Below are 72089 nucleotides of genomic sequence, written 5' to 3' on the forward strand. Positions count from 1 at the left end.
GTTAATTTTTGGCTAATGAGCCTCTAAATGGAGAGAAACAGAGGGTGGGGTTGATGTGAAGAATGAGAGCTGTCTGTTCTGTTGAGTGAAAGGGAATTTCCTGCATCAACCCACTTCAAATGTCTCTCATCATACCAGCCAATAATTGACTGAAAAAATAAAACATCTGATTCATTTACAACAATAAAAATCCCTTGTTTATAACAGTGGTTCTATGGCTCTTGTCATTTCTGAAGTTACATCAGTGTGTGATTTTAGATGAACAGAACATTAAGTACCAGAATCAACTTAAACATTTCCAAACACCTGCCCTTTAAGGACCTTCAGAACCACAGTCTATGCTGCATCAGGTTTTCAGTTGGTATCTTGTGAGTTATTCAGCTTTGTTTTTGAAGGAAATACTTTTAACTGAATTGTCACATGAAAGAAGTATTTCCTGTTTAACTTCACCATGCAGAAGGTCATAAAAAAGGGTATAAAACGAGGAAAATAAGGCCGGAAAATGAAACGTTTCCGTGAAACACACAGCTTACAGTACCTTGTTCAAATGCATCCCATACACAGTGGGCAACATGAGGATAATGGTGATTATGATGGTATTTGAGCATCGCAGTTCCAGAAGAAGAGGAGGAGGAGGAGGAGGAGGAGGAGGAGGAGGCCGCTGCCTCTCACTCCTGATTGTCTGACGGTGGCTCTCTGATTAGCTACTCAAATAAACATGGAATTCGTTTATGTTGCATCACCTCTCCAGAAACCTCGACACTTATTCTTATACTTGCGTGTTTTCATACATTCGTAATGTCGTTGGATGAACTGTTACACGCATGTAGCTGACACACAATACGCATATATATGTGTGTGTTCCTTGTGTGTCTGTGTGCAATGCAAACCCTTGGATTCAGGTGGAAATTGGATTTAAATCTACATAAGGAATATAAAACCTCCACGAGCAGCAGCGAGCTCTTTTCTACTTTAATGAATTTGTCCTGATAATGCTGCTGCTGTGATGAGTCTTCTCTGGTTTTCATTTAGGTAATGTTGGTTTTATATTTGGTAATTGAGCGTAAGAGTCTGTGCAGCGCAGGTTAATAGCTAATAGGATTAGTCTGAGTTGTCTCCTGGACATGCATTTAAAAAAAAACAAACAAAAAAAAAACAGATCCTCAAAAAGGCAATTCCAACAGTCGGTGAATCATTGATTGTGTTTATGTTCTGCAGTTTGTTATCTTGACTGCCTTAATGAGAATTTTTTAATTGCTGTTATATGAAGGGGGAAATAAGTGATGCATAGACAAATGTCTGCTTTTCATCAGAAACAAGCAAGTGAATACCTTTTTGATTTGTTTCTGTGTTTGTGTTGTGTCTGCTCGCCCAATAAAATCAATGTCAGCTTGAGTGAAGACTACCTAATGGATATATGCACTGATTTACCTGCTTGACTGAACAGGGATGTTACGTTTTTATGACTTTTTGAACATCTCACTCACCACAATGAAGTCATAGAAACACAAACATTTTTTTTTTATATATCACAGAACACATGAGTTGTTGACCCTGGTGTGGGACAGTGAGCCATCTTTAAAAGCATACATAAACTACAGTTTCCTGTTGGAAAAGGCAAGAAATAGCCAAACATAGTCCTATAATAGCATACACTTGAGCTGCTGTGTATTAAAAGTACTTAAAACCAATAAAACTGGCACAATACAAAAAAGACAACATCACTAACTAAAAAAAAATTCATAAGATCAAATAATCCTTTATTAACAGCAGAAATGTGCATTAATACAGCAACCAAGACTGTCCAGGTACAACTAAGAGAAAAATCCAATTTTTATTCATATCAGATATATGTAAACATAGCTGATTTGTTGTGATGTGTTGTCTGATTCGCGGTTAAAACGACAGTCGGACTTTGATGGGGTGGGAGGAAAATGTGATTTAGAACTTCAAATTATGGAGGGCGGCAATTAAGCTCTCTGTATAAAGCCTGCCAGAATTTATTAGGAGAAGAAGAAGACGAAGAAAAAGAAGAATTGGTGATGTAACCGTACGTTGTGTGGGCTACACCATCTAATCTCACATAGTGCCTGTCTCTTCTGAACACTTGGAGGATGAAGCTTTGATTATATTGCGACACAACTACTGAGCTACTTCAAGAAACCTGAAATTCCCCTTGAATGTCTCAATTAAACATCATGGAGCCTTTTTCATTGATCTGAAGAATGTCATCACTGTCAGAAAAAGCAGCAAAGTACAAACTATGCCTTTTTTTTAAATTGTCTTTTAATGTATTCTGTGGTGCTATCAGAGAAGGTTCCTGAATATAGAAACTTTGCTGGCTGATCATTGATCTGAACAGATGGAATATTGTAGCAAGGCATTAAAGTGATTAACAATAACATTATCTGAAGGAACCAGTTCCATCCAGTTTGTTTACTGGCAACAGAAGATCCCCGTCTGTCGATCATCGTTTCAAACGCACTTCATTTGAGATAAATGGCTGTAATTGTAACTGATACTGAGCCGATCTCAGGATGGTGAGTCTGTGTCGGTTGGAGGCAAATAAAATGAGCCGACTGTGCGACATTGATGGCAATAAAAGTACAGATATTGTTTGTCTTAATCTCTTTCTCTCAGAGGAGAAAAAGAGACTTTGAAGAAACTCCTCACCTAATAGAAGGTTTGAAGTGGCTGACTCCTCGAGACCAACTTGCTCTGTGTTAGATCTGCTTTACCTTTGATGGTGGGAAAGAGGCTCTTATGTTTCCTGTGCCATGTTGAGGCTAAAATGACTGCGCTGTTCTTGACACAATTCCCCTCCAGAGCTGGCACTTTGAACACAAGACACTGGTCTGCTTGCAAGATAAATATAATTTGGGGCTAATTTCCTGAGCAGGGTCCTGTAATTGTCACAAACACACACACACACATGCACACAGCTATTCTTCCAAGGACATTGACTTCCATGCAAACACAGCATTATCTCCCATAATCAACTACACCCCCAACTCACATCTTAGCCCTTTAACACCAAGCGCATCGCATACGACACGTTTGCACAAGCGCACTTTGCGTTTCCGTACACACGGTTTGCACTATAGGAAAAATTCCAACCGTTTCTGAAAGCTGAGAAGTTGCAAGTCAAATCCAACATTTGGTTGCAGAAAGCCGGAAAATCAGCGTCTTTGAAAAAATGCCTGTATTCCATTTTTTGGCCTGTTTTTGGACATTGAGACAAAAATGTCTACAGACAAAATGTTTAATACTGTTCAAATTTCAAATTTGACATACAAAATCTGGTGTTCGTGTACAACTACAGTGCTTTTATTCATTTTAAATTGTTAATACACTATTTTAACATGCAACAAATTGTAAATAAGTGCCAGATATTTAAAATTATTCTGGAAAAATGGGCAAAAAGTACTACAGGTCATTTTCTGGCCCTTTTTATGTTTTTTTTTTTGTGGAAATAAAAGTCCAGACGGACATTTTGAGGCTTAGGTGTCAAAGGATTACCATAAGCAGGTCCTCAGAAATAAAGTTCTGCCTCATTAGGCCCATGTTTTTGGTCTCCATGACGAGGTCAGTGTTTATGCCAGAAAAGTCCTAAAAAGGAAACAAAAAATGTCTTCACAGAAACACAAGGAGGGAGAGAGAGAGAGAGAGAGAGAGAGAGAGAGAGAGAGAGAGAGAGAGAGAGAGAGAGAGAGAGAGAGAGAGAGAGAGAGAGAGAGAGAGAGAGAGTTTTCCAGGAACAAAAGAAAGTTCCACTTTCAGGAAAAGGGGTCTCCGACTCCATGTCCAGTGTCTGTGACAGGCAAACACCAAACAACTGAAAATATACACACCCGCATACCTTTTTTGTTTCTCACAAACCTGCAGCCCACAGCCACTGTTCTTTCGCTGCCCGTAGTCATGGCAACAGAAAGCACACTTAGGCCCTTGGCAGTCTCTGTCTGGGCATTTTAAAAGGTTCAAAAGTCCCAATGGAAAAAAGAGGTCAACAACCTTATTCCTGTGACTGTTTATTTTCAATCTCCAATCAGGAATATTTAAATTTTTTAATTCATCATGACCAAGTTCTGACAATCTGCTCCCTCTGTCTCTCATAGGTTTATTGGAATTGCATCAGGGATTGACTCTTACACATTCCTCTGACTCTGTGTTTTACAGTAAAGCAGGGCCTGGTCTGGTCTGGTCCGGCCCGATGGGGCTGGGGTCTCTTTCCAGTTGCTCCTGTGTGCTCAGTCATGGGCAGGGGCTTCCTGTGATGTTTCCTGTCACAGGGGCTTTCGGGGGCAGCTGCAACAACCTTGAGGCAGGAATGTGAGAGATTATCAAAAGGTCTGGGCTCAGACGTGTTTAGACATTTTTATGGTTTGTTATTGTCTAGATTGGTTTCACTGTGGGAAAATGTAATTGTAACTCGCTCACCTTATAGCCGCTGTAGGCAAGATGGATAGGTAATATTTGATTGCTGAGTCTATTCCTGAGGTCACTGAAGTGATGGTTCAGGCTTTAAAGAAAAAAAAAAGTGTGTATGAGGAGGCATACAAACACTTAAATACAATAAATACAAATATTTTAGGAAAAGTCAGGGTCCCATGGTTTGTTTAATTTCAACACCCTTTTATCACCCTAAAAAAATAAAAAACATTTTTTATTTTTTTAGCAGGATTAATACAATTTATGTTTTATATATTATATAATAATATAACCCTGCTTGCAATTGAAGCTTCCTGATGACAAATAAAAATGTACAAATTTACATTATTGTGCAGATGCCTTAAATGTTTAACTTACTACGTTTTAAATGACTTTATATGTATTTATTTATATTTATCTTTATATTTATCTTTATATTTATATTTATATTTATATTTATATACTTTTTTTAACTAACAAAAAATGTATGTATATACTCTTTTTTTTACTTAGTGTGTGACCCGACATGGGTAAACCAGCAACAAGTTAGTCCAGCACGAATCTAGTAAATAAAGAAAAATCGTTTAAAAAACAACAAATCTGCAATTTACAATTTCGAAGAAGCCACCCAATGCTTCAAATCACAATATTGTGGGTCTTAAAACCATAAACTCCGTGTTTGAATTCGGGTAGTTTGACCGCTGTGGTCGATTAGGGTGTGTTGATACCACAACGGCATCAGCTGACGTCACAGAGGAAGCACATGGCTACTTAATATGCATCGCTAGCGGAGGCTCGTCACTGTTACTGCTACTTCACAGTTAAATGAAGATGACAAGGAAAGGAAAAACGCATTGCAGAGGAACTAAACAGCGGCTGTTACACCTCAAATCTTTGGCTGTACTTCTGAACGAAGACCGAGGCTTCCGGGTCAGGCCACCGCCGATCTCACTTCTGTTATGCTAACGGACTTCATGCTAACGTGTTAGCATGAACGGACATCATCGTCATCAAACTTTGTCCAGAGTTTATGAACAAACAAACGGATGTATTATTAAGCGGCCCGAAAGAGAGTGGCAGGGGTAAGTTTCATCGACGTTGTTAATCTACGTTGCATGATACTTGATAGCTAGCTCAGTGTTGTTGTTTTAAAATGCAAATGATGCACACATCGACACTTGTGTTCAAACAGATGATCATATTATAAGCTGTATTGGGAGCATGCATGTATGTATAGGGCATCATACATATGATTAGGAAACGTCATTTTCAAAAGAAAACAATCTGGAAATAATCATCAAAATAATATGGATGCATTTTTTTCCCTCTGTATAATATTTTATACATATATTTTATTGTGCTTTCTTTGTCTGCTGGACCTGTGATTGCCTTGCAGACCTGTCTATGTTGTACCATACCCGTCTATGTTGTTCATCCAATGTCAGCTGGTTTTGTCTCCAGCTCACTCCTGTCCCAAAAAGGATAAGCAATATAGGTCATTAATATTATGATCCTTCCATTGGGGCTGGTAGTAACGAGTGGTCCAGGAGGTGAGAGAAGTGGTAGAGTAGAAACATCCATATTGTAGGAATAATGCACACGTTAGGTCACTAAAGTCGCCTATGACACCCAACCGTAACCCTGTGAATGATACTGTAGGAGACTAAAGCCTCACTATAGATGCAGACACACAGTGTATGCACATTCAAAATCATACTTTTTTTTATGATAAAAACTTTAATAACTGGTTTTCTGCTGCCTTTTGGGTGCTGTTGTTTCTTCGAATTCAAAGTAATTCAATTTGGTTTTCCATCTAACAATCCTTTGAGAATATTTTTTTACTTTTGGGTCTGTAAATGTATTTATAAAAATAGGCTTTTCACTGCAAATTCTTTTACCTCGAGAGTAAAATGTGTCACCAGTGAGTGACAGCAAGTGAAGTTTATTTTAACACAGTGTTGATATGAAAACAGCATCAAAGATAAAGATTTCTATGAAGCGTGAGGTATGATCACAGGCTGTGCGGTTACATATGGACGTCATGCAGGAAGTGAGGTCCTTTTTAAAATAGTCTAATATGACGTTACAAAGAAAAAGGTCGTCTTAATAAATCAGATTAGGGATCACATGCCTGAGCATCATCCCACTACAGTCTAACATCGCAGACAGCACTGTCTTTGTGATGCACATTATGTTGTTAATAAGTGAATTAGCCAAGACTTTAACTGCAATGAGATATGGACCAGATTTCAAACCACTGTGTGGAAATCAAACATTTCTAAAGGTTTGAATGTATATTTTTTGCTATAACAAGACAAGGATTACATTTCCCTTCATATATAAGTGATGGTTATGTTTTCAAATATATATTATATATATAGAAAATGTAGTCTCTTGTTGCTAAAGCACTTCAAAATTCATATTGCATTACAGTGCAAAATATTTAGCGATTTACAAGGCAATTTTAAAAATAAATTGATCATTGTCAGATATAAACAGTTATACAATTTAAAATGTGACTAAATCAGGAAAATTAAATAATGATCAAGTAAAATAGAATAATGGCTGCAGTGTGTAACTTTTCACTGTAAACAAATGGCCATTACATTCAAACCATTTTCAAATGAAGTGAACTTTAGGTTAAGGAAATACAACGGTTCTCTGAAACATGAGCGAGGCAGTGAGTTACAGAAACACAGAAAGTCGCACACTGGAGATTCAATTTGCGATGAAAGTATGTCTGAACCATCCGTATTGCATGGCTGTGTTTGAACTCGCTTTAAGTGAATTTTTTTTTTTTTTTTTGTTCATGGATGATCAACTATTTGACAGCCATTTCCTGCTGTGGGCATGTGGCATTTTTCTTTGACACAATAGGATGTACATCATACTGATTATACTCCACTGTACCTTAAAACAACAGTTAAATTACCTCAAGAGAACAAGTTTGAAAAAGCTGGATGAATTAGAAGAGAGATAAGTGTCAGTGGTGCCAAATGTTGATTTTTTTTTTAAAGGTGAAGGGAATAATTTTATGGTCGTTAGCTTAAGTGTTAAATTGAATTTAAATTGTGCTGATGATTTGACAAAAAATTGATCAGCTGACATGTTTCAGTCCTGCCCAATAGCCTGATCGCCCAGAAAAACATTGCTATTTATATGAAATTACGTCAGGATTTGAAGTTTGGCAAATGGTTTTATAAGGATTGCATCAACTTTGCAAAGTGACTTTGTTCCCAGTATTTGAAGCTGTCTCCTGGAGGTGGAGACATCTATTTTTGTTCTTGGATGTTGGTGCTGTGAATATAAAAACCATAATATTTCCCCATAGTCATTACTAGGTACTTTTTGTGTCTGAACTAAACCACATTCATAACCAGGTACTTTGTCATCATCACCTTCATTTTCTTAATTTCAGCCAAGAGCATTCATTTTAAGTCGTTGAAACTCGATGAGGTTACTATGGATGTCTGAAAACTACAAAATAAGGGAAGTCATTTTGATTCAGAAACGTGAGCTCATATGAATCTAGCTGTCATCCATGAAGCCATGATTAAAAAACATCTCCTTTCATTCTGACAGGGAGTGGTGTTACTTAGTTTGAAAGGAGATTTAAACCTGACTCCAGGGTTGTGATGTCACAGCACCGCTGTCACTCTTAAATAGTGCCGAAACACAATAGCAATGAAAGATTGACACCAAACTGTCGGAGCACAAACGACACAAAAGGGAAACGATGTCCACGATGGAATATTTTTCCTATATGCGCAGCAGGAACGTGGGGTGTTGTTTTTGCATTAGCGATGACCGTCACATTAGCTGTCTCCACAGAGACGTGGTGTGTCGTAAACATCGCCTCCTGCCGTGGCCGATGACGTTCACCATCGTCCTCTTGTCTGAGCGTCTCCCCGCTTGGACTTCAGTCAAACCCTCTCGTCTTAATTACCACTTTACCAAAGCCATTTCAAAGTGGAGATGAACACCCCCTGCAGACAGTAAACAAACAAGTGAGCAACTTTCATGAAGCGTCATTACAGATGCTGATTGCTCCATGAAATTGGACGTTGCCAACCGTAAACAGCAATTACTGCACGCGCGGCTTTACATCTCTTTCATACGTATAATTCAAAAGCCCCGCTGTCACAATGGTTTAATTTGTATTATTGTGCCTGTAAATATAAGCCTCATTGGCCTTTTATTAATGATTTAATTCAATTAAAATTAGAACTGTGTCTTACAGGGGCTCAAAACCCATTCTGTAAAAGTGAGAAAAAGACAAAGCCAACTGTCAAGAAGACGTAAACCCTTCCACTGAGTCGTATACATCACAAAGGAGGAATGATGCTGCCAAACTCTCCTGACAGCGGAACAATATGAACCACCTGCTTGCTGGCAAACAATGGGTTCAAAATATAACCCTTTCCCGTTGCCAAGACAATCTCATTATAATCCCTAGAAACTTGTTTGTCGCAACGATAGAGCGGAATTAAACGTGGAATGCTATCGCTCACTCTGATAACATAAACAAAGCAATCGCTCAGAGATCTATCTTTCTGGCAGCAAAACACGTTTAAGATTCAGGCATAAATGTGCAGCCAAAGCTTGTGCGTACACGTACACTGTAACGAAGCCACTTCTACTGTATAACACCTGGACCGTGCACCGGATGCTGATCTAATGAGTCTCACACGTGTCTGTTGTTCACACAGCTGGAGCTGCGATTTTGTCCACCGGGGGCTGCTGATATGTTTTTCATAGGCTTTTTGCCTTTGAAAATTGCCAAAAAAGACTCTACGATATGAATTACTCTGCAAACATTTCACAGTAAAAGCCTTGTTTGGAGAGAAGAAAAAGGATTTGTCATAGAAACGTGAGCATGCTTTTATTTTGAAATGGTTACATTTTATGTTTGTGACATATTTAGCAGTATAGTTACTTAGATTTTCACAATCTATTGGATAAAAAACAAAGCCATCCATAAATTGTCTACAATAATCCATCACCACTAAGTATTTGTGAGGCGTCTTTTCATCTCTTGGCAAACTGCAAAGCTTGTGCATCATTTCTAAAATTAGACATAAGTCAGAGTAAAATTAGGAGGAGCCCACAAGCGGCCCACTTAAAAAAAGATCACCCTTTGTCTGCAAAACTGGAGTGTTAATGAGGATTTCTTTCTGTCAACACGCGCTTTCACCTTTCGCTCTGACATTGTCTTTGCTCTGCTTTCTTTGGCTGAAGTGCCGCTTGAAGCCTCTGCGCTTTAGGATGTGATGCAGGACACACGTAGGCTGCACCTGTTGATATACGCACAGAGGCAGGGGAGGAGCTGATAGGTTCACGACCCCCCAGTGGCCCTTGTGTGTAAGCTTCTGGCTTCTAAGATTGTCCTGCTGCCTATTACGTACATAAGACCACTGTATATAATCACTGAGGGAGTATGAAGCACCTCTGTGGTGTTAGACAAGATTTGAGTGTGATAACTGCAGTCTCCCTCCAGTCTACTTTACACACACACACACACACACGCTCCGTAATCAGAGGAAGTTGGTAGCAGAGGTTCTTTGATTCCAACAGGAAACACCCTCCATTGTTTTTCCATGGTAGCTAACCAACACCCACAGGCTGGCCCAACAGTAACACATCACATTTAACCCGTACTCTTTGTTGTAATACTAATATAAAATGAGGTCACAAGACCCCAAAATTCTTCCACAGAAAAGGAATTATCTCTCTATAAGGAATCTAATTCTAATGTGGGGGTTAAATGTAAGGACATTTTACATAGTTACACAGGGTGGAACAGGAAGTGCATCTGAAGTGAGGTATTTTGAGTTGATTTTTGGTTGTACTTTCAAAATAAGAGTTGATTTTTGACTTAATCTGAGTCGTGCAATTGGGTCCAAATCCTTAGGTTGTGTGAGATACTGGACAGTGGTTAGTGAAGTAAAACAAAGTTCTGTTTCCAGTTGGAAAAGGCAATCTAATAAGGCGGTAAAACAGTGAACATATTCATAAGATGTAGAGAGTTAAGCTTAAAAAAAAACAGTTGCTGCTCGATAGGCTATTCAATTTGACTATTAGCCATTTTCCCACGATACAAGCACAAGTGGGGAATCAATTTATTGAATGAAGTACGTCCACCTCTGGGGATATGGCCTCCCTTTCAGCTTGTAAATATGAGGTGTTTTTTCTGTCTAGCTGGCGGCTATTTGTTAGCAATGCCATCAAGAGTCTTCCTACCATCCATATTGAATTGTTTCAGCCGACAGAGCGTGAAAACGGTCTCCTCATCAGTCCAACACAGGATTTTACTTGTCTGTTCCAGCTTCTTCTTTTATTTCCAGGGTTTCCATGCTGTAGTAGTGTTATGCTTGTAGTCGGACATGTTTGTTTGCCCGTGTTAATTCCAGTTTAAGTCGGACAATTTTGTTTTCCAATTCCTAAATATACTAACTGGCAGCATGCCCCCCTTGTCTAATTGCTGAGTGTCAATGACACCCTTTGAAACATCCGAACTGTTCTTTTAAGATCTGTTTATCACACCTTCGTTTCACATTCCACTGCAGCTCAGATTTGTCAGCGTTACAAGGGATTTTCCAACGACAACAGCAGTGTGTGTGGTTGATGCCTGTGTCACTTGCCAAGAGATGTGGGTCGAAATGAGTGCCGACATGTGTCGATAAACAGTTGAGCTTAAGTGTTTGTGTTTCTATGATCACTGCAGTAATGTGAGATGGCAATGAACATAAAAAAAGCATGATGAAATGACTGAATCTCAGTGTCTCTATCATCTTCTTTGGTTGCTTGTAATTTGTTGAAGAGAAAACCTATAGTGTGTGAAATTATTTTTTTTACAGCTGTAACAAGAGAAGTGGGCCGTGTTGTGTTTTCTAAATGTGATTGCGAAAGCGATTTTGACACACGACATGCAAAGAAACTGGTTCTTCAGTTCCTGAGAAAAGACGACGTGCAGATACTAATAAAATACAATAACCGCAAATGAAAGTTCACAGAGGAGCCAATACTGCACGCCGCATGAATCACACAAAACAAGAAATTTCCGCTCACTTTTACTTTAATGGCTGCAATATATCGTGCTTACTAATGTTTTTTTTTTTTTAAGGAGTACAGTCTGCCATTACTGCCGCTATATCAAATTGCAGCATTTAGGAAACTGAATATCTAAAATTCACGAGCTGGCATAAATATTAGCAAACATCAAAGAACACAACCTCCATACGTGCCTGAAGGCCCGGTCTGGTGCCAGAACAGGTCGTGTGATAGTTTTGTCTAAAGAAGTCTCTGTTCCTAATCTCACTGAAGCCGAAGAGTGTCTGGTGTCTGGTTTAAGGCCACAGCGTCTATATGGGTGAAATGGGAGGTCTTGTTTTGACACCGTGGGATAGCTCACTTTGTTCTTACTTATCTTCTCCTTCTGTGGCTCACCCCTACATGGAGTTTTCCCTGTGATGTCTGGGTGCGAGATATTGAAGCAAAAAAAAAACCACACGCTCGTTAGATCAGGGGACGGCATCACGGCTTTCCTGTGGGAAGAGATGTGCGCTTGTGTCTGTTGTGTCGCAATTAATTTTTTTAGACGGGGTCTTTTTGACGTGTGTGTGTGTGTGTGTGAGATAGTGACAGACACTCTGAGGACCAGCCTGAAACATATGGCTGTCAACAAGGACACAAATGAAAAACTGATTTTAGTCTTGTTTCGCACTGCATAATAGGGGGAACCCATGGTGGCCTTCATGAACAAAGCCTAACATAAGATACACTACCGTTCAAAAGTTTGGGGTCACCTATACATTTTATTTGTGTTTTTTTTGTGCCTTCTAAAGCGATGAGCAAACACAATGTACCATTAGAACACTGGAGAGATGGTTGCTGGAAATGGGCCTCTATACAGCTATGTACATATTCCATTAAAAACCAGACGTTTACAGCTTGAATAGTCATTCACCACATTAATTATTCATTTAATGTTATATTCATTGAAAAAATGAGCTTTTCCTTAAAAAATAAAGACATTTCTAAGTGACACCAGACTTTTGAATGGTAGTGTAATATAAAACTAAGTAGCTCTGTAGTAAGAAACTATAGAATAATTCAAAGATGTGCGTAGTCACGTTGTAACTTTTATTCATCGCTCTCTGCTTCTCCACTAATGTTAACATCCACTGTACGTAACATGTCATATATCTCATCAGGGCAGACCAGAACCAGAAGGCCTAGATGGTTGATGGTAGATGGAACCAGATGGTTCTCAAACTGTCGTACGTGTACCACCTGTGGTACGCAAGCTTCCTCTAGTGGTACTTGAGGAATTTTGACCTATTTGCCCCACTGTATTTTAACATTGGTGATAATGGTGTTACTTTGAGAGATCAATATTTTCTCAGGTTGATATACAAAATTTGAGAACTGCTGCCCTCGAAAAGCCACAACCAAGGAAACATGTTTGAAATAGTTTTTGCTTTCACTTCGGTTGAAATCTGACCTAATTTTAACTCAAACACACAGGAAAAACTTGGAAAAACAGCCATGTGTAGAATAACAGCTCTCAAAAACCAATGTGGCAGCACAGTTGCTAGCCAAGCTTTGGGACTGGACTTTTCTCTTGCTATGAAAGTGGACATGACAGACATGGCTCTGACAGCTTCCAATAGATACCCCAAGGCCACAACTGAGGGTTAAAGTGGCATGTATGTCCAAGTCCCCTTTGTTTCAGTCCTGAAATTGTCCAAACCTTGGGCATGTATCCATTACACTCCATACCATCCACTATATTTCATGAACATTCACCCCTCCACCTTTCCACCGAATGCAGTACCTGGTTATATTGTTTTCCGAAGAGCCCGTGTAATTTATTGTGCACAGCTCAAGATTATATTTCAGCCTGAGGCTTTGGAGCGGCCATATGACTTGGAAGAGTGAGAGCTGGCTGTATGGGGGGATGGCCAAACAGCTAACCACCAACCGGTTCTGCTTCTAATCCTACTGTACGTCAATAAGAGTTGAGAAACTCTATCACACATAAGAAACAAAGATATAAGCCTCATTTAACACATTCTGCTCTGAGATCCCAGCTTCTCTCATCTGGTCTGCAGTAAGAATTAATGAATTTGAAGCTTGCTGCCTCGGTGTTTGGCCAAAACACCCAGAGATTTGCTTTAAGTCAGAGACAGACAAAACAGGTTCATACCCAATCTCCCTGGGCTGCACTGAGCACAGGATTAAAAACAACACAAGGTTTTAGACAATAGTGTTTGTTCACAGAATAATAATACAACAGAGGAAAAAAAAAAAAAAAAAAACATAGGCAAATATTTTGGACAAGGAGACCAATTTTATGCTCTGTCGGTTAAAAGAAATGTATATTTTTAAGCTCATGGAAGATAGGAAGACTTGGAATGGTGCTAAACATTCTAACAACTAACTGGCCTAATCGGCCTGATCATCATCCAGTTTCCCATAAATAAATTGATCCCCCATTTGTGCCAGTACAGTCCAACTGAACGCCATAGCAGTACTTTTAACAGTGCATGGAAACTGTGACTGTGTAAGGGTTTGTACTCATAATGTGTTGAGTTTTGTTCTCTAAACCAGAGAAAAACACTGCCATCAAACCAGAATAGGTCTTTAGCATCAAGGTCCTTTCCCTCCAGGACCTCCCTCAAGGCATTCTGATGGGCTTCTCATTGGCCATACAGTCAGATGTAGATCATTCGATACTAAGGCCACATTAATATAACTCCATTTTCCTTTGAAAACACCTTATTAATCCACAATGCTAAGATGATTCTTTCCTCTGTAATTCTTTGCTTTGTCTCAGAAATTACAATTCACAAGAAAGTAAGGGCTGGGAATTCTCCTATGAGAGCGACAGTGATTCGAAACTGAAACTGAAAGTAAGTGTTAATGAGCTTTTCCCGCTCGCAGCTGATAGTCAAGTTGTGCTCGATAAGACTTTGTGAAATTGTTCCCAAAGGCCTCTATTTTTGCCCATGCAGACGGAAACACAGCCCCTTGAGTTTTCAGTCTAAAACGGAGCCAGCAGTGTTTTTTTTTCAAACTCCACAACATCATGTGGATGGCAGGTGTATTCAGGGAGAATTTAGTCAATGTCAATGTACCATAAAACTACAGTGAATCTTCCTGGAGGCTTACTGTAGATTTAGTGTTCATGGATTTGTTCATTGACTGCTCAACAGTATCTAGATGGGGAGATTTCAGCACGATGATCACATCCCACTAACTATACTGAATCTTCCCCCTGCATGTATTAGTTCACGCTCAAAGAACGGCGCATCTTTCTAATTACTCAGCTGTGCAGTGTGCGTTTTCAAATTTGGCTCTGCGAGTCAAGTGTGATGACTCCGTTTGTGCCACTCGCAGCCATGAACGCTTGATACAGTGTCTCCATAACGCACGACTTGCACGCTAAAATGGTGTCGGGGAGTTTATTACTTCCAGCTTATTAGCAACCTGAGAAAGTGCTGTCAGTTCGTACACGAGTAAACCGATACTAAATTGTGGGATCAATTCAGTGTTATAGTGATAAATTAAATAAAGTTTGGGCTTTGTCATCGTTCAACTCAAATGTCTTGATTTGATCAAGTCTGAAAAGCAGAAAAATATTTGAGGAGTGTGTGAATGGGTATAAATCATGGTGTGCTTCACCATATGAGCAGGTTTTATGTGTGAGATGGAAATCAGCCCAAATGTATCACGAAACACAGTTTCAGTGTACAGTACAGGTTCAGGCACGATCAGGCTTTCTGATTTGCCTCTGGGAGTTTATCAGTGATGGCAGCCAAAAGATAATTTCTTCACTCTTCCTCATCACGGCTTTCAGATCTCTAAGTGTTTACCTCTCTAAATGACTGACGTGTGGTTTGCCAACTTTTTCCAAGTACCAAATGTTCAATCGCACCAAAGAGTTTCCAGAAAGCCAGCGGGCTGTGTCAGAACTGCCCAAACCTCCAATTAAGTTGTGTTTTGTGTGTTTGCGTACTTTCAGATATGGTGTCAGATCAATGTATTACACACACTTTTGTGGTCAGTGGGTGTTGGTTTAGTCTGGGAGCCTGTAATTTGTTGATGGGCACGACACTGACTCATGGTTGAGTTAGCTGCTAGCTAAGCAAAAAGGCCTGCTCTTCTACCTCAATATTAAAGCACTGAGAAGCTTAGGTGGGGAGGGAGTGGAGAACTCCACCCTCAGTCTTTAAGCACTATAGGCTGCATAATTATGTCTACAGTAGCTCAAGGACATGCCCTCTGCTTTATCGCTTTGTTAAACAGCCCTTTCCCTAAATGGAAACCATTCACTCCCCCCTGCACCAAAGTCCATAGATAAAATCATCTATTTTACATAAAGGCATAAAGGAGATGTTGATTCACTGCTGCCTCCATTAGTAAGTTCAGATGTGTTACTTTATGACTTTGGTGTTTGCAAATGTTTGTTCAGTTTAACTTCAGTGACACAAAATGTTTTCTCCATGGACTTCGGTGCAAACGATCTAGAGAAGCACGTTCATACCTTCTGAACCAATTTAGTGCCATATTTTTTGACCCAGTCCAACAACAAAGACCTGCTAAGACAGAACCCCACTAAACATCTTGACATACTGACAACCCATTGAAAATTACAGGATTATTTTCCACAAAACATCTCCTACAAAAGTACAGATGCTAATGGACTCCTCCCAAGGGCATTTGACCAGATATGTCTGCGTAGTCATTAAAAAAAAAGAAACTGAATACATATTTAAAATGAAAAGTGTCACATAATTCGTACCCTCGTCCCATCACAGCAGTTAATTGTTCATGATATTTTAGTCTCAGGAGGAACCATCTGGCTCCAGGCAAGGTCTCGCTGAATACATTTGCGACTCACTTAGAAGAGCAATTCACCTTTTAAAATACTGACACTTTAAAGCAGCCGTAGGGATCTTCCATGGACCTGGGTCACACTGGACTCCTGAAGGGTGCTCGAGTTCCATCGCTATTATAAAGACTATACCTCCCTTGAATTAATCATCGCAGTGTTAATATTTAGCTTCACTAGTTCTGTCGTTTTTTGAAGGTCGGCCGTAAACACTGAATGCTAGCTCTGGTCCCTGTATTATAAACGACATTCTTTTGTGTTGACACTCGTATAAACAGTGAATATCATTGTTTCATGTCTTAATGTTTCTCCAGAAACTAAAGCAGAAATACTTTGCATTGGCTTCCCACAAGATTTAGGATCGCTTTTTATGCTTCTTCTCTATGTATACAAGGCTTAGTGACATTGTAAGTTACAATATTGATGAACTATTTGCCTTCACAAATGATCATCTGCTGCAGGAGTATTGGTAATTCCCAATAACAGCCATAAGAAAATTGCAGATGCAGTCTATGGAGCACACTTTCTATTGATGTCAGAGAAGTTGTTTTGTGTCTTCACTGTCCTGTAGTAAATAAGGTGCTGTAGGGAAGTATTTAAAACCATTTAATTATTTAATCAAGAAACGAGAAAAGCATAGAGACTTATTAGTTCTCATTTATCCTAATAAGTACTGTTCATTTTTTCATTCAGAAGACACATGGAATCTTTTAAAAAGAAAGGCTTCCATTTCATTTACATTCTGTTCAGTTTTTCACTGAACGGGATTTGTTAACGATTTTTAATGTTCACTTCAGTCTGTGTGCAAATGAAATGATCTACAGCTGTATTTCACGCAATAAAGCTGCAATATAATTGATCCTTCGCTCTTTATTCATATGACATATTGTCAAATGTTTTTGTGTATCAAGTGGAATTAACATTTGTAAAAACTTCAAAATAACACTACACATAGCATTTGTTATTTCAATATATACCAAGGAAGCTCTGTGTGTATCTCACATAAAAAAAAAATTGTTAAGGCAATCAAACGTGTTGTAAAGTAAATTGAAAATGCAGGGAATGCTCTAATTTCACCACATTTTATGACAGTAGTTCATGAATCATTGCCACTCCATGCTTGTTAGAGAAAATGTTGGTTATGAATAATAAATAAAATTGCATTTTTTTATGGTACCACTTAGGTCCGCAGCAATTTGAAGAAGAAAAAGAACCCCAGAAACTTCTCCTTTTGTTTTGTTTTGCTTTCCAATATCACATTGGTAGATGGAATGGATGGATGCATATAACAAACTAAAATGAAACTATATAATGGATGAGATACAGAAAATATAGAATACAAGACTCCACAGTCCTGCAAAAAAAATCTGTAATCAAATATTAAAATGCAACATAAATGGAGTCAAGAGAGTGTGTTTTTCCTCTGTTGTTTTGAGGGAGGAAAGCACAAACTGACTCACTGCCAAATCCCAGCAAAGGATGTGTCTCTAATCAAATGTTAATAGTTAGATTTAACAGAGCAACTCAAATCAAATGGAGGATTTCCAAACAAAGAGCTCCTTGGCTCGTAGGGCTTTTGTCCATGCTCGCGAGGGTCGCGGATGAATCAGAGTAGCAATCAGGCAATGTGATTTGATAGACATTAGGCTGATTAAAGCACACAGATGTGTGTTATGCAAAGTGCTTGCTAATGCATGTAATTGTTTGCTGAGTAGTAAAAGCAGGGGAGGAAACACTTCATGTGATTATGTCGTAATTTCCCCGCGTGTGTCGAGACTGAAGGTGTGCTAATTCACAGGGTTTTTATCGCCTCACCTGGAGCCCGTGTGTCACACATGTTGAGTTTAAACATGTCCAGGTATAGAGAGACACTTAACGTGAAGTCAGAGCCAAGAAAATCAAAGGGAATCCATTTCTTTAGCATTATGTGAAGAATGAAGCTCGTCCAGTACAAACTGAAACTGATGGAACGGGTTAGTGTTTCAGATTAGTTAGTCACACATTAATATTGATGAAAATGTCAAAATGTATGTATTTATTATTATGTAAAAGAGTGGATTCCACTACGTCTGGTTGTACTGTAGTCCTCCCCGTGCTCCAGTTGACTCTTTATAATGAAACTGACATGTTGTGAAAACGGTAAGTCCAGCCAGAGATATACAGAGATATAAACCACATAAACAACCCTCTCTCTTTCTCACTTACACACTCAGGTTTACACATCTATTCTTCTCAGGACATTGCAATGACTTCCATTCATTCCATTCACGGCCTAAACAAAGCATCATCCCTAACCTGTTAATGCCTAACCCTAACCTTAATCTAACCACAATTCACATTTCAACCCTAAACTTACCCAGTTCCTCAAAAAAAAAGGTTCTGCCGCCTCATCAGGACCAGGTTTTGGGTCTCCGTGAGGACTATACTGGTCCTGACAAGGTCAGTGTTTATGCCAGAAATGGTACTAAAGAGGTAACAAATACAGGTTTGAAAAAGCTGCTGCTCCTGAACGATTTCCAAGAGGTTTATTAGAGTAGAGACTCCATAAATCTCTCACAGAGTGAAAGCACTTCCAGAGCAGCTGTGCTGCAATGGCCACATTTATATTTTACTTTGCACGCTGGCACATCTGTCTCAGGAAGGCTACTGGGTTTGCATGGTGAGGGATCATCATTTTTAATAATAAACCGAGCCAACAAAAAAAACAACTCGGCCATAAAATTTAGAGATTAAATCAGTTTTCACATCAGTAATGTATAACTGCTATATCTTGCTATCTTTACTTTACATTAATGTTATTTATTTAAATTTTTCAGAGAGGAATTATTTTACTCCTTTATCTTGAAATTGTGAAGTTATTTCTTGAGTTTCTTATTTCAGTGCTGGTATGTTTATATGTATTTGGTGTGCTGCAAATGATCACAAAGAAGATGATTATACTGGTATCTATCTATAAAGCAAGTTGTGTCTGTGTGTCTGTCTGTCTGTCTGTCTGTGACAGGCATATCTCGCTTTTTTGGAGGAAATTAAATTTTCACTGATTTATCATGCTGCACCAGGCAGGCAGCGGCTCAGCAAAAAAAAGTATCTCGGAATGACTTCTAATTTACCATCCTAATAGTCGGCATCGCCCTGAAATTCAGGAAATGATCCATTTGCCCTGATGCACTTTGACAGTGAGCTGACTTTAGTCTCAAAAACAAAAAGTATTCCGGAATGACTTGAAATTTACCATCATAATTGTCGGCATCGCCCTGAACAAGGATCCGTTGAAAAATATTTGCAAACCTCTTAAGGAATAATTTTAATGATTTTTTGAAATTCAGGAAGTGATCCTGCATCAAAAGACACTGTGTTATGTGGCAGGATGCTACAGTATATGTGGATATCCACAATAAGACTTTTCAATAAGTGTTTCATTCATTTTGGATATAATAGTAATATTAATATTAATATAATATAATATTTTCGAAACCCAGTACATCTTTGTATGTTGTGCCTTGTTATGCCTTTTTTGACGATACAAATAAACTATTGCAAAAAAAAAGTGTCTTTTGAACGAATTTGAGAATTAGTTTTCTCATTTGAGATGCCGACTGTCTTCCTGGATTTGGAGGTGGCACCGTGGATCTGCTGTTTGATATGTAAACATATTCAGATATTCGGCTTCAGCGGGGAAGGCTGGGACTATGAGCCTCTGTGGGCCTAAATTATGTTAGAGCATATGTGCAGCGGTGGATCGGGAGATGGGATGGAAACATACTGGATGTATCATCTCTGAGTGACAGTCTGCCCGAGATTCATTATCGCTGAGAAACTGCACTGCATCACTGAGCTCTCAGTAAAGGAAGATCACCAGCAGCTGTCATCAGGAGCCACTGAGGAGTGCCCTGCACAGCACGAACAAAGCTGTTTGATCATGAAACAATAGAAATATGAGCAGAGTTTTATAACTCATAGAGATGCAGATATCTGAGAGTACTGGAATATTCTACTCAAGTAAAAGTACCACCACTAAGTACCACTACTATAAGCTTGTTTGAAATTTAAAAGTTACTTTGTCATTCACCTGTCCTCGTCGTTCACCCGTCCTCGTCGTTCACCCGTCCTCATCATTCACCCGTCCTTGTCGTTCACCCGTCCTCGTCGTTCACCTGTCCACGTCATTCACCTGCCCTCGCCGTTCAACCTCTCCTCATTATTCGCCTGTCCTCGTCGCTCACCTGTCCTCGTCGCTCACCTGTCCTCGCCGTTCAACCTCTCCTCATTATTCACCCGTCCTTGTCATTCACCCGTCCTCGTCGTTCACCCGTCCTCGTCGTTCACCCGTCCTCGTTGTTCACCTGTCCTCGTCGTTCACCTGTCCACGTCATTCACCTGCCCTCGCCGTTCAACCTCTCCTCATTATTCGCCTGTCCTTGTCGTTCAGCTGTCCTCGTTGCTCACCTGTCCTCGCCGTTCAACCTCTCCTCATTATTCGCCTGTCCTTGTCGTTCACCTGTCCTCGTTGTTCACCTGTCCTCGTCGTTCACCTGTCCACGTCATTCACCTGCCCTCGCCGTTCAACCTCTCCTCATTATTCGCCAGTCCTTGTCGTTCACCTGTCCTTGTACTTTGACACTTGGATGGTACTTTATTGCTGTCGCATTGTAACTACAGATTCCTGTTGTTGCTTCTGTAGATTCACCAAATAGAATTTTCCTAGCTGGAAAAAAAAGCCACACGAATGCAGAAAACCAGCCAAATGACTGTTTGACTTCTCTGCTTAACTCAACTCAAGCAAGTCCAGTTGCCTCCAGCCAACTACGGAAGATCACTCTACTCGTGACAGTGACCACAGTGCGACTATGAATCATCTTCCCTGTGATCTGTTGAACAAAGATGGTCTATGAATCATCACACGTAATGACGCCCAGCAGTAACAGCAGACGCAAGGACCCATGCCATCGTCAGCTCATGCAGTGTATGTTGTCACAAAGACAATTATTCAGAGATGGTAGTAAGTCACACACATACACTAAGTCTCAAGTCTTAACCTTCAAGTCTCAAGAAAGTCTAAAGTCATTCTTGCATGAATCAAGTCGAGCCCCTAAAACTACAGAGACTAAAATGTAAAGAATACTGACATTAGGCCTACATTAATCTGTGGAAATGCATTTCACGCACTCATCATAACCAGCTTTTGAGGCCACCAAGATGTTAAAAAGTGTGAGATTAAAATGGCAACCAACTGACTTCCTGTCTTTCCTTCTTTTGTGTCCAATGAAATTTCACGCAGTGTTGTTGGTGTAGCTCGGTTGCCAGGTTTGTTCGCAAGCAGACACCCAATGTTTTCCATGTTTTCACTCATAAGTTGAGTCTTTTCCCGATGTTAGTCAAGCATGTCTTCAAATTCAAAGCACTCACTTTCTTTTTTTATTGGGTGAGCCTTTTGTTAAATGGTTAAAATCTGTTTTCCTTGTGTCCACGCTGCCAGCCATGTTTTCAGTGAACGCAAACATCCTTGTCTTTTTTTTTGTCAATGAGTCAGTCAGTCAGTCAGTTCCTCATGCAACATGAACAATCCCTTTGATGTTCTGTGTCTTTGGCACAAATTCTATTTTGCAGGTAACACGCAGGCATACTGTTGAGCATAAAAAGCCATGTGGCCGAATTCGCAAAGTGGGCGCAACCCGCTGTGATGTGAACAAACTGCAGCCTTTTGTATATTCAGATAAAGCTAGTTCTCATTCTACTCACACGAGACCTCATGCAGCAACTCATTACCTGAGGGCTCGTCCTCAGACAAGAATGGAGCTTTTCAAGGATCACTGCAAAGCCACTCAAATCAGGAAAGGCAACACGCCTGCTGTAATTGTTGGATGTTTCCAACGTATCAGACACTGTTTCCCTTCTGTAGGTGGAGAGATTTCTTTTAATGGTCTCTTTGGGGCTTCAGGTCTCTATGATTTAAATCCTGTTTTGGCTTCCACGCATTTCCTTGTTGTGATTTTGAGATAAACTGTATCATGTTGGTTTGCCCAAATCTCAACAATCTGAATCTGAACCTCAAAATGAATAATCTTATCTAATCTTGAAAAACAGAGTTACAGCTGTATACCTCAGGTATTTCCAACACTACTGTTAGACAAACACATTCAGTGCATGCCATGTAAAAGTCAACGGCTTTTCCATCCTGAATGACAAACTGGAACAAAGAACTCCCAAAGTAGGACATCTAATCTCTCACCTCTCACTTTGGGTTTCTGGTAACACATTTAGTGCTGGTTCCTGCATACCTGAGATTCCACAGACCTCAAATGCCTCAAACATACAGTATTTACCTAAACCACTTTCCTGGTGGACTATTATCTAATTTTATTATCTAAACTTTTGCTTTGAGTGACAGAAACATAAATGGGCACCTCCTCCAGGCACATCCAACATTTGGGTTGAATGCATGAGTAGCTTTTGTCTATAAGACGGCATCAGGAACACTGTGCCTTTGTACTGTAAACAGTTTTAGTGCATGTGCTTTTTTTCTCATGGTGTGACTGCATTAAGGAGGTATTTGAAGAGCCCATTCATTCCTTCCCGTGGTGACATAGCTTACTCCTTACAGGCCAAAAAAAGTAGCAGCACTAAATGTGATGGGAGAGAGTTCAAGTGTTGGGCCTCCTGGGCCCTTTCACAGCTCAATCTCAGGCTTTTTTTCTCTAAAGCCAAACTGTGGTCTCTGTGCCAAGTCCCATCAAACCTGTGGCGGTGCCCAGAGTGTGAATACGATTTCAGAGGGGAGATGGTGAAGATGTTTGATATGTATGACATTTGGTGAGGCATACAGTGCATGCCTTGCCTTCTTGGCTCTATGGGGCATTAACCTTATCTCACAGTCACATAATAGCCTATTGAGTCCTGCCCATATCTGTCCTATGGCTCCAAGTTCAATGACGTCTGATGTCTCTTTTTTTTCTCTGAGGGGACTTTTTTGATTCAGCACACCACCGGGATTAAGGCTTCATTTCCAGCTGAGGCTCACAATTTATACATCAGTAACACTTGAGAACTTAAGAACACTTAAAATGACCAACTTTGTATCTTGTATAAAGGTTAACATTCAATTACATACACAATGAAGACCAAATATGTGTAGACCTTAGATTACAGTACAGTAATAACATAGTAATAATACATATTTCCTAATAACAGCAGTAATAGTGTGGTAATAAGGATACTATATTAATGAAGTAGTGTAATAAGGTATTTACAAAGTAATCCAGGGAAAAGTTTGGTAATGAGACTTGCTATAGGCCACATATTTTGATCAATCATGATAACAAAATGAAAATTATCGTATCATATACAGTACTGTGCAAAGGTCTTAGGGACCACCGGCTTTGTTATATTTTTGTCTGACAAATGATGCGATCATTGGCACTGGAAATGGAATGATGTGACTAAAAGTTCTTATATATACAAGTAAGGTGTTGGTAACTCATACAGCATGTATGTATGTAATGTTCAAGCATGTCTTAAATAAACTTGATATAATAGACCTTTTTTCAAATTCTACTTCTAAAACAATGATTTTTTTCACAGCAGATGCTTCTCGACATGAAATAGTCCTACAAATTAATGTAGTATTAATAATGTCTATTAATTTCACTCCAGGTTTAAGGGTATAGGTCACAATAAATACTAGACCCTCTAATCAGAATCATTCATTCTTTGATTTATTATAAAACTGCATAAACGTTTTGTGTATTTCCTGGATGTTTTCCAACAATTTGATGATTCATCGCTTCTTTCTGTCACACGTTTTCTATTGTTATTACCAAGGTTTGAAAAAGGTATTACCATATTATTTACCTATTGTTACTGTACTGTGATGTATTTAAAGTTAAAACCGATTAACCTGTATAGGTTTTGTCACTCCTTCTGAAGTTGATTCTGGCAAAACATTTCAAAAAAAGTTTTGACAGGGGGGGGCAACGATGACTGGGAATATTGCGTAAGTAGGTAAAGGAGTGATAGTTTGTATGAATGGGACATTCTTGAAAGACTCAGTGGCTAGATGTAGAGTCACCCAGGGGCTGAAAAAGTCTGGAAATGGCCTCTGTGACCGACCGCCTATTTCCCCTGTTAGAACAGATTCAGAAATGAGTCATGGAAAATATAATCCTGGTGGCTTACTTTGCCATAATAATGAATCATGAAACTGACTCCATCCACGTGCTTTCTCTCCTAAACGCCTTATACAACTGCAACGCTAATGATCAATAATGTGTTGACATTATTAAGAGAGCTGACCAGTCGCTTGTGAGTCTCACGCAGAATCTTAATGGGCTGCTTTCTCCTTGCTGCAGGTCCATGCAAAGGAAGGTCCTCCAGAGACCAAGCAGTCCAGCTGAGGCCCAGCAGAGTTGGCACGGATCAGTGCATATCAACCTGTTTGAAATGCATTAGGAAAGGCGAGCAGTGTAAATTGTTTTGATCATGGAATGACACTTATATTATACACCGTTATACAACGGAACTGCAGTTAGGGCAATTGGGCTGCATGGAAATATGCCACTCTATGTCACTGGATGAAAGAGGAACCTATGAGAGCAGTGAAACGTATTCACTTAACACATAAACAGTAGCTTCCAGTATATTTATTACTGTTGCACTATAGCGGTGTCATACTCAAATGACCTGGGGGCCACTGAGCATCTTGCCTGGTAAAAGAACAAAAACTGTTTATGTAGTGACTGAGCTTAAACTTATAATATCAAAGTGAAAGTGCTTTTTCTGATTTGGAACCATATATACTTATGCAATATACTATACAATAATGACTTATTTATGATGCAAAATAAATATAAAAAACAGAGAAATAAATCTGAAATTAAGTAAATAATAATGTGGTCGACTGACATTAACTCTTAGTGCTCACACGGCACGGATCTGTGCCGCAGGTGCACCCATGGTAAATTGCCATGGGAATAATACACAACTCCCTATATGGACATCCTGGGGGTGTGTTTATGTCACATCACAAAATAGACTGTATTTCTTTTGTTTTTGTTCATAAAAACGAGCCAAGTGAACTTCAAACTGTGACATGTTTCCAAATTTCCCAAATTCAATCCAATTTTTTATTGCGAGTACTTTTTGGTTCTTGAAAATTCAAAAAAATGTTTCATCAGGTTGCCTGAATTTGTGATTGTGTTTAAAAAAGGGATGATCTTAGGGCTAAAACACCAAAGAAGCATTTTAAATGTAATGTTGAATGTAATACATTTAATAATGTGATAATTACAGCCAAATTGTTCCTCGTGTCTAAAGAACACGCTTGTGAGTCACAGCATACGACCGAAGCAGAGCTTTGGTATAAGGAGCAACTTGATATTAAGTCATGCCCATCAGCGCTAAAGGAAATCAGATCCTACTGTGTGGAGATTTTTGTTCTGCAACAGGATAGCAAACAGATGTAGGCTACTTGTTGCAAATAAGCATCCCAGGACGAAAAAATGAGGAGTGAGGACAATCGCTGTGTGACATTAGATACAGCACTGAGAGGGAATACTTTACTTCCTGTTGCTACAACACAGAGTCCATAAGTTCTGCAGCCATTTTAGCGTCCAAGCAACACCCACAGGGTGTGTTTCTCAGACAAAAGACTTGCTGGACTATATACAAGCACTAAGAGCTGTTTGTATTCTTCCTCCACTATGTGGTGAGAACTTATTCTTACATGAGAAAATAATTTGCATGTCTTTTTTCTTGAGGTGTAATTAACTGGTTGTGTCCGAGTAGCACGGAAACAACAAATGACCTAAGAGAGACAAACATAATGTATGTAGAGTCAGATACACTCTAAGTGCTAAGTAGAACCATATAAGGTTCTTCGGCTTGTCCTCATAGTAGAACCCTTTTTGGTTCCAGGTAGAACCTTTAGAAAAAGGTTCTACCTGGAACCCTTTTGGAGGGTTCCACCAAGGACCCTTTAAAAGGGTTTTTGAGTGGTTTAAGGAAAGGGGTTTTAAAGGGTTCTCTGGATCAAAATGGTTCTTACTGGAACCATTAGTGTTACCAAGAACCCTAACCAAATGGTTCCAGGTAGAACCTCAGCCCTTGTAGAAGGACCCTTTTGGAACCCCTGGCTAAAAAGTCTACAATATCTTAAAAATATATTCATTACTTTACAAATCACTGCAAAACATCAGACAGCAACCGTTTGGTGAAAGGCTAAAATGTGTATAACTCTCCTTATTCTGGATTTATTAAGATATTTATGTTTTTTTCTATTGATGTGCCAAGATTCTTGGACTTAAAATGTCTGCAATACTGTCTGTTTTCTGGCACCAGTATTATGGCTTTGCCACTGCCTGAAGAAATGATAAACCCAGTCTATTTCACTTTCTGAGTTTTCATTTAAGACGGGCGTGTATTTGTCTCCGCTGCCTCGTTATTTTTATTCTTCCTCCGTGCACAGTAATGTTTTTCCTCCCTCGTTGTTCACTTGAGCTGAAGGTGCGTTTTCAGGGAGCCACTCAGCCAAGGAACGTACATACATGATTCATCTTTAACTTGTTCTGTTATACGTCGCAGTCGCGAGCAAGTTATAAGACGCCAAAGTGATTCAGTCAAATAAGTCATTGTTCACCATTCTACATGTCATATTCCTTACATAACCATGTTTGCATCATGATAATCAAGGAAATGTTATTTTGTGGTCCTCTAATTCTGACAACAAGAAGGTTCAACTCCCAGTTTGAGCAATTCTCTCAAGACTTGATGATTGAGGATACCTTGACGGGAGACATTGGTGTGTGTGTATACGTAGCTGTTCTGGACGTTCTCCAGTCTTTGCTGTTCACAAATGACAAACACGTCTCGTGTGATTTGAGTTCAAAACAGCAGGTAAATCACCGCCTAAGATAGTCATGACTAAAATCACACACAGCTCCAGCATGTGTGTGAAATGTCAGCCTGTAACTGGATGCTCCCATCCCTGCTGATATTTTCACACGTATAACAAGGCAACAGGATGATTGGAGTGCAGAAGGACTGGCTTTTTTCTCTCTCTCTCTCTCTCTGCCGGTGTGATGTTTGGTCACACGCAGTGAACACAGTGAAAACTCTCTTAACAGTCCTGGAACTGCTTTCTTTGCTGGATGAAGAGAAACAAAAACTATCGAGACCGGGGTTCCCTGGGTTCGAGCCCCGGTTGGAACAAGGTCCTTTCTGCAAAGAGTTTGCATGTTCTCCCTGTGTGCGCGTGGGTTTTCTCTGGGTTCTCCGGCTTCCTCCAACAGTCCAAAAACATGCAAATTTGGGGATTGGGTGAATTGGTCACTCTATATTGACCGTAGGGTGTGAGAGTGTGAGTGAATGGTTGTTTGTCTCTGTATGTGGCCCTGTGATGGACTGGCGAGCTGTCCAGGGTGTATCCCGCCTATCGCCCTATGTCAGCTGAGATAGGCACAGCAACCCCCGCGACCCTCTGGTGGAGGATAAAGCAGTAGATAATGGATGGATGGAATCAAGAACCCAATAAAATGTATACAAAAGTTCATCCAGTTTTCTTTAAAGCTCACATAGAGTGGTCCTGTTGCGCATATATGTTAGTTATGGAGGTCTACTTACATACATTAACTTGTTTTTATGGTCAAAAACCTCCTAGTTGCTGTAAACTAGCCTATAGAAATCCTCTTTTCTGACGATGTTCCCCAGCCGCGATATTTCAGAGTCAACTCTCACACCCAGAAGACAGACTGTGTTGTGATTGGCCAGCCAGCGTAGAGCCTTCCCAACTGTCTTGTGATTGGCCAGTACCCGGAAGTGACATATTCAGCACACCTGCTCTCAGAAGCGCAGCTCCCCCCTCTGGAACGGTGGATGCACTGCTACTCATTATCAAAACATTGTTTTAACAACGTTTAAAAATAGCTTCTTCACGACTCCCCGCCACAGTCCCTTTTATGACTTTGACCCGGAGTCAGACCCAGAGTCAGAAGACACTGTCGCTCGTGAAACACCTCCACAATGGACATTCTTCTTCTTCTGTGGTTCAATGTACGCAACCGGATGTGCCCGGGCTAGTGCCCGAAGCAGGACGATCTGCTGTTCAGGAGAACCGCTGTTTACGTAACCGAACCAGGTTTTTTCAGAGATCTCGCTGAGCCCGAGATTACAATAAAACACAGCGTTCTCAGCAGTGGCTGAACTGTTTGTTTTGAACCTTCAGAGCTTCGTAAACAAGGTAATGACGCAGATACACACTATAAAACAGCGTTAATTGGAACTTCCAGTCTAGGTCCACTTTAACCACCAGAAATTTACTGGACATCCTTGTCATTCCAATTGGTTCAATACTATGGAAGCAAAAAACTGTAGTTATTACAAATGCTGCCATCTCTTAAGGAACATGAATACCGCAATGGTTTCATCTTTTAAAAAAAGTAGATCCCGAATTCCCCATATATGTTTTTGAAACACTGATACAGTATATCAAGAAAGAGTCATCGATTGTTCTCTTTGGTTGAGAGACATCACCACTGTGCAGCAGGTAGGAGTGAGGTAGGAGTGAGATTATCCTCCTCCCATGAGGGGAAAAACCTCCCTGACCCTGGACAAGTCAGTCTGTCATAGCTGATCAAAAACCACCTCCTCCTTGAACACCACCACCACCACGCAGCCAACGCTGCCACTTTCTCTCATCTTTGTTATTAGGTGCTGCATTCATCTCTCTTTTTGAGTTTCATACGTGGCCACTAAGTGCTCCCTCATGACGGCAGCACTCTGCCAACTTCTGTCTTCCACGGTGAAAAGATAAGTGAGTCAAACCTGCTGCTTTAAGTGGTTTCAGAGTCGCACTCGTGTCGTCACTTCGGACAAATGTCACACTGACGTGTCCGTCCGCAGACCTCGACTGACGCGTGTCACTTCAAAAGTGTCGCTTGTTAATGTTAGTTTAACAGTTTGCCTGTTATTTGAACCTCCTCCCGATCATTTTAAACCGGTGAATAAATGGATACCGAGCTTGAATTATCTTGGACACCGATTTGATGGTTTGAGATTAATGACTTTCTTCAAACAAAGACAGTAACAAAAATCCGTTCCGTTTGGTGTAAAAGAACCTGACTGTCCTGAGCAAGTTCTGGATATACTGCAACGGTGGGGCAACAGAGCTGTTCCTCAAAACTGGATCACATTTGGACCAGCAGGTGGAGGTCCACCGCTTGTCTCAGCACTATAAAAGTATGGAGACACCCAACATACCATGATGTAGTCGTGTGATTTTTGAACATCACGCCACACCGAGGAAACACTTTTTGGGTAAAGGTCAAAACTTTGTGAAGTGAAATTCAATCAATCAATCAATCAATCAAATTTTATTTATATAGCCCACAGTTTACAAAACACAGTTTGTCTCACGGGACTTCACAGGGTTGGTAACATCATCTGTCCTTAGACCCTCGACCAGGGTAAGGAAAAATCTACCAGGGAAAATCCCTTATAACAGGGAAATTGAGATACAATATTTATTAACAGTTTCTACAGATAGAAAATGTACAGTTTTTCAGTTGAATCTTCTTTCTTAGTTTGCCACTAAAGCAAAATGGTATTGGTCATATGCTGCTATCTAGTGGCCTGAAGAAGAGCTACATGGTCCACATCACACTGACAGATTCCAGAATGATTAAACGTTGAAAAAACACTGAAAAACACAAGTAAATTCAACTTGACAGTGCATACTATTAAGTAATAGTAACCGTTTTGCCCATTAGTGTGACCATTTTGAGATTTTCCACTTTACATGAAAATGTAATGGTGTTAATTACCTTTTTTTGGGTAGATTTTCTCATTTGGTGAAATTGCTGATCTTTGCCACATATGTTATAAATTTGTAAAAGTTTGATCCTTTAATAAACATAGCTTTGTAAATGCTATTTCAGGATTACAAAAAAAACTACACTTCACCAAAACAAGAAAAATGTGGATAGTTTTGAAATACTGAGTCACTTTTTTAATCTGTTTAAAAATTAGGTAAAAATCCACTGTCAGTGACACACTTATCTGTTAATAATCTACTGAAACAAATCTCAACGCTATCCCTGGCTACCAGGTAGCTTGGTGATCTAATCCCACACAAATGGAAAAAAAAGAGTCAACACAATAGTTATGATTTATTTCTTTAAAAGCCGTGAAATTTGAATTTTTAAGGTTGTGAACTATAAAGGTTGAACTTTAAAGGTTATGGACTTTGAAGGCTAAACAGGCAAACTCAGCATAAATCAAAGATAATAAACATATCATGTAGATAGCCTCCATTACTATTCCTCTCACGTCAGGGGCCACAAATGACGTAAGGGCCTGTCACAGGCAGCAGGTGGCAGTGTTGTTTCACAAATCTGATGACCTGCTCTCCAGTGTGATTGAATGAAGGGCTGCAGGAATACAGTCCATTTCAATGGAGGCAAGACAGGGAGAAGAAGCAGACAACTGAGTCTTGGAAATGGTTGCCTAACAGAGAGCTAAACATAATTTTAAGTTATTGTAGACTTTTATGTGTTGAGAGCCATGGTTTTTTTACTGACACCATGCCTGCCTGTCTTCTAGGTGCAGCGGGCACGCACAGTGTAGCACATGGGTATGTAAAATTCTTGCTATGTATCAGTAAGCCAAACTTCATCCATTTAAAATGTAAAGTTTTTGATATAGCGCAGAAAAGTAATAAAAGTATCGTATGAAGTTTTTGTCAAATTTTGGACCATATAGTATAGTATGACATTTTGGTCAAATTTTGGACGACATAGTATAGTATGACGTTTTTTAAAATTTTGTACCAATTTTTTTTTTCCAAAAATTTTTCACATTTTGGACAATATGGTAAAGTATGACATTTTTGTGAAATTTGGGACCAAAAAATTTACTTTTTTTCAAGTTTTGGACAATTTTTTTTTCAAAATATTGTAAAATTTTGGACGACAGTATCGTGTGATGTTGTCAAATTTTGGGCCAACATTTTTTTTCCAAAAATTTGGCAAATTTTGGACAAAATGGTGTAGTATGACATTGAGGTCCACAACATAGAATAGTATGACGTTTTGGTGACATTTTGAGCTAAAAAAAAGAAATTTCAAGAAAATTATCAGATTTTGGACGACATAGTATAGTATGATGTTTTTGTCAAATTTTGGACCAATATTTTTTATTCAAAAAAATGGTCAGATTTTGCAAGAAATAGTGTAGTATGATATACAGGTCGACAACATAGTATGAGGTTTTGGTCACATTTTGGGCAAAAAAAAAAAATTCAGATTTTTGACGACATAGTATAGTATGGCGTTTTTGTCAAATTTTGGACCAAAACATTTTTTTCAAAAAAATGGTCACGTTATGGACGACATTGTATAGTAGGACGTACTACTTAGTATATTATTAAGTTTTTGTCAAGTTTGGGACCAAAAAACTTTTTTCAAAAAATGGTCAGATTTTGGACGACATAGTATAGTATGACGTTTTTGTCACATTTTGGACCAATTTTTTTTTTCCAAAAATTGTCACATTATGGACGACATAGTATAGTAGGACATACTACATAGTATAGTATGACGTTTTTGTCAAGTTTTGGACCAAAAAAACGTTTTTCAAAAAAATGGTCAGATTTTGGACAACATAGTATAGTATGTCGTTTTTGTCAAATTTTGGACCAATTTTTTTTTTCCAAAAATGGTCACATTATGGATGACATAGTATAGTATGACGTACTACATAGTATAGTATGACGTTTTTGTCAAGTTTTGGACCAAAAAAACTTTTTCCAAAAAATGGTCAGATTTTGGACGACATAGTATAGTATGTCGTTTTTGTCAAATTTTGGACCAACATTTTTTTTTCAAAAAAATTGTCAGATTTTGCAAGAAATAGTGTAGTATGATATACAGGTCGACAACAGAGTATAGTATGAGGTTTTGGTCACATTTTGGGCAAAAAAAAAAAAATTCAGATTTTTGACGACATAGTATATAGTATGTCGTTTTTGTGAAATTTCGGCCCAAAAATATTTTTCAAAAAAGCTGACAAATTTTGGACAACATAGTATAGTATGATGTTCTTGTCACATTTTGGATAACATAGTATGGTATGACGTTTTACTTTTTTTCAAGTTTTGGACAATCTTTTTTTTCAAAATATTGTAAAATTTTGGACGACAGTATCGTGTGATGTTGTTGTCAAATTTTGGGCCGACATTTTTTTTCCAAAAATTTGGCAAATTTTGGACAAAATGGTGTAGTATGACATTGAGGTCGACAACATAGAATAGTATGACGTTTTGGTGACATTTTGAGCTAAAAAAAAGAAATTTCAAGAAAATTATCAGATTTTGGAGGACATAGTATAGTATGATGTTTTTGTCAAATTTTGGACCAATATTTTTTATTCAAAAAAATGGTCAGATTTTGCAAGAAATAGTGTAGTATGATATACAGGTCGACAACATAGTATAGTATGAGGTTTTGGTCACATTTTGGACAAAAAAAAAAAAAAACAGATTTTTGACGACATAGTATAGTATGACGTTTTTGTCAAATTTTGGACCAAAACATTTTTTTCAAAAAAATGGTCACGTTATGGACGACATAGTATAGTAGGACGTACTACTTAGTATATTATTAAGTTTTTGTCAAGTTTGGGACCAAAAAAACTTTTTTCAAAAAATGGTCAGATTTTGGACGACATAGTATAGTATGACGTTTTTGTCACATTTTGGACCAATTTTTTTTTTCCAAAAATTGTCACATTATGGACGACATAGTATAGTAGGACATACTACATAGTATAGTATGACGTTTTTGTCAAGTTTTGGACCAAAAAAACTTTTTCCAAAAAATGGTCAGATTTTGGACGACATAGTATAGTATGTCGTTTTTGTCAAATTTTGGACCAACTTTTTTTTTCCAAAAATGGTCACATTATGGATGACATAGTATAGTATGACGTACTACATAGTATAGTATGACGTTTTTGTCAAGTTTTGGACAAAAAAAACTTTTTCCAAAAAATGGTCAGATTTTGGACGACATAGTATAGTATGTCGTTTTTGTCAAATTTTGGACCAACATTTTTTTTTCAAAAAAATTGTCAGATTTTGCAAGAAATAGTGTAGTATGATATACAGGTCGACAACAGAGTATAGTATGAGGTTTTGGTCACATTTTGGGCAAAAAAAAAAATTCAGATTTTTGACGACATAGTATATAGTATGTCGTTTTTGTGAAATTTCGGCCCAAAAATATTTTTCAAAAAAGCTGACAAATTTTGGACAACATAGTATAGTATGATGTTCTTGTCACATTTTGGATAACATAGTATGGTATGACGTTTTACTTTTTTTCAAGTTTTGGACAATTTTTTTTTCAAAATATTGTAAAATTTTGGACGACAGTATCGTGTGATGTTGTTGTCAAATTTTGGGCCGACATTTTTTTTAAAAAAATTTGGCAAATTTTGGACAAAACGGTGTAGTATGACATTGAGGTCGACAACATAGAATAGTATGACGTTTTGGTGACATTTTGAGCTAAAAAAAAGAAATTTCAAGAAAATTATCAGATTTTGGAGGACATAGTATAGTATGATGTTTTTGTCAAATTTTGGACCAATATTTTTTATTCAAAAAAATGGTCAGATTTTGCAAGAAATAGTGTAGTATGATATACAGGTCGACAACATAGTATAGTATGAGGTTTTGGTCACATTTTGGACAAAAAAAAAAAAAAATCAGATTTTTGACGACATAGTATAGTATGACGTTTTTGTCAAATTTTGGACCAAAACATTTTTTTCAAAAAAATGGTCACGTTATGGACGACATAGTATAGTAGGACGTACTACTTAGTATATTATTAAGTTTTTGTCAAGTTTGGGACCAAAAAAACTTTTTTCAAAAAATGGTCAGATTTTGGACGACATAGTATATAGTATGACGTTTTTGTCACATTTTGGACCAATTTTTTTTTTCCAAAAATTGTCACATTATGGACGACATAGTATAGTAGGACATACTACATAGTATAGTATGACGTTTTTGTCAAGTTTTGGACCAAAAAAACTTTTTCCAAAAAATGGTCAGATTTTGGACGACATAGTATAGTATGTCGTTTTTGTCAAATTTTGGACCAACATTTTCTTTTCAAAAAAATTGTCAGATTTTGCAAGAAATAGTGTAGTATGATATACAGGTCGACAACAGAGTATAGTATGAGGTTTTGGTCACATTTTGGGAAAAAAAAAAAAAAATTCAGATTTTTGACGACATAGTATATATAGTATGTCGTTTTTGTCAAATTTTGGACCAAATTTTTTTTTCCAAAAATGGTCACATTATGGACGACATAGTATAGTAGGACATACTACATAGTATAGTATGACGTTTCTGTCAAGTTTTGGACCAAAAAAACGTTTTTCAAAAAATGGTCAGATTTTGGACGACATAGTATATAGTATGTCGTTTTTGTCAAATTTTGGACCAAATTTTTTTTTCCAAAAATGGTCACATTATGGACGACATAGTATAGTAGGACATACTACATAGTATAGTATGACGTTTTTGTCAAGTTTTGGACCAAAAAAACGTTTTTCAAAAAAATGGTCAGATTTTGGACGACATAGTATAGTATGTCGTTTTTGTCAAATTTTGGACCAATTTTTTTTTTTCCAAAAATGGTCACATTATGGATGACATAGTATAGTATGACGCACTACATAGTATCGTATGACGTTTTTGTCAAGTTTTGGACCAAAAAAACGTTTTTCAAAAAAATGGTCAGATTTCGGATGACATAGTATAGTATGTCGTTTTTGTCAAATTTTGGACCAACATTTTTTTTTCCAAAAAATTGTCAGATTTCGGACAGAATAGTGTAGTATGACATCAAGGTCGACGACATGGCTGTTAAAGCATTGTGTTTAGCTCAGATGGTAGAGCACCCATCCTACCCTCTATCAAGGCTAAACTCCTTGCTATAAACAAACCTGGTTCAAATCCCACACCAAGCCTTTTTTCCTGCATGATGTTCCCCACCTTTCTGCCTCCTGTCTCTCTCCACTATACAATCAGTTAAAAAGGCAAAAACGCCCCAAAAAAACTATTGCCCAATTTTGGACAACATAGTATAGTATGTCGTTTTTGTCAAATTTTGGACCAAATTTTTTTTTCAAAAATGGTCACATTATGGACGACATAGTATAGTAGGACATACTACATAGTATAGTATGACGTTTTTGTCAAGTTTTGGACCAAAAAAACGTTTTTCAAAAAATGGTCAGATTTTGGATAACATAGTAAATAGTATGTCGTTTTTGTCAAATTTTGGACCAAATTTTTTTTTCCAAAAATGGTCACATTATGGACGACATAGTATAGTAGGACATACTGCATAGTATAGTATGACGTTTTTGTCAAGTTTTGGACCAAAAAAACGTTTTTCAAAAAAATGGTCAGATTTTGGACGACATAGTATAGTATGTCGTTTTTGTCAAATTTTGGACCAACTTTTTTTTTTTCAAAAAATGGTCACATTATGGATGACATAGTATAGTATGACGTACTACATAGTATAGTATGACGTTGTTGTCAAATTTTGGACGAAAAAAACGTTTTTCAAAAAAATGGTCAGAATTTGGACGACATAGTATAGTATGTCGTTTTTGTCAAATTTTGGACCAACATTTTTTTTCCCAAAAAATTGTCAGATTTCGGACAGAATAGTGTAGTATGAGATCAAGGTCGACGACATGGCTGTTAAAGCATTGTGTTTAGCTCAGATGGTAGAGCACCCAACCTACCCTGTGTCGAGGCTGAACTCCTTGCTATAAGCAAACCTGGTTCAAATCCCACACCAAGCCTTTTTTCCTGCATGTTGTTCCCCACCTTTCTGCCTCCTGTCTCTCTCCACTATACAATCAGTTAAAAAGGCAAAAACGCCCCAAAAAAACTATTGCCCAATTTTGGACGACATAGTATAGTATGACATTTTTGTCAAATTTTGGACCAAAATCTTTTTTTTTTTTTACAGAAATTGTCAGATTTTGGACGAAATAGTGTAGTATGACATTGAGGTCAACGACATAGTATAGTATGACGTTTTGGTCTTATTTTCGGCTAAAAAAAAGAAAATTCAAAAAAATAATCAGATTTTGGACGACAATATAGTATGACGTTTTTGTCAAATTTTGCACCAATATGTTTTTTTCAGAAAATTGGTCCGATTTTGGACGAAATGGTGTAGTATGACATTGAGGTCGACGTCAAAGTATAGTATGTCGTTTTGGTCACATTTTAGGCTAAAAAAAAAGAAATTAAAAAAAAATTATCAGATTTTGGACGACATAGTATAGTATGACGTTTTTGTCAAATTTTGGACCAAACTTTTTTTTTTTTTTTTTTTTTAATTGTCAGATTTTGGACAAAATAATGTTCAGGGCAGTGTTTGGCCCGGATGATAGAGCACCCGACCTCCCCCATGTGTTGAGGCTATAGTGGCGACCCTGGTTCAAATCCCGCACCAAGCTGTCTTTCCTGCATGACATTCTCCACCGCTCTGCCTCCGGTTTCCTGTCTCTCTCCACTATACTATCGATTAAAAAGGGCTAAAACGCACAATAAAGTTGCCCAATTCTGTACGACATAGTATGGTATGACGTTTTTGTCCAATTTTGGACCAAAACTTTTTTTTTCAAAAAAATGGTCAGATTTTGGACGGAATAGTGTAGTATGACATTGAGGTCAACGACATAGTATAGTATGAAGTTTTTGTCAAACTTTGGACCAACATTTTTTTTTTTTTTTTTTTTTTTTTTAAATGGTCAGATGTTGGAGGAAATGGTGTAGTATGACATTGAGGATGACAACGTAGTATAGTATGACGTTTTGGTCACATTTTGGGCTAAAAAATAAAATAGCAAAAAAATGTTCTGATTTTGGACGACATAGTATAGTATGATGTTTTTGTCAAATTTTGGAACATAAATTTTTTACCAAAAAAATTGTCAGATTTTGGACGAAATGGTGTAGTATGACATTGAGGTCAACGACATAGTAAAGTATGACGTTTTGGTCACATTTTGGAATAAAAAATATTTTTTAAAAATTGTCCAAATTTCAGGGCATTGTTTAGCTCAGATGACAGAGCACCCCACCTGCCCCATGTGTTGAGGCTATAGCCTTTGCTGCAGGTGACCCTTGTTCAAATCCCGCACCAAGCTGTCTTTCCTGCATGTCATTCTCCACCTCTCGCTCTCCTGTTTCCTGTCTCTCTCTACTATACAATCGATTAAAAAGTCAAAAACACCCAAAAAAGTATAGTATATATGTATATATATATATATAGTATAGTATGTCGTTTTTGTCAAATTTTGGACCAATTTTTTTTTTTCCAAAAATGGTCACATTATGGATGACATAGTATAGTATAACGTACTACATAGTATAGTATGACGTTGTTGTCAAGTTTTGGACCAAAAAAACGTTTTTCAAAAAAATGGTCAGATTTTGGACGACATAGTATAGTATGAAGTTTTTGTCAAATTTTAGACCAATATTTTTTTTTTTTTTTTAAATGGTCAGATTTTGGACGAAATAGCGTAGTATGACATTGAGGTCGACAACATAGTATAGTACGACGTTTTGGTCACATTTTGGTAAAAAAAAAAGAATTTCAAATTTTTTTACAGATTTTGCACGACATAGTATAGTATGACGTTTTTGTCAAATTTTGGACCAATTTTTTTTTCAAAAAAATTGTCAGATTTTGAACGAAATGGTGTAGTTTGACATTGAGGTCAACGACATAGTATAGTATGATGTTTTGGTCACAGTTTGGAATAAATAATGTATTTAAAAAAAAATACAGTGCAGTGTTTAGCTCAGATGATAGAGCACCCGACCTGCCCCATGTGTTGAGGCTGGAGTCTTTACAGATGACCCTGGTTCAAATCCCGCTCCAAGCTGTCTTTCCTGCATGTTGTTCTCCACCTGTCTGTCTCCTGTTTCCTGTCTCTCTCCACTATACTATAGATTAAAAAAGGCAAAAACACCCAAAAAAGTTCCCCAATTCTGTTTGACATAGTATGGTATGACATTTTGGACCAAAACATTTTTTTTCAAAAAAATTGTCAGATTTTGGACGAAATGGTGTAGTTTGACATTGAGGTCAACGACTGGTAAAGTATGACTTTTTTGTCAAATTTTGGACCAATTTTTTCTTTACTTTTTGGTCAAATTTTGGACATTTTGTAAAAAAAAAAAAAAACTTTATGTCAAATTTTAAAGAATAGTTTTGGTTTTTTTGTCAAATTTTGGATGGCATACTAAAATATGACTTTTATGTCAAATTTCACACAACATACTTAATTATGACTTTTTGTCAAATTTTGGACGGCATACTACAGTTTGGTTTCATGACTGGTAACTGGAAACCTGCTTTTTCCTGCTCTGACTGACAGGCAGCAGCAGACAGTCCAGATCCAGCCCCAGCTCTTCCTAATTGGATTTGTGAGGCATCCTGCTACAGGCCTCTAATAGCCTCTTGTAAGTCGCCTCGGGCCCGTTGTGAACCACTTCCTCCCCGTTGAGAGTAAGAGACCTCCTGAAAGGCATTTTTGGCTGCACACCATGATTCCTCTGAGCTATTTGGCACTTGTAGATTTTGAGGAGCTTTGACAACAATGTCAGAACAACAGGAGATATGGCAGGGAAGAAAAGGAAACATAAACTGGGTGCAATGTTGTACCATTAAAAGGCAGTAGCCACTGCCAACAGATGGTGGTTTTGGATTTTGGACTTTGTACCACAGTCAGTCCAGGATAATTCATCAATTATATGAGCCTGTGTTTGACTTTCAAACCTAAGCAAGGAAATGAGAAATAAAAAGAACATTTTCAAAAGTTTACTGTATACCATGGAACTAATGAAACTCACCCTTAAAAACCCACAGAGGGACTTATTGAATAAGCATTACAGATCAACCATCCAACCAACCAACCTACATATATCTACATACATACAGTTTTAGAGAAAAGTTAAAAGTCTCATATTCATACTTTTTAACCGAAAAAATATATATATTTTGAGATGTAATAGAAACAAACATTTCTATAAGTTCTGACAAGGACTGCATAGGTTGTGTTCAGGACATCTGTGGCTACTAGCATACTGTAAATCAAAAGGTTTACTGTGCAGTTTTAGAAACATTTCAAATTTGTGTCCCATATTTACACTTTTTAACCCAACAGTCGTACAAAAAATCAAAACGTGCATATCAATGCAAATACTTCCATTTATTATGTTGTGTCTTGGCCAATTAGTATTACACAACCTTTAAAATCCACACAATCCTTTAAACTTCTCGACCTTCAAAGTTTGCAGCCTTGCAATTTCACAACCTTCAAAGTGTTTGGCCTTCAAAGTCCACAAGCTTAAAAGTTGAACTTTAACGTTCGCAAACTTCAAAGTTCACATTTCACAGTCTTCAATGTGTGCAACCTTTAATGTGTGCACCCTTCAAAGTTCACAACCTTCCAAGTTAGCATTTCCAAGTTTGGGGCTTTCAAAGTTTGCATTTCATGGCCTTCACATTTCACAGCCTACAAAGTCCTTGGCCTTCACAGTCCACAGCTTTCACAGTCCACAACCTTCAAAGTGATGGCAAATTAAAAAAAATTAAAAAAGAAATCACAGTCTAAGGTCAGCTCCTGATCAAACTCAGAGTAAAACCTTTTAAAGTGTTTATGGTTTATATAACCCAAAATCCACTTTTTCATACATATTATGTGCTCCTGCATTGTCTAGTCTAGTTTTTGTTTCATTCTCGTAGTGTTTCAAAAAGTCATGTAAAATAACATGGTCGCGGGCCGCGGTTGCATAGCCACTGTTAGCAGCGAGACGCCATGTTTCTACCGGAGCCTGTAAGGACAAACGCGAGAGAACAAATCAAGCGTCTCTTTACTTGTAGCTGAAGTCCCGCCTCCTCTCTCTCCGCTTCGTCTGCTACGGCCGCGGTAGCTCGCCCTCTCCCTCGCCTCACGAACCTCATCTGCTGACACGGAGAAAGACAACGAGGACGACATTTGACCTGCTGAGGATACCGTAGCGCTCAGGGAAGGGAGGGGGTGAGCAGAGCAGCAGTTCTTTGTTGTAAATTTCAGCCTCTCCTCTAGATGGCACTATAAACTACTTACTTCACCTTTAAATGTAAGTCTTTCCCAACTGTGTTGTTATAATATACAGAATCATCAGCTCATGAAGTTTGCCTTTGCCACAGTCTGACAACAAAGTCTTATAGTAAATGGCCTTCGAAGAACTTGAAATATTGCCGTGAGTCAGGGAGAGGGCTTCTGAGAAATCACTGTGCTTCCAGGGGAAATAAATAAAAAAAAAAGAAGAAGATGGACTGGTCGTGAGCTGGTCTAACTGTTCCAGAGCTGAAGAAGAAGGAGTAGAACATCAGCGCTGAGTGATTAGAATAACAACAGTGGGTAGACTGCATTTTAGATCTCTGCTGTGGAACATGCGTGAACGATAACTCAATTTTTCAGCCGCCAGCATTTGATCTAGCTCTATTTCTTCAAGTCAACGGCTGTGTGTGAGTGTGAGTGTGAGTGTGTGTGTGTGTGTGTGTGTGTGTGTGTGTGTGTGTGTGTGTGTGTGTGTGTGTGTGTGTGTGTGTGTGTGTGTGTGTGTGTGTGTGTGTGTGTGTGTGTTTGTGTGTGTAAGAAGCCTGTCCTCCCCTGCGTGAGGTAGTGCGGGAAGTAGGGAGGCAGGGGAGGGAAGCTCTTATATTAATGGCTGCGGTTAACCTGGAAGGGTCAAACCCATTGGAGCTGTTGATGGATCTGGTCTGCAGGAGCCCTCTGTCTCTCTCACTCTCCCAATCTCTCACTCTCTCTTTATCATTTACATAAACACACACGTGCGCACACACACACACACACTCATACATGCCCACATGTTTGCAGACCTGCATGTTTGCATGATCAGTCTATGGCTGTTGGCTCACAGATGATGTTGATGATAATGGCCAATACACTACCGTTCAAAAGTTTGGGCTCACTTAGAAATGTCCTTATTTTTTAAGGAAAGGAACTTTATTTTCAATGGATATAACATTAAATGAATCATAAATACACTCTATACATTGTTAATGTGGTAAATGACTATTCTAGCTGCAAACGTTTTTTAATGGAATATGTACATAGGTGTATAGAGGCTCATTTCCAGTGTTCTAATGGTACATTGTGTTTGCTAATCGCATTAGAAGGCTATTGGATGATTAGAAAACCATTAGGACAGCTGAAAACAGTTTTGCTGGTTCTTTGATGAAAGCAAAGTTTGAAGTTTGAATAAAAATCATTATTTCTAATCTTGTCAATGTCTTGACAATATTTTCTATTCATTTTGCAACTCTTTTGATGAATAAGAGTCTGACTTTTAATGGAAAACACACAAAAAAATTCTATAGGTGATCCCAAACTTTTGACCGGTAGTGTATGTAGAGTGGAAGTTTTTGTTTATCAGAGACAGCAGAAGACACCGTGTCATTGCATGAGGTCAACCTGAGTGGGCCGAGCCGCAGAACAACAACTGTGTCTCTTTAAGGAGCAAAACAAACAAAAAAACGTTCCTTTTATTCTTTACCATGAAAACGTAATCAAAACAGCTTGCACGTTTCCAGTCTGAGCCAAACGCTGTGTTCCCACGACGTTACAGCAAACAAGATGGCGGAGCGTTGCTAAGAAGAGCCTCAAAGAGCTGTCAGCGTCAGACGGTGTGTCCACTAAACCGTTCCTACCGAGAGCGATTTCGATGACCCCGTGAATGTGTCGCACGCACACGACGACAAATCCCTGCTTCTCATAATCGATGAGGACCCAAAACGCACATTTTAAGTGATAAAATGAGGGACAGATGCTGATGCGCGGCTCCAGTGAAGAATGTTTCCGCTGAAAGGTCGACATTCAGTCTATGACTTCGACTGCGTATTAAAAGTGGAAATAAACCAGATCCAAATGTATCCCCTAAAATTTTCAAGGGATAGTTTATATTATATTAGATTATAAGACATAGTGATATATAAGCCCGTGCTGACTGTACTGCGAGTGTAAAACACACATTAGGCAACCAGGATGAAAATATGGCTACCAATAGGCAACAGGAAAAAAAGGCTCACGCTAAGTAATACTATGTCTGTGATATCTTGAGATAGGTTTGTCACTTTACTTTGCCGTTTACTGGGTGGAAACTTACGTTTGAAGGATTTCAAAAGTCAGAAAATAACTTGTGCTGGGCATGTTGGGCGTCAACGCTAACGCATGGCGCGTTTCCAATGACGACTGACCCGGAAAAAGACGCGCGCGACGCCATGTTTACGTGACTCCCGATTGTTTTTAAAGTTTAGCGTTACTTTAGAGACTCATTTTAACAGAGGCACACATACGCAGTACACAGGTACGCTAGTTATTTGTAGCGCTGCTCTGTTGGTTTAATAAACAAACCGCTCCAGTTCCACTGTATGTGCGCTAACGGGGTTAGCTAATACTGTTCCGAAATCCCTATGTTCTGAAAGCCCTACAGAATACAGAATACAGAATGCTAACCCTAACCCTAACCCCAACCCTAACAGACATCGACTGATGCCGGGTCCGTCGGGAACATTATGCTGGGGATATATCCGTGCTTCCTCCAATGCGTATGGCTAGTTCCGCCCTACGGAACACGTACCGCAGGCTTGTCAGTGCCTTGAAACTCACAACTCGGAACAGGGTAAGGAGGGCAAACCTCATAGTGCTTTCGGAGCATAGAGCTTTCGTAAAAAAATGGGGATTTCAGAACATAGGGCTTTCCCCTCTTCGGCGCTAAAGGAGCTAACGCGGCTAACGGAGCTAACTGGTAAACGTTGCCTGGACATGATGTCACACGTGTCTTTTTCCAGTCAGTCGTCATGGAAACGCACCATGCGCTAACGTTGACACCATTAACCACCGTTAACGCCCAGCACTAAAAATAACACATTTGAACTGACTGTAGCCCAATAGATCAACAACTCCTGTGTGCCGTGATATAAAATCACTGATTCTACTTTGTCTTAAGTGCCACAAACTTCACTTTCCAGCAGGAAACGACATATTTTCCCAAGCTATCATAGACTCAAACAAGGCTAAAATCCATGTGTTGAGTAATGGTTTTTACAAGAGCATGACATTTCAACGGGGAAGTGCAACCCAAGAAAGGTTCGCCTCATATTGTTTGACATCATGACAACAACAGTTTTGCTACATTGCAAGAAACTGGTGCTTTCACGAGCACGGACTGCCAAGAGTTTTATTACATATCGTGCAACTGGATTCAGAGAGAGACACACCCCAAACATGTAATGACCTCATTGTTAGTGTTCCCCTCAGTACAACAAGCCAAGTCAGAGAAGCTGACACATATCTTTACCTATACTGAAAGCGTCTCCAATCAATAATCAACAACATGAAGCCGAAGGACTGAAAAAACGAGGGAGTCGAGGGAGGACAAAGAAACAACATCGGGAAACGCGTCCAAAACCATGGACCAAACCATTTCCATGGACACAACATGATCAAAGCCGCTGTGTTATGATGCGTGCAGATAACATTCTTGGGTTTGTCCTTGTGAATAGCAGCGACCAGGAAGTACCCCAAGGAAACAAACTGGTTTCCAAACCGAAGCATCTGACACAAGTTACGGGCCCTAATTGAATCAAGCCCCAGCTATGGGTTTCCCTGAGACGCCATCCTGAGACTGCTGCTCACTGTGAAACACAAAGGGATGACATCAGAGGGGAAACAAAGGGGGGAAAGAAGAAGGAGGAAAGCAAAAAAAAAATGCTCCCAATTACGAGACAGTGTCACAGATTAAAGAACAAGGACTTGCACATCTTAGCAGCCACATGGAGAAAAAGCTACGAGCAGATTAGCGGTGTTTAATGACATGAGAGGAGATGGCTCCAAGGGTCAGGCCTGAATTCTGTGGAGTTTAAAGGATAAAGCTTTATCTGATACAACTTTATAATTCTTCTGTGGCCACAGGGCACTATATTGTTGTGCTCAACCACTGTTGAACACACTTAAGTCATAGTTTAGGGGTTGTTGTTTTTTTTAAAGTGTGGTTGCACAAGGTACCTGCTAGGCCCCATGAACCAGTGAAAAAACGCCACTTAAGAAGGTTCACCTATATCTGCTGCTAAAATCAGAGCCAAATTTGTACATCACAACAACTCCTATGTAAAAAAAAAAAAAAGAAGAAGAAAAACAGACACAAAAGTTCTAACAGTGAGAAAAAGCAGGAGACATATTCTTACGATTTCATGGACTAAAGTGGGTGGATGGTTTAGAAGGGACTTATATGGGTGAACTGACGACAATCTGGTTTTCCTTATGTTGCCGCTGGCGGCCATGTTTCTCAGGGAAGATGAGCCCTGAGTGTCTCAAGCTGACGGGGGATGGGGGGGGGGGGGGTGTGGCACACGGCACAAGAAAAGTGCAGTCATGGCGGGAATCAAAAGCGACAATCCATTTATTATGCTTACACCGGATAAATTCATATCACAAACACGATTCATATCACAAAGTCCGCCAGACGAGGTCAGACCTGACACACAGAGCTTTGCTGCAAAGCACACGGACGCGTTAGTACGTCGAAGTCAGTGTTTGGTCTCTGCTGCAGGTAGAGAAACCGTTTCACAGTGCTTAGAAATTGGGGGGCGGGGGGGTTTAGTGGTTGGGGTCCCCCCTCGTTCGGGATCCACTTGCCCTTTGCAAAGGAATCAGTAAAACATTACCCCCCCCCCCCCTTTAACGTCTGAGTGATATGAATGTGTTGCTTTGTAAAAAAGGATCCAGCTCTCAGAATCTTTTTTAAGGGGGGAGGAGGGAGACTTGATTCTGATAAGACCAGTGCGGTGCAGACCTGACTTTACAGCAAAAGATGCCGCTGATTATCTGTCACAAACGATTACGGAACATTTCAGCTGTCAGAATTCTGCAGAAAACCTGTCCTCTCGTCCTCCTCGCGTTGTCTCTCTCTTGACGAGGACAGATAAAAATCTGCTTACGCACAGATCTGATTAACAGGGCAGTGTGATTCGCGGGGGAATCGTCCACATCACTCAAGACAACGACAAAGAAGCCACATCTAATCTGTAGATGACAAAAGAAATTGTTGATATATTTTTTTTTTTTTTTTTTTTTTAACTGAGTGACTGAAGATTTTTTAAATATAATTTCAGACTCTTAGGGCATTATCCAGACTTCGATCACATGGCCCAGGAGATGTTGGCCGTGTGCTCCTTGGCCTTCATGCGCAGCACAGCGATGCTGGACGAGCGTCTCTCGAACTCGGGCTTGGTCTCGAAGGCGTGGTGGCCGTTGGGGGCCGGCGTGAGCAGGGAGTCCGCGCTGAAGAAGTTGTTGAGGGAGACGTGGCCGAACTGGTTCTGCTGGTTGGGGAAGCCCATGTAGCCGTGGTCGGCGGCGGCGGCGGCTGCGGATCGCGGGGAGTGCGGGTAGGAAGTGACGCAGGGCGGGGATCCTCGGGGGAGCACGCAGGAAGAGACCACGGAGCCGCCGGAAGTCGGGCTCGGCCACAGGTTGTTGGAGATCTGTTGGGTTAAGAGGACGTTAGATTCTGGAAGGAATGACTTTCATATACACTATAAACTAACGATTATTTTTAGCAATCGATGAATCGCTTGGTCCATAAAATGTTGAAAAAAAGGTTGATCAGTGTTTGTCAAACCTAATGATTTCTTTGTTACGTGGAGCAAAGAAACGAAGAAAATATTCACATTTAAGAAGCTAAAAACGATCAGAAGTCTTGTTTTTATCACTCAGCTGCCGTGGCGTATGCGTGACGCAATAAGACGGCAGATAAGCAGACGACGGAGACGACGGAGGAAAAAGATATGAAACCATCTGGCCGAGGGAGGAACATCAATCCACAGAGCAGCACAGACTTTCACTCAGCGTGATTCATTCGTCCCCAAACTGCGTTCGCTCAGAAGCGAGTCGGTGCGAAACATGCGACTGTACAACTACTTTACTGAGGGAAACAAATGGCAATAACTGACGACGGTACAGCACAGGACAAGGGCTGCATGGATCAAATGATGAATAATCATGAAACTATGAAATGAATAGCAAAGTAGAGTTACAAAAGTTTTTTTTGTAAAAGTAAAACAAAAACTTTACTTTAACCCTATTTGTCAGCATCGGTACAGCGTTTATAATTAGATTTTTATATATGTCTATAATCCATGCTTAGAATTAGTTTCTTTCACTTCACATCTTATTTTACCGTCACAATCTTTAGATTGTGTATATATTGCAGTGGTTGTGTAGTTGTAGTTTTTGAAGTCATTTTTAAAATGTGTAAATTTACATTTACTTAAGTATGTTTAATTATTTTTTTTTTACTACATTTTTAATCACATCTGTTACTGAGTAAACAAAAAGGTTGACCTGAATTTAAATTAAAGAAAACTAATTGTTGAGGACAGGTGAAGGACAGTGAGTGACATGTGTGACCTTTGACCCATGTTGACTGACACATTATGTGTTTTACATATTTTATTTTGCCAGCACTTTAATTTGTGTGGGTTTGCCTTTAATTAAATACAAGATTTGTGTCCCCTTGACACAAGAAAGTAAGTTTTACTCCGAGTAAATTGTAAACAAGCTACTTTTTTACTTGAGATTTAACTTGAGATACATTTTTAGACCAGTACTTTTACTTGTACTTCAGAAAAATGGCATCAAAACTGTGGTACTTTTACTTCTGTACTCTTTCCACCTCTGAGTGACTGTTGCTCAACACCACACGCGAACTCTGTTCTTGTGGCGAAGCGTTAAAGTCCCCAAAAAAAATCTGACGCGAAGATAAACTGTTGCACAAAAAGTCTACAGATAATATGGCAGCAGAACCACGCTCTCGGCCCGTGCGCTCAAAACGTTTTTCTTCCATGCTTTTTCCCCCGAAACAACATGTGTCATTGATAAAGCCAGCGTTTCTCTAACTTTGCCCAAAAGGCAGCGACGACGGCCGCAACCTGACAGTCTCTGGAGAAGAAGACCAGGATCGTTCAAAAAGCCAGAAGAATGCAGCCCGTGCCCGCTTTGTTTAGGGAAGACAAAAAAAAAAACACCACTTGCTCGTGCAGTGATACTATAGCACGGCCATTTTTTTTTTTCATGACAGTCGTGTGGAGGAGCTGCAGGGACACAGGCGACATGTATTAGAAACATGTGTGAGACACTGGAGCAGAGTTGTTGACCCACTCTTTGGCCAGGACCTGCATTGCAGCTCCACAATCACATGTTGCCGTCATATGTACTGCATGTTTATTTTCCTCCCATACAAACCACAGAGGTTCTCACGTTTCTGCACCAACACGACGCATTTACAATGGAGTATCAAAGTCATTGTGTGTTCACTGCTTTTGCCGGAAATGAGGAAGTGAGGGAGCGATGATAACCATGGTTGGATTTGGGGAAAACCTGTGTTTGGGCGGTTCTGGCTATGAAAGGATTAAATAATGCCATTTTGGTGAAATCAAAATGAAATTCTCTTTATATAACTTAAGTTTGAAAGAGTTTTTTCCCTCATATAGCAATAAAATATCTATTAAACACAAAGTATTGCAGGGATAAAACAAACCAGGATCATGTGACACTGATTTTTCCGGCTCTGGGCTGACTGTCACATATGGGTGTCAGTTATTCTCATTCAGGTTGAAAATGACAATATTTAACAACAACATATTATAATAAACGTCAGTATTACACAACTTAACATGCAATAAGGCAATTAAGTTGGATAGAAGCTGAAAAATCAATAAAATCAGTGAATTTTGCCTCAAAAACTCAAATATTAAATGTTCGATTGGCACAAAATCCATTTTTTTCCCAGGCTGTTTTCTGTAGGCCTAAAATACAAACACACACACTTTTCTGAGAAGCTGCTGTCAGCATATTTCCATTTCTGGACAAAAAAAAAAGAATTAGAAAAATCGCAGGCTTGACAAGAAAGACTCTGAGGCCCAATGTCAGTGTCTGACACCCAGAGGACAAATCGACAAATCTCCTCTCACCTCATCTTGTACCTGACCTTTGTCTGAAAGTGCAAGATAAATGTTCTTCAAGCCAACATGAAACCTGATATCGGAGCCCATTCATCCATCCATTCATTCATTCATTCATGCTGACACCTCGCGCGCACCTCTCTAATCAGCGCTCGCGCAGACGCAGTTTTCATAATAAGCGATTCATTGTGCGTCAGTGACGCGTGTTTTTTTATTTTCATGCAATTTCACTGAGACTCGAAAGAAAAAAATACAAAATAAACTATATCTTTAACGCGTTTATTAAAAAAAAAAAAAAATCTAAATACATAGTGATATATTGTGTGCGCAGCTGTTTAGGCCTGTTGTTATTATAGTTTTATCTTATATTTGTATTTGCACAGCTGTGATTTGTTAAGCAGGAAATGAAAATCTGTTTTATTTTGTTCACAATATCTTTTTTTGATTATTGTGATGATGGCTTTGAGTCAAAACTGAACGTTTAGCACATTAACATTATAAGAATAATAAAATAAATAAATAAAATGCCCATCATATTGTATATCGTGTATATTGTGCATGACTGCATTATTATTATTATTATTTTGGTTACATTAACTGGAGTGGTTCAAAATTATACTCAAATGACGGATTAATGTGGATCTACAGTCTGAAAGCCTGGATTATTTAAGAGCCACTGAGGCCGCTGATGCGCACCATTACGCACGCGAGTGCCCGCGTCCTGTGCCTTAAACTCCAATAATTGCATGTGTATTTTTTAAGACTATAAATAAAATATTAATCATGACAAATTCGTGGACTTGAACTCGCCTGTGTGTAGCTGTCGCTCCTCGGTAACACTGATAAATCGTAGGTGGCTGCAAAGTGACTTTTGGCTTGTTGGATCTGCCCGTAGCGCTCCCTCTTCCTCCACTTGGCTCTTCTGTTCTGGAACCACACCTGGATGGACACATACAATACATAAATTATTACTATTAGTAATAATAATAATGGTACATGTTATAAATATAAAGATGCACAACAGTATAAATGACCTGAATCTCGTAAATACAATTTTTTGGGGGAAATAATTCTGGTGCGTAAAAGAAACCATGTTTATATACAATATGAGTTCAATTATTAAACTATACAAAATTATATACAATTATGTGTATTTAAAAAATAGTACAGACGAAAAACAAAAAAATAAAAGTTTCAACACAAAACGCAGAACAATTTAAAATGAATGAATTTGTTTCATGAGGGATTTAAAAAGAAAAACATGTCGTCTTTAGGATTGTTTATTTCCTTCCAAAATTGGAGGCATTAATGAACGTAGAGTCTGTTGATGAATGGCTGAATTACCTGCACTCTGGCCTCGGTTAACTCCGTCCTCATGGCCAGCTGCTCGCGCACATACACGTCCGGATAGTGCGTCTTCTGGAACACCTTCTCCAGCTCCTCCAGCTGCGCGCTGGTGAACGTCGTCCGGTGTCTCCTCTTCTTGCTGCTGGACACGTTGCTGTCGCACTTGTCCCCCAGGTCGTCCAGCTCCGTCTTGTCCTGCGCGCTCGTCACCGGGGACGCGCGCAGCGTGCAGCAGCCGTCCATGGACCGGCCGAGGTCCGAGTGCAGAGTGTCGTCGTCTGTTTTTGGCACCGCGTACGAGCCTGCGCGAGGAGGAACACGGACGTGATTATACACAATTATTCATAGTAGAAAAAAATAAATAAAACAGTTGCTAAGTGTATTTCCAAGTGTGATTGAATTTCATATGGGCTATGGATGTGTATGACTGTATTTGGCACATAAATATGTCATTTATGACATTAATCTATGGGCTTCCTTGCTCCCTACATATTTAAGTCGCGTTATAAATGTAAAGACATATTCTAAACAGCATAAAAACATAAAATAATCACAGAAGAAATAACATCTAATTTGAATATTTGAGCTCCCTAAATTACAAAAACAATAATTGTGGGGAAAACACACACAAAAACACAGCTGATCACACAGTGTTTTACGCACCGTTCTGGTCTCCGCAGGGCGAGGAGCGGTGCTCGCTGCTCTGCAGCCCGAAGGCCTGCGCGCATTTCGGGGAGGACTTGGCGAAGTACTGCGCGCTGTCCAGACTCTCCATGACCTGGTCCATGTAGTAGTCGCTGGCCTTCAGCGCCTGACCTTTCAGGGCGAACTTATCCTCCATGTACTCCATCATCTTCAAGCCCGAGTCCGCTAATAATCGAATGGCAACATTAAAAGAAAAAAAAGACGATCGGGGGAAAACAAAAAAAGAAAAGAAAGGAACGAAAGAAAGAAAGGAAGACAATAATCGCCAACGATTAGCGGGCACGATGATTTGTGTGATGCAATAACTTTGTGCCAACGGAGTTGATTTGCTGAGTCTTGAAGGCGAAATGTCTTTATAGTCCCGAAGAGAAGAAGGAGACCTTAAAAGAGCCTCCTCCCTCCCTCTCTCCATCATATGAAGCAGCAGCAGCAGCAGCCAACTCCTCCCATCGCGTCCTGATCCCAGACCGAGGCTGTGTGAAGGGATCCCGACGACTCTGAGACACACACACACACACACACACACACACACACACACACATCACAGTGACTGTAATTCACTGCGTGTTCAGATCCACGTTTATTCTCAGCTACATGTTGTAAATGACAGTTCATCACAGTTGTGATGATGCTGCTGTTGCGCAATCATTATACGACGAAATTCTTTATTTTATTTTATTTTATTTTATTTTATTGATTTAGTTCAAGTCCAAGAGTAAAAAAAGAAAGAAAAACCTTAAAGCCAATTATTCACTAATCAAGCGTCTGAGTAAATTATGGGAAAGCAAAATATGAGCGTTTCAAATTGAAAAAATACACTTTTTGTCTAATTATATTATTGTATATAATATATTCTTTAGTCCAATGTAATTATTTGTTTATTTATTTATCCAAAATGACACTTTAACTACATATTCCGTTTTATATACGGATCAAGTTCCACTTTATTTATTGCTTTTGTGATTTTTTTAATGATTTTTTTTATTATTTGTGTTGCCGCACGTCGTGTCTTTTTTCTTTAATAAATTAAATTAAATTAAATAAATTAAATTAACTTGGACCAGTTCTTTTTGATTTTCGTCAATTTAAGATATTATGTTTTTCATTATGTTTTTTTATTGAGAAGAAGTAAAATCACACGTGTCTTTAACAAAACACTGAATTTAGAACTGGAAAATAATCCCGCAAATGTAATTTCTTAATTTCTTTATTATTAGTATTATTTCTGAAGTAGTTTTTGCACACATTAACACACATTAGAACGAACATTATCAACACGTTCAATGTCACATTCAGATCTGCAGTAAATATTTCGCTCATTAATATTTTTTATTTTATTTTACTTTTTAAAAGTGAGTGATTTAAAGAGAATCAGACTCTTGACTCTTTCTCTCGTGTCAGCCGCAGTGTGCAGAATTATTAGCTTATGGGAAAGGAATCACGTGACTGCAGGAGACAATTTATACGTTATATAATTATTGATTTATATAATTATTAAAAACCAAAGCAAGTGATGGTGAAAGGCCACAATACAATATGCAATAAATAAAAATGTGACTATTGATTCGTTTAAAAAAAATAAAATATAGATTAATTCACATCAGGATTATGTGTTTTTATTATGTTAACATTATTGTTCTGTAGAGCACTGGTGGTACGTTAACAGGTTTCAAAGAAAATATTTAATGATCATTCCTGACATATATATTTTTAATTAAAAAAATAATAATAATAATAATAATAACCAAAAAATCTGAACTCGTCAAATATTTCTAAATGAAGTTAATTATCATAATAGTTTCAGGAGAATACATGAGAAGGTCCCCAGAAGAGTTTTGATCCATGAAAAATGAAAAAACTCTCTAAGAAAGGACATTATCTTGCGAAAGTTAAAGGGACAGTTCAGGTTTTTCTTTTCTTCTTTTTTTGGGGCTGTATAAGATTCTGTGACATCTGCACTCACTGAACGCCCCCTTCACTGAAAACCAGACACACAGACTCACTCTCATTGAAAACATGGCTGCCAGTGGGGGGAACAAGGTAAAAAAGAAAAAAAATTGACTTATGAGGCTCAAACATCACGTCTGTATGTTGATATCTTTATTCTGCTGTTAAACTGAGTTAGTGTTTCCTTTAACTCTCCACAACTAAGTGAAATAAATAAATAAAATAATGGAAGGAAACTTTGTCATTTAAAACCCTTGGTTTAGTGAAGAAAGCTTGAAACACAGACGTTGTCTTTGTGGACATTTGGTGCTTTTAAAATCCTCCATGTCTTACAACAACAGGAAGTGGTGGGAAAAAAAATCTATAAGACAATACAGGAGATTGCAATTCTACATCCAAACAATTGGTGGCAGTAATGCAATAAGAAGGAAACGTTTACCGTCAATAAATCTGAACAGAACTCGTACCTGTAGGGATGCACCTCCTCACTACTGCATCTCTTCGTCTATTTTCTAATGCGACACAGATGTTTTCACTCAGAACAGATGAGGATTATTTTTTATTTGCTAATTTTGTCAGGGGTTGGATTTACAACGTCTGCTTACAAGCACAATTCCCTTCCACTTGGCCATGGTCTGTAATAATCCATCAGATTTGTAATGCACTCACTCACTCACCTCACTGCACTTCAAAAAAAATCTGAATTATCCCTTTAAAGGGCGAATGTTTTCGGGGGGGGGGGGGGGGGGTGGTGGTGGTGGGGGGGGGAGTGAGATGTCTTTGAACTCGTGCAGCCCTCAGGAGCACAACACTGGACTTCAACAGGAAGTGAGCTCCTTCTATTTCTCCTTATTGGCGGAGTTGTGTTACCGCTAACCAAAGCCTCACTTCCACCAGCACATCTCCGCCCTCTCCATAGCCGCACGCCACCTGCCATGCACACCAGGCATAGCTTTGGTTCGCTCGGGGGTCAGTGGCAGTTACCTGGGGCCGCACAGCGCCGGCGGGAGAACGTATCAAAACAAATAGAGGTGCTCTTAAGTAGCAGGGGAGGGGACGGACGGACATCTAAGATGGTCTTCTAAAGCCCAATTTATACTCCTGCGTAAAGTGCTCTGCGTAGCTACGCAGAGTCCTCTGCGTCGACGCAGAACCTGTCGAAGAGCCTCTGCGTCGTCTCCGGGTGCACGGAATATTTTTTAAGTGTCCGTCACTCCGTCAAGGGACTACGGAGACGGCAAGAGCTGCGATTGGTCCTCAGGACAGGCCGAGCTAAGCTGCTCTGTGCCGGCTCTCAGTGCGCTCCGGGCGTCCTGACACAGGCGGAGCTGATCCCCGCCGATAACGCCGCTGCCGAACTATAAATACGTCATATCTTAACACACACAGCACATGTTTAGACTCTAAATGGCCAATTTCTCGCCTCAAATTATCTTAAAACTGCGTTCCGTGACACAGAAAAGTGAGAAACGGCCACTTTTTCAACAACAACAGTCTTTCTCTCTCTTTCTTTCTCGGACGCCATTGCTCACTGTAGCCAGAAGCACAACAACCTTGCGCAGCGACCCCTACTGATCGGGCGGGAAATTGCAGCGAGTGTCCGTCACCACGACGCAGAAGTATAAATGCTCGAGGCGTCTCCGTGGTGACGCAGACGGATAACGCATACGCAGTCGGAGAAGTATAATGTGGCCTTGAGATGACCTCCACGCACTGGCTCATGCTGAGGAGAAAATGTGAAAAGTTCACATGCGGTTGGTTGGTTGGTTGGTTGGTGGCTGGAAAGTTTCCCTGCCACGATGTAGATACAGGCGAGTCAGCTGAGTCACCATGGAAACGCCTCAAAACGGCACTGCCAGGTTTGAACTGAAGAACAGCGCGTACATGAGTAAATAAACATGAGCGAAGTGAACTAATCGCCATTCATATCGGGGCCCTAACGCGACTGAACGTCATCCAAACGCAACCAGAGCGAGGCCCCCGAGAGGCCAGAGAGAGCCGTGCCACTTCAGAAGGCAGTGACATCATGATGCCTGAAGCCACCCTCGTGTTTAATTCAATCTATCGAAATGTCTTCAGACTTTGGCCGGCCATGAAAAAAGCACACACACAACCACCGACTGAAAAAGCACACATTTCGTGAAGGTTATGAAAGTCATCTGAGTCCTGCAGAGCATTTGGCTCACAGAGCTGGGAAAGAAAAAAAAAAAAAAAAGGTTGTTTTCATTTTGTCTGTTTCTGACCAAACTCGGCTTCACTCGACGATTGCAGTACATCACCGTGAGGCTCCGTCCTCGTCCACATGCTGCACAGGTCGGCTGTGACAGAGAGAGCAGATCAAAGGAGCCGTAGCCTAAATCCAGACAAGACGACAGACGTTAACAACAGCACAAATGAGGGCATGGATATCTTCATTGTCAGTTCAAATGCCGCTTCTCAGATTTTCAAATCACGAGATTTAAAGGAAACTGAACGACACTAAGGAGCTGTAAATGTGTCAAACATAGGTTATTCGTTTAAAGCACATATGCCAAATAGTGAGCCTGAATGTCCCCGTGAGACTTCAGATTTCCTACGCTACTCGTATGAGGACAGTTTCATATACCTTGTTGACTTTAATTTGAAAGCACCTTTTGGATTTAAAATTTTACCAATAGAAGTATTTTTTTTAACTATTTAAACCTGTCGCTTTCATCCAATATTTCATAAGTGACTTCCTTTTCTGCATAACTTTCTCGGTCAAAGTTGAATTTAACATCAATGTCATAAGGAATTATAATAGTGTCAAACAAGGGTTATTAATTTAAAACATACATGACATCACGTCAATCATAAAACATTTGATTTAAAAAAAAAATAAAGGAAAACAGGGTGTTGCCAAATAGTGAGCCTGTATGTATCTGTGAGACTTCAGATTGCCCACACTACTCGTATGAAGACCGTTTCATATACCTTATTGACTTTAATTTGAAAGAACCATTTTATTATAACTTGTGTCAGTTACCATTTAAATCTGCCACTTTCATTTCAATATTTAATAAATGACTTCCTTTTCTGCAATTTATGCATCACCATCAATGTCATCGTCAAATAAACAAATTCAGGCTTTGACAGATTTGTTTACCTGGACATTTTCAGCAGTATGACGCAGAGTAGAGTCTTATTATCATAAAATTGATTCTTTATTGTTGTATATTATACTGTTTTCCTTTCAATTTTATTAATTGTTAATTAATGACAGAATTCTAAATCATCATCATCGAGAGGTTTAGACATTGATATATTTTTCATATTAATTTAAATTAAAGGACAACTTTAATCCAAAATTAAATATATATCTATAAGAGCACAGAGGTGTAAACACGTCTTTAAAATGTAGTGTGAATTATCATAAAAAGACAAACTAGAGGTGTGTGCATGAAATTAACAGTGTCCGTGTACACGTATATATACAAATGTACATATATATATACATATATATATATATCACCATAAATATAGGGGCATATACTGAAGTTCTCATTTTATTGCTTCTGCTATATAAATTATACAAATGTAAACAAATAAAATAACCTGCAGGTTTTCCAGGTTCTCGTTTCGGAGTTTTGAGATCATTAAGAAATGTTGAAATTGGAAAATTTTTGACCATGGAATTAATGAACTAATGATCGACCAACATGGAGGCAGATGATTCGCTGTGGTGAACCCTAAAGAGAGAATCCAAAAGAAGAAGAAGTGTTATTGAACTGAAGATTTGTATGTGTCACACATTACTAGGAATTTTGGAAATTGCCCAGATTTGGGATTATTTTTGATAAACACGATTGAAACATGCAGAATTCTTCATTTCTATGTTATTGTTGTAATGTAATAATAATATAGCAGCTATATTACTCGATTGCTGTAGTTAATTACAGTCACTGTGCTAACTCACTGTCAAACATATAGAAAATAATACAACAAATACAATAAACAAACAAAAACAAACCCCAAACTTCATTCCTGTCAACAGAAAAATAAATATTTGTTGCTAAAATGTCCCAAAACAAACCACAGTTATACTGAAGCCCCTTTAATGCACTTCAGGACAGCGCTGTGGACGGATGCCGAGACAGAAACCCTCTCTCTCTCTCTGTGCCAGACACCGCTCGACAACATGTGCTGACTTTGAGGTCAGGCTGGCAGCGTCGTCGTCTTATCTGAATGTGTGGCAAAGTGCTCGTCTCACCATGCGCCAGTGGATTTTGTTTCACGTAATGCAAAGTAAACACGTGTAATGAAGGCAGCGGTGGGCGATGGTTCAACAGTATCGTTTCAAAAAGAAGAACTCGTGTCAAACAAAGCAAAACCGGTGACCAGACGAGCACATGTCACCTGTCTGCTCGCATTAAACAACAACATGAATTTTCCAGTTGTGTAGTGTATGAGTGTATAATGACGATATGTTGACAGAAAACTCCCCTCCCCCCAACTCACCTCCACTTGGGGTCCTCTATATGGAGCTTGACCAATCAGTCTCCCACCCTGAGGGAGGACACTGCTCTTGGGTTTCACAACAGCCTCCAAGTGGGTAGGAAAGCAAGAATCCCCCATCATCAGCAGCTCGCATACAGTCAAAACACACACCCTCCAGACATGTGTAAGTGAAAGATAGAAGGAAAATAAATAGAGAGAGACGTGCATTTCCTGCCAGGGAGCAGCTCGGCAAGCTCAGACTATTTGTTTTGACATTAATTAAGTTATCATTTCCAGGCGTCCGACCAGCGGAGGAACCTCCGAGCCTGAGGTTCACCGCCTGCGGGGAGGACGGGTGTTTGTGCGCGGACGCCTTCGTCCAAACACACAAGAAATAAAGCAACACGAGGCCTCTAATTCTCACAACAGTGTTTGTGCTTGGCTCGTAAAAGCAGTAATTACAAGCCCAGCATACTCAGACTTATCCTTATTAAATTTTACTCTTAAAGAGTCGTGGAAAAAGCACATTTTCTTCCCATGGTTGCAAAGGATATTTACTTTATTTCTGTTGACAGAGTGTCTAGACGAGAGTTCGGCATGTTGGGAAACGTGAATCCGCAGGTACAGACGGGTCCTGCTTCTTGTTTCCTGCCATCATTTGCATACGGAGCGTGTCATTGGCCGAAGACTTTGTGACTTTGCGGCGCGGTGTTTTCGGTGCTCGGATGGCTGCGAATCACAGTCGGGCACAGAGTTCAGCTTCGGCCGTGGGCCTGAGGATATTTGGGCTGTTCCAGTTCCTATGTTCCTATTGGTGCGGAGTCATTTCCAGCAGAGGGAGACTAAGCAGATTCAGCACAGGTGACAAAATAAAGGTCTTAAAATAAAACTACATAAAGTCTTAACAGTAGTGACGTAATGAAACGTAATAAAATCTACACCAACTCCTTCGCCATCGCCATCAGTTTGCATAGCTTTGTCAGTTCATCACTGCCTCCTGCACCAAATCCCGTGTAGAAAATCTATAATTTCACATCATCGGACACAGGAAGTGTCCATCCACTGCTGCTTTGCTTTCAAATGTCTTATTTTGTAACTTTGGTGTATGAAATCTTTTGTTCGGCATCACCTACGTGACAGAATCTTACCATATGAGGCAGCAGTAGACAAACAGCTCATGGACTTTGGTGCAAAAGTATAAGTGGTTTAGAATAGTCAGTTTCTTGTCCGAAAAGGCTTTCTAATGGTGACAAAGGGATTGTACAGTGCAGTCCTAAACCTACTACGATCATAAACGTGCTTAAAAACCGTGCCTGTATTTGTTCAGGTTACCAAGGTAAAAAAGGTAAAAACGGCACCATCTTCTTTAAATAGTGCTGGGTCACAGTTCAAAGACATTTGTGTGTTACTTGTGCACTTGACCCTTGACCCCTCTTCTTGCCACCTCCCCAGCCGCCGCTCAGCTGGACGGGGCTATCTCTGAAGGAGACGCGTTCCTTTTTTACCGGAGCGGAGTCGGCTCGTTGAGGAGACGGGAGCTCTTTACCTGCTGGAGACGATGAGAGAGAAGAGGATGTAGTTTTATTTTTTGGATAAAATGTCTTGATGTGACATTTTGGTATATATGGTTTCAGTAGCAATGGCTTTTGGGAATCCAAATAAACAAATAATAATGACATCTCAGTGGTGCATCATTACCATACCATTCCTACTCTGGTCTTTGGATAAATAAAATGATGTAAAACAGGCTTCTATGGCAACTGTAGGAATTCTTCCTTCCCAGAAACGAGTCAAGAGGAACTGTTCGGAGAATTCATTATATTCTTACTTTCTTTCTACCAGGAAAATTTGATTCAGCTTCAACGCAGGGAAATTCTGAGAGGAGTCGGGAATGGTGAAGTGCATGTGTCGTCAGCGCATGAGCTCAACTCTCTGCAGAACGTTCACTTTGTATAGAATGAGATAATGAAGAAAAAGGGAGTTACATCGGGACATGTAAAAGCTTAAGTTGCTTTCATATGGGGACTTTAAACAATAGGACACAACGTTAACGTAGTCCAGGTCTCCAGCAAAAGTCTAACTTAATCAAAGGCAAATACATTTGCTGCTTTATCTCAGCATTAGAAGGCCATTTCCCTCCAGAAAATGAGGTTTGCATCACTTTGTAAACGACGCACATCGACTTTACATCGCTGCCTCCATCATTACGGTCAAATGTGTTGTTTTGTGACTTTGGTGTTTCTTTGATTAAAAATGACCCAAGTTACTCAAACTTAACAGAGGATTCAGCCATAGACTGATTACTCCCTAAAAAAATGCGTCTTTGTCACCAGAGAGGAGAGAGTTGGGAAAACGCCTGTACATAAGTTTCCATTTTTAGTCCTGTTTTTGGACATTGAGACAAAAACTCAACCAGATGTTATTTAAAATATTGTTAGCCTAAAAGAATAATTGCCTAACTCATTTTTTTGGTAATTGTGATATTTGCCTAACTTTACCAACGTATTTGTTTTCCGAAAACGTTCAAATATGACGCAAGCAACTATGCTGTTAGGCTAACTAATAGTTAGCCTAACAGCATAGTTGCCTGACAGTAGTTAGCATAATAGCATAGTTGCCTCACAGTATAAAACATATAGTTAGTATATGTTACTATATGTTTTATACTGTTCAAATGTCAAAATTGTTCAAAAAAGTGTTTTTTCTAAATAAAGCGTTTGCTTTTTATTCATTTTAAAAATTTAATACACCATGCTAACATCGTGTATATTGTAAATAACTGCCAGACATTGAAAAAGCACTTACTCACAGGACATTTTCTGGTCCTTTCATGGTTTAAAATAAGTCTAAAGTTTCCAGGCGGACATTTTGAGGCTTAAACCGTCTCACAACAACAACAACAACTAACTTACACAGTCCAGTCAGAGCACTTATGTCGCCTAAGAGGCTAGTTTAGTTAATTCCCTAAGACAAAGTTAGTCTATAAAAACCTACTATTACTACACAGGTTAATTTTTTCTTTTTACTATGCTCTGTATGTGTATTTAAGCTTTCTATTTTTACTGATTTTATTTTGCTTATTTTACATCATTTAGTATTTTTCTCAAACTTAGTTGTTGTTTTTTGTTGTTTTTTTTTTTTTAATAATGTGCTTTATAAATACATTTGATTGATATTCCTTTAATTAGTAAGTAAATAAACTAAGCCTGTGGTGTCTGACTCAGCGACTACTGAGTCAAAAAGACTTAAACACTTAAGCATTGTGTGTGTGTGTGTGTGTTAGCTTGCGCTCGCATGCCTGTGTGTGTTAGCTTGCGCTCACAAGCCTGTGTGTGTGTTAGCGTGTGTGTGTGTGTGTGTTCCCCCAGGGCACTGTGCGCTGTATCACAGAGCCCCTTCCATTTCACCTGGGGATCAGCACAAAGCTTTTTCAAACACACAGAACAAAGGCAGCGCCTCCGCGAGGCATGATGCGTTCCACGTGTCGAGCCGAGCCGCGCGCGGTTCCAAACCACACAGGGAGCCAAACAGAGCTCTCGCGGAGGTGGGGAGGCCACGAGACGCATCGCAGGTACTGACCCGGCTCCAAATATCTGCACAGCTGGCAACGCTGTATTGAATATCTCTGCAGTCACGAGTCATACCTAAGCTCAACTCTCTTAGTTGTTGATTCTGCGGCGTAGCGGTGTGCCTTATCTTCTCACCTCGTGTAGTTTCAGGAGAAAGAACCCTACAGTAAACTTCAGTCCTTCTTTCATGTCTGAGTTTACCATATTAAATAATTTATGTTTTGTCCAATTATCTGTCCTCAAATGAAAAGCATTCGAGTCCCCCGAGCCTGACGCACATGTTGCTCATTTCAACGCTAGCCCGCGCGGCCATGCTAATAAATGCACATGAGATAAAGAAAACAACGGCCACACAATATTTGACTCAACCGCTGTGACCAAACAAATTGTTTTCCGTCGTTTTTACTCCCGATTATCGCCGAGCGAACCCGGGCAGAATCGAGGGGGGGGGGGGGGGAAGGGGGGGCAGATACGCAACTTTAAGTGGTTTCCTCTGCGCACATGATGAAAATATTTTTGCGAGGCTGAGGAAACGCAAGTTTATGGCACGGGCCCAGCGAGCGGTGGGTGTCGCGTTGCAACAGGTTATGGAGTGGGTTTGTGGAGTATTTATGTAGTCTTTACTGCGATGGCAGAGCAAGTGAACCCTCCAACTTTGAACCTGCGCTTTGATGTGTGCGTGCCACGTCCCGGGGAAAAGGAAATACAGTACAGTGTTAGTATAAAGTTTGCCTTTTTTTAGAGTCAGCGAAGGTTTACGCTCCTCTTTTCCTACTGATTATCTCGTTTAAGCCAAGTAACCATTTTCCCGTGATTTGACCTGGTCCTGCACGGACATCATTACGGCTGCAACAACAAGCCAATTTATAATCAGCCACTTGAACTAAAGGAATGACGCATTTTGATCATCGATGAATCTGAAGAAGTAACAACAAAGTTGTGTGTGATTTAAGCTTCTTAAATGTGGTTATTGTGCTCTTTCATGACAGTTAACTGAATATTGTTGATTTGTGAGCAAAATAAGATTCGTCAGTGTCATCATTTGGGAAACAACATTTTCACCATCATGGACCAACAACTTAAAAGGTAATTAAATCAAATTTAAAAAAGAAGAAGAATTAGAAGAATTAGATTAGGAGATTAATCAGTCATGAAAACAGTCATTAGATAGATGTCTAGTCCCTGAAGGAGGACTGCTTCACTGGTAATCTTCTGATATTTCCTCTTTAGTGCCGCTTTAGTGTCAAACATAAGGCCCGCGGCCCAAAACTGGCCCACCAGTGGGTCCAATCTGGGCCCCCAGGATAAATTTGTTAAAAGATTAGAATATAATCATGATGTGAAATATTAGATTTTACAGTTCTAGATACCTCGAAATGGTTAACTTCGGCATAATATTGTTGAAATGTGCTTTTTTATTTTCTCCAGAAATGTCAAGTTGTAATATAAAATAAAGGGAACTATTTTGAGTGCTTGTTGTTAATAGGTCATAATGCTATTATTTGAGTGGTCCGGCCCACTTGAGATTAAATTGTGCCGTATTTTAGCTGCTGAACTAACATTAGGTCGACACCGCTGACATGAGATATACTTATCAAGTGATAATATCACTATATAGTGACTTTTTAGGGGGTATACTTTGGATGCATGTACCAATTTTAGTTGGCTGATTGTTCCTGAATTCACAAAAGTTAGTATCAATTAAAAAGTTGTGTCGAAGAACTGATATTTTTAAGTTTCGGGAACAAATCAATTGACATTTTTCACAGATTTCTGGCATTTTATGGACAAATCATTTAATCCTAATTCATTAATAATGAAAATATGTGTTAGTTGCAGCGCTAGAGATCAATGGAACGCTTCCTTTCCATGTTCATGAATTATCTAATAACTTAATCAAATAATTTTAACAAAAACGCTCTAATCTCACACATACATTCATATTTCAATTTGCCCTATGCGGTTTTAAAAAGAGCAAACAAAGAGGCTCTTTTCCTCCTGAAGACAACAATAGTGTGTCTGCAGAGCACAGCGATGTCCTCCTCCTGTTTTCACCTCGTGGATATCATTTTGAAGCGATCACCGGAATCCAATTTGACCTCATTAAACTGGAGGGGGACGACGACAGGGATCTCCTTCACCCGCGACTCCTGAGCTTGTTTAATGTGATCATCTGCCGTCCGCCTGTCAGTAACATCTTTGTCGTTCAAACTCCTGAGCCCCATGTCTCCTGACAGAGGGACCAGTCATTATTCACTGAAAGGACTGACTTTTTTTTTTTTCTTTTCCTCCTGCCCGTTTCCTGTCAGAGGAGAAATTCACGGCACTCTGTCCCCGCTCCGACCTTGTGGCACCCCCTCCTCCCCTCCTCCCCTCCTCCCACACCAGCCGACCAGAGGTCTCAGACTTGGGCTGAGTAGACAGCCGCCTTTATCACTGCGTGACTCTGTGCACTCAGGTCTGTGTGCAAACACTGAAGCGTATGCATGTACGAGCGTTTAAAACATGCGTCGTGTGCACACGGGCTACTATTACATTATGGTTCCTCAAGTTTGGAGCATGAAACTGCTGCAAAGGTTTGGCTTTTGGCCTCTGTTTTCCCCCCCGTTTCGGTGCATTACTAGAAACATGGAACGTACGTTTGCTGAATAATGATTATTCTCGTAATCAATTAATATGTCGATTATTTCCTCTTTTAATCGATGAATGGTTTGGTCCAGAAAATGTCAGAAAATGTTAAAAAACATCGATCAGTGTTTGTCAAACCTGGAAATTACGATGTTCTCGAATGTCTTTGTTTTGTCCACTAACCAAAATGATTCAGTTTAAATGATTTCTTTGTCGTGTGGAGCAAAGAAACAAAGAAAGTATTCACATTTAAGAAGCTAAAACGACCAGAAAATCTTGTTTTAATCATGAAAAAAAACCTTCAAACCGATTCATCGATTGTCAAAATAGTTGTTCGATTAATCGTTTCAGCTCTAGATCGCACCAGTATCACAAAAGTAAAGAAAAAAAGAGGACGTTTTCCCCCTGCACACTTGTCCTCCAACAAACGCATAAATAGCAGCAGATAAAAATAAAAAATTAAATAATAAAAACTGGCTCCAACAGAGGCATCGCAAATTGGGAAAACGAAGAGACCAAATTGGCAAATTTCATTTTTTTAAAACGCAGCTAATAAACCACAGAATTAGGAATCAAGTCCATCTGTTTGATGAGGGATGAAAGAGGATCTACGAGACAAATGAGACGGAGACGAAACAAAAGCTAATTTGACCAAGATCCTCCCTGAGCCGACCCTTAATGTTTCTAAGCTGGAAACATTAATGTACTTATGCGTCTAATAATCGTAGGATCTTAGATCTTAACTTTAAACTCTTTATTTATAACTATTATACATTTGGTTTTTCTTTTCTTTTCTTTGTTGTTGGTAATTATTATTCCGACAAATTATTGCGTAAGTGATCCAAACTGTAAAATAAAGAAGGGGTTTTTTTGTGTGTTGGGTGTGGTCGGAGTGGGGGAGGGGATGTGGCCTATTTACGTCGAGCTGCACCTCCCTCTTTTCTTTTCTTTTCTTTTCTTGTCCTCCTGTGTAATAATCTGTCTCATCATTTCACTATTTTTCTATTTTTCTGGGCAGTGTTTGTGTGAGAACGTTAGAAAGTGACAAAAATAATTGAGTGTACAGAGAAGGATGAAGAAAACACTATGGTGTGTGTGTGTGTGTGTGTGTGTGTGTGTGTGTGTGTGTGTGTGTGTGTGTGTGTGTGTGTGTGTGTGTGTGTGTGTGTGTGTGTGTGTGTGTGTCTTGGATTCAGCTCAAAGTTCACTGTATTATTCTGTAAAAAAAAAAAAAAAAAAAAGACTGTGAAATTGACAAAGACTCACTTGGACGACTCGCAGTCGAGTTCCTGCGTGGATAATTTCTCTCTTTGCTCAGCTGGGCAGCCGAACTGCTGCCGACCCACAATCCACTGGTGTGATGTAGATGCTCAGAGTAGCCTGGGTCAGCCTGCACACACACACACACACACACACACACACACACATACACATATATACGATACATGAAAGACTTTTCAAACATGACACATCTCACGCAAGCGGTCCAGCGTTTTTTTTTTTTTGTTTCTAAAAACATTCAACAAGCCAAACGGCTTTGCACTCTGAAACGTATCGAGAGAAACAGGAGGAAGGCGGCGTCTCTCGTCAAACCCGCTGCATGAACTGCACACACGGCTAGACTTTTTTTTGTCATGACTTCAAAAGGTTTCGCCGCGAGAGCATCAGCATCGCGAGTGACACTGACATTCCTGCGAGTGAAATAAAGAAATTGCAGCCGGTTTGATCCAATCGAAAGTGTCACCGCCGAGCTAAACGTTCCGACCCCCTCCTCTCCCCACTCCATTTCCTCCTTTCAATCGAAGCTGACGAGACAGGCTCCAGGAGAGCGGGGGCCCTTACAACGCAGGACAGAACTCTGACTGGGCGAAAGTAAATACTGCATACCTTCACATACAAGCAACTGCAACCCCCCCACCCCACTGCATCCCTAAACTCCAAAAGAATGATACAAGTGAAGATTAATTCTGTTTTGCACAGGAGTGGAACAGGAAGGGACTGTTACTCACCACCAGCTGCACTCTGCCGCCGTTCAAAATGTCCGAGCTGATCTCTGGTAAAAAACGCTCGCTGGGAAAGAGACAAAGAACGTTCATGAGTTAAGTGTAGTGTTTTGTTTTGTTTTAAAGTACGTACTAAACAGTGAGGCTAAACAGCTGCGGATGTACAGCACACATCTACACTACCATTCAAAAGTTTGGGGTCACAGATACAATTTTTTGGGAGCATTTTCCATTAAAAGTCACACTTTTATTCATCAAAACGAGTAAAAAATATAGTCAAGACATTGACAAGATTAGAAATAATGATTTTCATTCAAAATAATAATTTTGCCCTTTTGTCAAAGAACCAGCAAAACTCTTTTCAGTTGTGCTAACATCATTGCACAAGGGTTTTCAAGGGTTTTCTAATCATCCTATAGCCTTCTAACGCGATTAGCAAACACAATGTACCATTAGAACACTGAAAATGGGCCTCTATATACCTATGTTTTTTTTTTTTCTTCATCATGCGTCATGGATAATTAGTTGGTCATAGTGAATGTCCATTATCAGGATAATCCTGAATGAGAAAATGCATCAATATTTGATGTGAGGGACCTGAGTTGAGTGTGAGTCTGGCTCCCCAACACACAAACCTAATTATTTGTAATGTACTCATGTTCATCATGACCTCATCTGAGATTGTTGTATGTCACGTTAAACTAAATATATGTATCCTATGTCTGAGGGAAAGACTATTTGTTTCGGACACTTAACCCCTTCTTCCCTGCTCCTCTTTTTGGGCCCCCCTGCTTGAAAATGACATGCTCAAAATAAAGATATAAGTATATCTCTGCAATTATATGCTCACAAACTAATATTGCATAATAGAGTAAATATCGCCTTTTTAAAATATGCAATAAAAACCTCAAGGAATTCATGTAACAACACGTGGAGATTGCCCGTGTTAAGATTGATGCTGCGGGAGTGACGGCACCATCTTTGCCATTTGATATTACTTAGATACCAAATTGTTAAATTCATTGTATTTACATGTAACTGTAGGTCAAAATAATTTTGAATAAAAAATAAAATACAAATTAACACACATCAGGTTAAAAGTAATTTTTTGGTCAGGTAAACCAAGACTGTATTATAATAAAGAATTAGTTTTTTGTGTCTTTGTAAACTTCTCACTTTCTCCTAAGTCTATAGACAAAATATGGAGCCTTAAAATGTATCATTGTGTGACAAATCCTTTGTTCAGATTTACCTCAGTGACGGTGAACCAGCATTTTCTTAGGTACATGAGAGTAAGCGGTTTACAAACTTCAGTTTCCAGTCGCCAAAGGCTGTTTAAGCATGAAATTAAGCAGAGGATAAAGTCTCACGATAACATGGACTTAGATGGACGTGGCTTTTATCATGTGAGCATTTCGTTAATTGACTAAAATCAGTTTCTTTCTAGTTTCCCCCTCTGTGTCGCAGACAGGTTCTCAGTGCAGGGGGTACACACTGTGCAGTCAGTGCTGATTATGTGTCAGTAAACTCACACAGTGTCCCTTTAAAGTGCCTCACCTCTCTGGATCCCTGTCAGCCTGGAGGCGCAGCCACTGCTGCGCTCGCTCCTGCTTCACTCTCTCCATCTGCTTTGCTTGCTGCTCTGCTGCGCTCACTGCAGACGACAGAAAACAACAAATGTGACGGGTTAGTGACATTCCGGACGGCACTTCTGTCAAAGAAAACGACTGCGCAGGGTAAATCTTTAAAAGCTGGGTGTTTTCTAAAAATGACAGGTGAGCGTAAATACAACGTACGCGTTTGTGTTAACATGCTGAGCGACCGACGAGCTCCACAAATAAACAGCTCGGGGGCCTGATCTTTAGCAATGCTTGACATGTTCCCAGCACTCAGTGGCCACAGCTCCACAGCATTTATGTTTTGGCTTAACGTGGCGTATTTTGGACGTTGCATTACACGTAACGTAAAGACGCAGAAAAGTAAGGGGTTTTTTTTTCCCTCCATCAGTTGTTGGAACTTGTGGTTCTGTGTAAATGTAAAAGCCAAGCAATGATCTGGCAGTTTGTTCGAAACAGAAAATGTGAAAGGCGGCTGATTTACGAGCTGTGCCGGAATCCCATTATAAGGTCGTAATTCAAAGTAAACATTTATGTTGCGCTGACAGTAATGCTGCCGCGGATGGGTGTAAACTGATAATGAATTCTGACAGCTCCAAACGCTGGAACTAATGATGCATTTATTTAGGCCGTTGACTTACTTTTGCCGAGCTGTAAAAAGAAAAGCGTTGCAGTTTTCATGGGTTAATTGAGAAGCGCCACTAAAAACGTCGAGTGATGGATGCGTCCCCTCGGGGCAGCAGAGGCCAGGAAACAGCTAACTTGCATTTCTAGACGCTGAAGATACACAGAGAGTCCAGTAAAAACCAAAGAGCAAAGGTTCTGAATGATTTTTGGTGACTTTTTTTTTATTCTGATAGATATTGCAATCTGATATTCACCATGCAAAAGATTCAAAACATGATTTAATATTCGAACAACAAATAATACACTCTATATACAAGCTTGAAAGAATAAAGAATGGGTCACGTGTCCAAATCACAGCCTATATGAATTTTGACAATGATTACTATTAGAGCAACAAGCTCAAATATTGTAATTGTTCATGCAAAGAAGGCTTCTCTACTGCTTCTTTACAGTGATCATATTGTAGACTATAGTCAGACCAAAAGCTGCTGCAACACGAGTGAACAATTTGGAACCACATACACTACCATTCAAAAGTTTGGGGTCATTCAGAAATGTCCTTATTTTGAAGGAAAATTACTCTTTTTTTTAATGAATATAACATTAAATGAATCAGAAACACACTCTATTCTATTCCACACGACTATTCTAGCTGCAAAAGTCTGGTTTATAATGGAATATGTACATAGGTGTATAGAGGCCCATTTCCAGTGTTGCATTGTATTACATTGTGTTTGCTAATCGTGTTAGAAGGCTATTGGATGATTAGAAAACCCTTGAAAACCCTTGTGCAATGATGTTAGCACAGCTGAAAACAGTTTTGCTGGTTCTTTGACGAAAAGGGCAAAATTATTATTTTGAATAAAAATCATTAGTTCTAATATATATGTATATATATATATATATATTATATTCATTGTGAAACTCTTTTGATGAATACAAGTGTGACTTTTAATGGAAAAAACAAAAAAATTGTATAGGTGACCCCAAACTTTTGAACGGTAGTGTACATGTACAGTACAGTACAGCTCGTTGTGGACACGAAACAAGAAAGGTTTACATTCTTGTTGCACTGCGGTAGCATTCTCTGTTTTTCCCTCTGATCGCCCCCACCAAAGAAAAAAAAATGACCTCCTCCAACCCCGCTGAATCTCCCTCCAGTTGCTCCTCCAGGACATCAGGAGGGGGCCCTGTAGGAGTCACGCCTGTTAGGATGCGACTCTTAAGCCCATTAAGAGATCTCATCTCCACTGAGGTGGGGAGAACCCAGAGTTAATGTCAGACTCTTGGGGAGGAGGAGGAGGAGGAGGAAGAGGAGGACGAGGGTGGAGACTTTGGCCCACAGCAAAGCAGAGGTGATGGAAAGAGAGAATTCTGGTTCCTCGTCCACTTCCAACATCACAGTGTCAATCAGCAATGAGGTAATTGCACCACTCTTACTGCGCTAAGAAACCGCAGGAGACAAACGAGCCGAACGCTCAACTAATAAAATCAACAATCGCTTAAGTTTACATTATTGTAAGGATATGGCAGCCGACTTTACCCGACAAGAAACTGAAGTTTGTCACCACACCAAACCTCATTGAAAAAAATCTGCAATTTTAGCTCACAAGGACACAGGAGTTACCGATACATTGCTGCCTTATTTGTTAAAGTTTGTGTCACTTTGCGCAAATTTATAGAAAGGATTTCAAACACCAAAGTCTCAAAATAATTAATTTTGACTGACTAATAGAGGAAGCAGAGGATTAACAACGCCTGTGTGCCATGATGTAGGATTAGCTTTGGTGAACCCCGCTGACTCTGTAAGTGATTTGATTTTACTCTTGCAACAGAATCCTAAATCCTCCTAAAAAAAAAAAGAGATCACAGCTATGTTAAGCAGCTTTTGTATACGCACATCCAATATGGCGGCCAAAGAATGGAAGCAGTCTTTCCATTTAGCTCTTGCTTCCATTCTAAGTGACTGTCTCCTTTGAGCTCCCCCTGGGCAAAAATCGTTAGCCACCATTACTACACGTTAACCTATCAACACGTAAAAACCTATGATAGGTTTTTTGTTGCTATACGTACAACATCTGGATCTTTAGTCTGATTTGTTGTAGCTCCCCGTGGGCAAAAGTCGTTAGCCAACATTACTAGCTAGCCATCACTCCTAGAAAACTACAACTAGCAAGTTTGTTGATAGGTTTTTGTTGCTCTACGTACGTCATCTGGATCTTTGGTCTGATTTATTGTAGGTCTACCCAATTGTGTTTTATCTACAGTCGATAAAACGCAATGTTGGCCGTGCTGCTTGACCCGGACTTCTGCTTCCAGGCAGAGAAGGTTGCCTGACCCTAGCCCTAGCCCTAACCCTGGCTAAATTAAGTGGCAGACATTTTCTTCTCAAGCTACCATCACACAGTCGTTTAAAGGTACAATGTGTAGTATTTATGGGTTTATATAACCCAAAATCCACTTTTTTATACATATTATGTGCTCCTGCATTGTCTAGTCGCTGTATAATAGTTTTTGTTTCATTTTCGTAGTGTTTCAAAAAGTCATGTAAAATAACATGACCGCGGACCGCGGTTGCATAGCCACTGTTAGCAGCGAGATGCCATCTTTCTACCAGAGCCTGTAAGGACAAACGCGAGAGAACAAAACAAGCGTCTCTTTACTTGTAGCGGAAGTCCCGCCTCCTCTCTCTCCGCTTCGTCTTCTACTGCCGCGGTAGCTCGCCCTCTCCCTCACCTCACGAACCTCATCTGCTGACACGGAGAAAGACAACGAGGACGACATTTGACCAGCTGCGGATACCGTATCACTCAGGGAAGGGAGGGGGTGAGCAGAGCAGCAGGTCTTTGTTGTAAATTTCAGCCTCTCCTCTAGATGGCACTATAAACTACTTATTTCCCCTTTAAATATTTTAATTCAATGCAATGTTGTGAAAACCATTCTGTAATTATTAATCCAAAGAAGACTTCTATACTGCGCTTCTTCCAACATCTCAATGTTGTGTTACTTCAGTGTGAACGCACCGTAATACTTGCCTTCTTTGTGTTTTTTTTTCTAGTTTTGTTGGAAAATGTGACACAACCTCGCGAACCGTTGCCTGAATCCTCTGCGCTCATGGAAGAAGAATAATCCCATTTTTAAGTTGGAGTGAGAAAGTCAAACTGCTGCCTCTCTCTACATTTGGCTCTGCGTACGTCTCCCACAAGTGTGCCAGTGTACCACAAACATACGCCACGAGCACAGAGCTCCACTTGCCTGAGATAAATAGAAGCTCCGAGATTACGGGGGTGAAATTGAATGCATATGAATGGTGGTAAATAAATCTGACACTAAGTTATTTTGGACGACGGATGATAAACAAGATGATTGTGTTTCAGTCGGACTTTGTAGAGGAGCTGAAGTGTGAAATCGAGTTAAGTGCTCAGGAGGTGGAGGAGGTTCCAGGCTGGAATAAAAAAAAAAAATATATATATATACCCTCGTGTCCCTGACGTGAGGACGGATGTTTGGTGAAGCCTCGCTCTCAATTTGGATGGAAGAAGAAGGTTGGAGCAGTGTGTGTGTGTGTGTGGTGAAAAGTAAGAGGAAAAACAAAGAGGAGCGCCTTAAGGCATAAAACATCTCCAGCATCTGCAGCACGCAGACACTGGACAATACATATCATCTGAAAAAGGGGAAGTGCATTTCTCTCTCTCTCTCACTCGCTCTTCTTTGCCTTTAAAAAGAAAATGTCTTGCGGCTCTGCTGCATACTCTCCCCCTCTCTGGGTATGTAAGCCGATACCCATTTCAAGTGGGTTACTCATGTCCAGCACATCCACACAAAAAGCCCGGATAAAATAAACACACCGCGTCGGATATCTTGGAAAGAATCTGTCATGGGTTTGGGGCTAATCACCTCCAGAAGGGGCTTGACTCAAAACCTGAAATGCTAGCCCCTGTCGGGGAGCACTGGCTGGGCCTGGGCTAGGCTGGCTCGGCCCCGGGCACTGGGGATGGATCCGCAGGAGGGAGTGCTTTACACAGGTCAGGACACAACCAGGATCCGCAGCACCATGAGTCAGTTGAGTCTGCCTCATGGTTTCCCTTTTAAAAGAGGCAAACCGCCACCGAGTTGTCTCCATCCAAGATAAATACATTTTGCAGAACGAGGTCAGGAAACCAAACTGAGGATGACTCCCACAACTTTATCAGTGGCTGTAGCTTCTTCACTTGACAGTGTCCAATGTGATAAATCATCGAGACAAAGGTGGGAGGAGGCGGAAAGAAAAGGGAAACAGAACGTGAAATTCTGTTGTAAATCAACAGATTATTTCTTTGGAAGCTATCTTTAACGTCAAGTTGACGAAGAGCTGGTCGAAAAATGTGCAACTTTACCAGTGAAAATTCTCAATTAGAATCTTTAAAAACTTGGAAATAAGGTGTAATGATGAAGCTTAGAGGGGAAATCAAGAGGAAGATGAAGTGGAACAAAATACTTCCCAAAGTTGAGGGGTACGATTTGTTCTGTTTAGTGCTGGGCATTAGCGGCGTCAACGTTAGCGCACGTCAACGCATGGCGCGTTTCCATGACGACTGACCGGAAAAAGACGCACGAGACGTCATGTTTACGTGACTCCGGATTGTTAAAATGAGTCTCTAAAGTAACGCTAAACTCTAAAAACAGAGGCACACATACACAGTAAAGAGGTACAGCTGGTTATTTGTAGCGCTGCTCTTTTCGTTTAATAAACA

At 39.6% G+C, this 72089-nt stretch overlaps 1 protein-coding gene across 1 annotated transcript; it reads right to left on the reverse strand.

Annotated features, from left to right (window-relative positions):
- Positions 1-45636: 45636 nt before the first annotated feature.
- Positions 45637-50659, reverse strand: alx1 (ALX homeobox 1; the record flags this gene model as incomplete). The annotated part of the gene is made up of 4 exons (XM_083893334.1): positions 45637-45981; positions 49270-49398; positions 49804-50108; positions 50470-50659. 4 exons carry the CDS (start codon positions 50657-50659, stop codon positions 45637-45639), a joined length of 969 nt encoding a protein of 322 aa, XP_083749460.1.
- Between the last annotated feature and the right edge of the window lie 21430 nt (positions 50660-72089).

This window comes from Microchirus variegatus (assembly GCF_963457635.1).
Source record: "Microchirus variegatus genome assembly, chromosome: 8".
Classification (NCBI taxonomy): Eukaryota; Metazoa; Chordata; class Actinopteri; order Pleuronectiformes; family Soleidae; genus Microchirus; species Microchirus variegatus.